The sequence below is a fragment of the Saccoglossus kowalevskii genome, chromosome 19 (genome assembly GCF_978046115.1).
Source record: "Saccoglossus kowalevskii chromosome 19, keSacKowa6.1, whole genome shotgun sequence".
Lineage (NCBI taxonomy): Eukaryota > Metazoa > Hemichordata > Enteropneusta > Harrimaniidae > Saccoglossus > Saccoglossus kowalevskii.
Window position 1 is genome coordinate 29588705 of NC_140659.1, and position 65178 is coordinate 29653882.

Genomic DNA, 65178 nt, shown 5'->3' on the forward strand with positions numbered 1-65178 from the left:
ACTGACACCCTATCGTAAATTATGTCTCCAAAAATGATTTTTTTATTTCAATGTCTCAATGTACATTTGCAATGTCCACACTGAAAAAAATGTAATAACAAATAATGCTCTTTATTTTTTAAGTCCTTTTCACCCGTCCCATGATGTTTGGCAAGTGTCGCTCGACACATTGTAACAGTTTTCACTACATGACTGTTAGCTTAACACTCGTGTTTCTTTGTAATTCATTATACAGTACATAGACATATTGACAGAATCCACATGATTGTACTTATACATGTAATGACAAGAGTACATCTGTGTTCATTTCATTGTTACTAGTAACAGCGGTATATATCAACGAAAAACAAAATACGCATTCCGTAATTTTCAATATACCATTTTGTATAAAGCCGTGATCTTCTAAATGTTAATTTTGGTCATTAACTAATCTAAGTGTACAACCGAAACAATCGAAAGTGGACATTAGCCTTATTAGCGTTATGCTGTTAGTTCTTAATACTGTGGATAAAACTAGATTTGCAGAACGGTCTTAGATTTTAGATATATATACTATTTATTATAAACATAGAGAGATACATATAAATAACAAAACAACAGATTGTCATTTTTTCTAAATTAACACTTTCAATCAACGATTACCTGGTGGGAAACTATACCAAATTGTCAACACTGACTAATCTATAATACAATGATGTATGTGTGCTATAGAAATAGATGACAACGCAACTATTTATGAAGGTATTCGATAATTTAATAGCATTGATAATATTTTACTGTTGTTTACCAAATTATTAGTCCATCAACATTCGATGTGTTTCAGTTGCAGCTTGCGTTATCTCCATGCATACAACACGGTCATTATCACAATATATGTATAATGAATTGCAAAAAACGATTTCAGATTGGCAAAAATCTCCCTGCAGAAACACATCAATATAATAAGCAAACAAACCGTGCAACTGATTGCTCATTGTTGGTGCGTTTGTCATGCCATCCAGTTCTGCGTTGTCATTTCGGTTTATTATTCCATGATATATGTACAAACACGTGTTGGTACGTTTTAGAGCCAATAGCAAACACAATCAAAATATATAGGATGAGGAAGGTGGAATTAGACAGAATAACAATACACATGGGAGTCACGGATTAAAAAAAACACATCATTAGCACACAACTTGCTTGCGGTTTTACGTTGAGCATAAGCTATCGCGTTATCTTATCTCTGGTCGTATTCAAACAAAATAACAGCATCTTTAATCGACGTTTCTATGTACCTCACTGTGCACGTGTCACATCACATAACTCTAAAAGCTGGCATTTTTCATATAATGGGAACCGGTTATGCATAACATGTAATTCTCTCTTTTGGGTGGATGATGTATCTTTTATTATGATCTGCACAGAACCTCCCATTGACCCATGTAAACATCACAAGGGCTATGAATTATGTACAGTTTTTGATAAATCTTATCAAACAGAATCTTCAAAACCAAATTTAAAAGACTAAAAGCATTGATGAAAAGTGTGATTAGTTTGGTAATCAAACAACACGACTTTCATTACAGACTAGCTTCAGTTCAATACTCCAGACGTTGTTGCCACGCCGTCAGTGGGAATTGAACTTATATTCGTCAACAGTTACTGATTGTCCCAATATTGAAAGATTTTAAACATTTCTTTTTACAGCTGCACAGATCATATGCCAGTTAAAAATCTTCTTACACAGTTTATAATAAAAGCAAACGTTGTTATACCATGTATTTGATGCCATATATTTGTTTTATTTTGTTAATAGATATTCATAAATCATATACAAAATCGTATACAGATGCGTGACGTAATTTATCCCATGTAAGATTCTGGAAGATATATCTTGCCTTCTCCACTAATAAGATTTATTGTGATTCCCGACGTATCTACCGTTACGCGATCGTTTTCGTCGTAGATGTTGACCAAAACTGAAACAATGTGAGAAAAACAATTAATTATATTAGGACATCGTATACAAGCATTAGTTGAATTAACAGAGATAGGGCATCGCGTTTATTTAAGTGCAATAGATACAGGGAATAAACGATTGACTCCGTGTACACGCACATCTTGTTCTGGCAATTGTGATGTCAGGAAGTGGCAATTGTGGGAATCACAAAACAAGGAGGCTATGTCATACAAAAAACAAAGCAATCAAATCATAGTTTCAATTTAACCGATTTGTATGTCCCAATTCTTGAAACGAATACTACATAAATTGGCATGTACTTACCAGTGCCGACAGTATAGTCGTGGTAAGTGATCGTTCGCTGCAGATTGTTATTGTCTCCAATATTGGTTGAACAAACTAACATCTGAAACGGATAATACAAATAATAAACTATTGATTACACAAAAATATCTAACCATATTGATATCGAGTAATATTATTAATATCAGAGGTACATTACTTGGGGTTTGCAACAACGGTGACATGATACCAAGATCCCATCACAATCTCGCTCTCCCATAAGCGTTCCAACTCAGAAAAATGCGAATGCGCATGCCTGAGGTAACTAGGATACTGGGATGTCCAGGTGGATTAAAATAGCTGCCCGCGATATGATGGATTACGAGAACTATATTTTCTGTACATTTTCGATGTATTACATTTTTCACTATGATAATGGCAAGAAAAGTTTTATTTTTTCATTACAAACCTTGAACATCGATATATGTCATGTCAGAAGGTCGTAGCCTCAGTCTCGCTATCTACGAGAAGAGACTTGAATGGGATCTTGACATGATGTCACAATACAGTACTATGCGAGTTGCAAACCCCAAGTAATGTACCTCTATTAATATATATATATATTTGCCAATCGCTTTCTGGCCTGGTAATTCGTTCCGGTACCCCCCCCCCCCAGTGGGTCACTGAACTGATCTACCTCCTGAAATGATATTCATTGTAGCTCTCGCTGCAGACGATAGCAATGGAGGCCGAGAAAATCATGTGTTTTGAATACGATGGAAAACAAAACAGTAGTGTGAGGGCGCAATTCTGTGTTATAACCATTAGTCTCCGCACATGCGCACTTCATTTGTTTTCCGCCATATTTGTTTACCAAAAGATTTTACCAACTTTATTGCAAGATTCTATCCGCTGTAATCTGATTGTCATCTTTGCCATCCAGCCGTATTATTGTTGATTTTGTATCTGGTAAGATTTGATTTTTTTGTATATTAAGTTTATTTGCCATTTTGTTAGTGTTTTTGAAGATGTTTTAACTTTTGTATACATTTTTGTATTTCGTGTATTGAGCAGACGACTGTATTTATGATCACAAATTTCTTTGTTCGGTATTTTGTGCGTTACTGCTTAGAAAAAATTGAGTCGATTGCTCATGAAATGACACCCTGTCATAGTGATTCTGTGTGTGATATTTTCGTGACATTTTGCAAATTGTAAAGAGGTATTTTCACTTATTTCATTTTATGCACTGTTTATCTGTAAAAGTCATACTTATCTGCACTTAAGTTTGCAATTCACTAGGATTCTTACACTACTGCTTTATTACTAAACAGGTGTTAAGATCTGATATGTTCTGATATTTTGAAGCTAGAAATTGTGAATTGAGGACAGAAATTGTCTTTGTTGCGTCCTGTCGGGGTGAGTGATATACATTTATAGTACATGAGCCTGTAAAATAGTGTTTAAATTGCCTGATTTATTATATAATACAACAAATCTTTGCAAATGTTTCTTCATACTGTAGTGTATATAAACACCTTGTTTATGCATTATTTCAGTATTTTATCTCTCTGATACGACATTGTATTGATTTTGTATATTTTGACAATAATAATGTGCAGTTTGGGTTGCTTCAGTTATTAATAGAAATGTATTTTGTATCCCACGCATGATGTCATCATTTTAGGGCCAACTGATATTATTTATTTTTAACAGTGTTTTCTATACTTCTGTATGCAGGTTTCTGTAGTATATCTTTGTTATATACACACAGAATTAGGAAATAAAAAGAACCGGATATGTGATTGGACTCGTTGTCTATGTGTCCTATATCCCAGCGTTACAGTAGCAACAGATGAAGGCCAGCAGAGATTTTTGGAATTCAACCAATGGATACCTACTAAACTCGGTCATTCTCACTTACGTACGAGTAGTAATGTACTTTCCGAGACTTCCTGTGTCGACTGCATGACACCGGCAGTGCCGTTAGCTTCTTCATCCCCGAGTCAGGTTATTTTTGACAGCGATTTCGATTGAAGACTGACTGATCGTATTTTTGTTTGGTGGTTTAAAGCCTGGGAGGGTCAACCCCTGCGCACGCGCGGGAATTGAGTTCCCAGCGACGATAACAACACGCGCTAAAAAAGTAAAGGCTCATGGGTAGACGCTTGTTTGTAAACAATGACACGCTATGGCCAAAAAGTGTTTACAATGTCGACAACGGCCATACCAATCCGAGAGTAATTTGAGGTCTGTCGTCTGAATTCAAGTCTTATTTTAGATTTAACGCTTTACGTTGCATATGTCATAAAGATTGATTGATACAGAGATTAAAATCAAGGATAGTGCCGTATTACAAAGTCATCTGGTGCAAATCACTATAAATTATAAACACATTTGCTGTGTTACGTAAAATATTAACTTACATCATGCCTTGTAAATGCAAAGAAGGAGTCGTCCTGCCATCTTTCAATTTGATCGGCATTCAGGAAATTCGCTCCGAGTAAGTCACGGAACTGGTGGGTCCTTTGAATGAACTATGAAAATACAGAAGACAGAAAGAATCATAAGATTCAGCTTGTTGTATTTGTTTACGTCACACCCACAATACATTGGTGAAATAAAGACGAAGGAAAAGCCACCGACGTACCAGATACAGATGGTGGTTAGTATCGAAATTCGGGTACAGAGACTCCCTGTTATTAGGATCAGCACATCCGTCATAGCCTTGTTCAGTACCATAGTAAACTATAGGAATACCCTGCAAATTAAATTAAATAAAATTAAAGTATTAGTATCATTCTCAAAAGCTGTTACAGGAAGTACACTTAATAAGCTTATTACGTGAATGTTTGGCATGGATATATATCAGCTTCACAAGTTTCAAAGCACATTTTGGACTGAACAAACAAAAGTTTATTTTATTGTTTGGCTATAATTAAAATAAACATTTGTTTCTGAGTGTATTTGTTTGTTACTCGGATTAATACCGTTATGTTCGCCATTACGGTATTTATACCAGGAATATATCGACAGAAGCGCATTACCTCCATAGTCAGCACGAGCATTATATAGTTCTTGAGCAGTGTCCAAGAATCCTTATCGCACAGGAACCTGGCTTGGTCATGGTTGTCAGCAAAATTACCAAAAAGATGTAGTCCATCACCAAAACGGTATTTCTGAAAATGGAAACAAATGTCGCACAGAGGGACTTAATAAATGGCATTTTCTAATCTATGACAGTTTCCAGAAGTGACGACATAACCTACAGTTAAATAACATATTCCATTCATCACATTTGTTATGACTTTGTGTAAAATTCATCGTTCTTGAAAATGCAGGTTATGGCGAACTTCTGGTGCTTATGTGACGTGAATAAATAGAAAGAAGGTCGCTTACATTATCATTATTTCTTACATATGTCATTGTCCATCAAATTGAATGAAAAATAATATTCTTAAGAGATTCTATTTTAAATGACTTACGACTACACACGCGTCATTGCGTAACTGATGTGTATTACCGGTATACCTATAGAGGGCGTGAACCTATTATTAAGTTGTTTGACTTACCTCGTCACGGTACATATTAGCGATATCTCGCATGGTTCCTCCCCATATGAAAGCGTCCTTCATAGCCCAGTAAAGCGGGTAGTTGAGCGCGGCATCCATGGGTGGTATATATGATTGTATCTTGTCTAGATCGCTGGTGTAAACCTCCCCGACTTCGTATATGTTTGCCGCGGCGTAAAAGTGCTCCCAGAACCATTTCGGAACCTTTGAAATACATATTAATTGAGGAAAATACACAGATGTAAACTGGGTCAAAGGTCATCTCTACGAAATTGTGCGCAATGTGGAAGCGCAATGATTGGTCCAGTGGCAAAAATCATTAAATCAATGTAGTCGTCACACCGCGTCCTGATCGACATGGGACTCATGGCGACGTATACAACGTGTGTTAAATACATTTCTTGTTTACACAAAATATGCAAATATACATACATGTGAAACTGTGTCTATTCTCAGACCATCAAAGTCAAATGTTTTAATAAACCAATCAATCCATGTGCACAGCTCGGTGTCGACATACGGGTTTTCTTGAGCCAAATCGGGAAGGTTAAAGAGCCAGCAATTCTCCACCTGTTGTAGAAATGCGTTATAATATTTTATACAATGATATTTACAAGTTCTTTCCTGACATTTACAGTGTGAATGTGCCTTGTACATTGTCGATTTGTAAACTGATGTTTCTGATTTAAATAAAATCCTAGTCAGGCATAGTCTACTCTGGTATCAGCGCAATTATTACTATCAAAGAGTAAATGTAAATAATATTGAGTATTTTTGAAATATTTTCATTTGAAACTACATCTTGACAAATATAGTAGAAAATGCTTCATCGCAAAAAAGAATTGTTCTTTTGGCAAGACATAGTACAATAAATTATCCAAGGTTGAACCAAGTTGAAAGATCATATGCAAATACCTCAATGATAGTTCTTAGAAAGTGTAGGGTTTATCATTGAGATGAATATTATGCGCAATAGCCTAATTTAGTAGTATTTGCCATAGCGGCCTTTCTAGCTTTTATGACTTTTGAAACACACCAGAGGATTGAATTTAATCAGTGTAACAGCCGATTGTCGTATTTATCATTTCCGTTATGATATCATTTGCGCCCTGGAATATAGTATTTTCTGACTGTGGCACATCTGGCATATAAACGCAGAATCACCCGTACACTCCCGAGTCACTCTCTATCTTTGAGTTACGTCACCCCCATGTTGATGACGTCAGTCGTGATCCAGTTACAGTTGAGCCTCCGGTTATCTATGTCTTCAGAGACAGTGCAGTATGTACGCATCAATTAAGATGTCAGTATCCGGACGAGGTAATATGCCGCTCATTCGATTGCGGAGGGATTGTGTTAGACCTTGAACTTCTACCAGAACTATGGATGCTACAAAGACGCGTTGATAAGAAAATGCTAGGCAGATTTATATTCGGTTCTAATTAACAATTAATCCAGGGTACGATAACTGGGTTTTATGGATTTGTTTACTCATTAATTATGGGTTGTTAATTTCATCATATTGTAATTAGTCCACTGTTATTCGTGTTACTCGGGTTATACATTCCCATTCCACCCCAATCCCATCACTCTACGTTGAAACCGGTGGTGGGTCAATAGGCGTGGTTCAGTCCTATAAGAAAACCATGTTATCAGCTGGATTCGACACTGTTTCCGTCGGGTATAAGGATGGTATTTGCGCATTAACATTGATACTAGGGCGTGTTTCTGTGCAATACTACAAGAATATGTTAATTTAAGTCAAAAGGGCGTGAGTAAAATGAGGGGGTAACTTGGCTGTGGTAACTTCTCCGCTGGCAACTCAGCATAGCTGGCAACTCAGCTGAGTCAAATTGGCGTGATGACATCTTTCATAGTTTATAAGGACAATTCAATCAGTAGTTTTTAAATGAATTTAAATTTAAAGGAAAGGATATCGTTCAACAAAATTTCAAACAGTTAAATATTATTTATTCAGAGTAAACATATATCAATCGTTTTGGTTTACACTTCCTGACGCTTGGCATTAGTTATAATTAAATTATTCATTGAATGCCACATTAAGCGATAACTATTCTCAGACTATTATTGTAGTCTGAGTGCTATTTGAAGAAGTTGGTAGAAGCCTTCTAGATCCTTACCAATAGCATTTGTGTGCTATTGAAGTTGTTTTCGAATTGTTTCCAAACATGAGAACTTGACGTTATATTTTGTTATTTAAAGCGCAGTGGTTGTTGCCCTGCGCATGTGTGACGTTTGTGTTGATAAACATTGATTTTCCCACAATCCAATGCGCTCTTTTGAATGGAATTCACAAGTATGAGGTTTGACCTGGGCGCAACGATGCTCCAGAAAAACGTTCGTTTCTGGGTACAAGCTACGTTGGCACTCAGATCGCCAGTAATGACAGACTAGTGTCAACTTCAATTGGTGCAATGTGACTAATAGAAAACTGTCGTTTAGCCAAATGATTTCCTGTAACGTGTATCCCAGTCAGTCACAGGTAATCAGTAGCAAACTTCAGTGGCGGATCCAGCAAAATGTATTGGGGGGGAGGGTGTCCAAGCTACGCTTAAGATATACGAACCGTAAATCGCAGAGAAGCTATGCGTAATCCAGATGATACGAATCGTCATGCGTTTGGGGGGGGCATGCCCCCCCCCCTCTGGATCCGCCACTGGCAGACTTCAGCGTAACAACTCAAAGTGATCAAAGTAATCAAAGATGGTTGGCGCTAATTGTCCGACGTGGATTACATGAAGGTCACATCACAACCGCTAGAAACTTTTTACATTCAATTGAACATCTCAAAAAATATAAATATAGTCTGACCTGAATTCTATTTACCCTAAGAAAACGGAAGACTCAGAGATGCTCGTAATAGCTCCGCTGTTTTAGCAGAGCCTTGCATTAATAAGGGCACGCATAGTTACGTTAATATCATAGTGAGGTAACAATAGAACTAGGCTTTATTTACATTCTATTAGAAGTCTCTCGACACATATAATCACTATCAAAGTAGTGAATTCATCAACTCCAGTCGGAGGATATGTCTGAATTAGTAAGTAGAGTGTTCCTCTTATTTCACAAAAGGAAATAATCTAATAGAGGTCGACCCAGGGTACACATATATCAAGTATCAAAGCAATTGGCGAAGCGGTTTTCAAGAAGAAGTCGGAAATAGCATGTTTATCAAAAATGAAAAACAAATAATCGCCAGATATATAGAATTGAAGATATCGTCACGAAATGAACAAACCTAACATAGGTCCGCCAAAGGTATCCGCATAGCGAATATTAAGGCAATAAAGTCAATAGCTTTCAAGAAGAACTTTAAAATAAAATTGTTGACGGACGGAATTTGACTAAGGAAGAACCATTAGGAAATCTGGGGGCAATGGAAACAATGCACAACAACAATATCATGGAAAACCTTTCTGCAGGAGTCACTAGCAGAAAAACCCAGGCCACCATAGTCGTATTGTTTCATGTAAGCAGACATGTGGTAACATGTCAGTGCTGTATAGATAACGATTGCGTGAGAATGTCTGTAAGCAATGCAAGGTGTTCGTAGCACGTGCGTTATCTTTGTTTTCTTTGCAGATAAGCCACCGTGTTCCACTATGCTGTCTGTCTGCTTATTAATCTCAACACACCCAGGAGGCCTACCTGCCAGTCATTAGACCAGTCGTCTATAGTACAATACTCGTGAAAGTGTTCCGGTTGATTGAATGGGTTGTATGTAGATATATCACCAATCCCCATATGATTTGCCACTCTGAAAATAACAACATTATGTTAATTATAACAGACGTTAATTGACATAGAGGGCAGGCATTGCCTTAGTTGGTACTGCATTGGTTCCCCTAAGCCCGTGAAGAATCGCGAGGCCTCATAATTAAAGAGCGGTGGTTCCATAGCGACGGGTAAAACATCATGTTTACATAAAATGTGAACAGGCGCTGCGTGACGACCACCGTTTTTTTAACGTAACGCGCCTATGATTATGTGTCGCGATGTGCGTACAAACACATATATATATATATATATATATATATATATATATATATCACGGGTAAAGTGATACATTATCAGTAAAATTGAGAGATATCCCGTTTCTATGGCTCACGAGATTAAAATAATCCAACTTACACGTCAACCATAATCCATATATCTCTTGCGTGAGCCGCCGCTATCAAGTCAAAGAAGTCTTGACTTGTTCCCCAATGCCAACTGACTTTATAGAAATCGATAGCAGAGTAACCATGGTAATCTCCTTCGGTGTGTTCTGGGACTGGTGAAATCCAGATGGCATTGAAACCCATGCCTGCATGTAAAGATTCATAAATATTACTGTGAAACATGTCTTTTTAGCAAATTTAGCGAGAGAAATGATTCACTAATTCAAGACGTCGCTAATGACTTTATTATACATTCAAAAGGGCCGCCAAACAACGTCTTTTTTCTCCACACACACACATTGAAAACAACACAAAAAACGTACTGACATGATAGATACACTTTATTGAAAAGTAAATTAACACAAACAAATAAACGTGTACATTGTGGTCATTATTTCAATGAAAATAAATAAATGAAGTGATACTGATATATTATTACGTAAATTAGTAGTACTTAGTATTTTTTGGGTCCCAATATAAAAGGTCAATGTTCTGGATGTAACGCAGCAATGATACCCGCCTTTTCAAATCCCTGTTGAATCAGCTTTTTATCATTTCGAATTATACTTAACAGTTTTTCTTTGTTTTTATGGAGGTGATAACTGTGCATTTATGTTGACGCGACAGACAAGTATTGTGAAAACATGAAATCAACAATGACAAGAGAGATTCGCTAAATCAACATTTCGCTATTACGTCATTTTGACACAATTCGCTAAAATTGCATGTCGCTTTTTCAACATATTTTACAGTATTTCCAAGCAAAAAGCAGCTTGCTAATAACCATGAACAACCAATTAAATCTACGTTGTTTAAAGAGGCGGTAATTATTGTGTGGAACCCGTTCAAATTTCACAAACAGTGTAAGTTACGAGAGTCATACACGTCGCGTGGTACTCATATTCAAGCCGACACGTCACTTAACCATTTATGTTAGGCCTCCAAAATTGAATAACGGTGGTGACCGTGTAAGCTATGATAAAGGCGAGACATAAACTGAAGAAAAACTTGCCAACAAAGCCGACAAGACAACTTGCTGACGCTATAGGATAGAGGGCGCAGTTTTACGTGTGTACTGTCCAGGCTTTCTTGGTGGTAGCACATGACATTACGTAAGTTCTTGACATTTTTGTCGAAAACTAGTTGGGTTTGTCTTTCATGAATCAATGCATAATCATATGAATTACATTTCTGGGATGGAAAGTTATTTGTGAAGATACCGTTTATTTATTTATTTCGAGATGTAGTTTTACTAACCCCACGGGGGGCGCTACTTCCACGTTAAGTGGGTAAAGGTGTGAAGCACACCTGTCGTAAACCATACTCACTTCTAACCCATTTTTTTAATATTTATATACCCACTTCTAAACACAAGTGTTTTCAGCGAAAAAAAACCCCACCCAGATCACAACTTTCGCAACCAGTGAGCGCATCAGGGCAATGCATTTTATCCAACCTATTCCGGTATTCATTTTGACTTGTGAAAAAATAAATAAATGCTACACACTTTTAAACCAAACCATTGATAAATGACCACCCACTTCTAATCAAAATAGCGTGAATTGACACCCCAGTCTGGCGGCACATACCCGTATTGCTCTTTTATGCAAGTAGCCCAAAGGTGCGAACAACATATTATTTGCCAATGAATTGAGTATATATGAACATGGACGTACTCTCTAGTACGTCCATGATATGAATTAATAGAGACAGACACGTGTTCTATGGGGATTAATATTACAGAAATGTAATGACAGGGGATATGTTTTGCCAATGTATTTACCTATAAGTGAATGTGATTATATTTCAATATAAAAGTCAAATAACATATGTTTATTGTGGCGCCCAAATTGACGCTATGTACCTTGGATATAGTCCAGCTGTTCAATGATTCCTTGAAAGTTGCCATTACAGTATTCAGTGAGATCCCCGCAAGGCATCCAAGACGCTGATCCGGGTGCCGAGAACCTATCAGTCAAAATCTAAAAAAAAAAATATCTGTGAATAATATCGCTTCTTTAACCATATTTGAAAGTGCATCATGGGTACTCGTGACATGACATCTTGTTACAGGTATATGCCAAATATTTAACATAATTTTGACAATATTATCATGATTTATATTTCAGCTTAATAGTGGTTGCCATGGCATCTACTGATAGGGCTTAAATGACGAGACCAGTTGGCTTAATAGTGGTTGCCATGACATCTACTGATAAAGGTTAAATTACTGATAAAGGTTAATGATGAGGCCAGATGGCGAAACTAGTCGAGATCAGCCGACACATCTCATGAGTTTGCAATTTTAAGATTATGCGGTACGTTGGTCGTAACCCAAAACTAATGGTGTTTGCGATTTTAAACTTATGCGGTGTCTTTGTGGAATGTTATTGCAAGACTATTAAAACCCATAAATATAAACTGACGTTGACAATATGATAGTAGTTTTCTTAATATAGTGACGATTAATCAATTGATTATGATGTGTAAAACTTCCATGTGATTGGCTGTTTGTTTGAAGGCAGGGCCTTAAAGTCTCTTATACTGAGGCTGTATTGTAATTGGCTAATGGGTGACAAGTAATAAAAAGTGATTTTAAGCTGTCTCGGGTGAAAGCTGGGGACAAGCGGAGAATCGAATGGACATGAACGGAGCTTGTGTGTGTGTTTTTTGTGAGTCTAGCGTGGGGAACAATCAAATCCCGGTTACCTAAGTGAAAGGTTTCCAAACATCAAAAATACCTACCACAATATTTACGCTATTCTATTGTAATTCCCGTGATTAAATTGTACAAACAAACACATTGATACAAACACATTGATACAAACGAAAATGCTGCTAATATGTGGTTAATATATATTGTTGTAGATACATTGTAAACATTGTAGTCCGTATGCGACCTCATTCATATTCATATTGGCTTTAGAATTGCTATCTTCTACACCAGCAGACGTGACATATAGTTCTGTTATCGAACCTGCAGTCGAACGCATTTTAAAATGAACACCTGCTTCGTTCTTTTGTTACAACCATGCGAACATGAAACTACAAACATGGGCGAATCCCAAGACACACGACTCGATAATTGGTCTTGAGGGACCCCAAGGTATGTTTATTACCAGCCTTGTCAGTCACATTATTAAAACACCTGGCAAGTAATTTTTCACCTTTGATTAAGTAACGGGTCATAGAATGCAGATACGGGCATGGCAAACACACCTTTGCAAAGCTTGAAGTCTGGCGATTCTAAAAATATATACTTTCCTGGGTCTATTTGTAGTCATTTGGTCACAATTAGAAGATGAAAACAAGTAAGCATATAATAGTCCCGCTACCTTAATAAAATAGTTAACCAAATATATTTAAACTATTTTATCTTCCTTTATTGGAGTAACGATGTTATGTGTTATGTTTTATTTCGAATTTTACGTTTTTTTTCTTGAATAGTTTTTACCGATATTTTTGATAACTTTTTTTTTAAAATGTGCTATTTTTTTAATTTTTGCTAACCAAAAAAAGAACTTTGTAGCGTGGAGAGCAAAGATTATTGCAAATTATTTTTTACCTTTGGTTATTCCCATAACCCTTAACCCAAGCGTGTAAAAAGCGTGTAATGTCAGTAAGTATTATTTACATTGATCACAGATTAGGAATACTTTCCGTTAAAAATAGCTACGACCCGGGAAAAACATTTTGGTAACTTTAGAGTCGGTATTCCTTCTCGTCCTTTCACGATTTCACCCAATTAGACTTTTGATTTATTTAATTATAATTATTCACAATTCCGCATCTTAAAGGCACAACCCGTCTTATATATTTCTTAGTTTGTTGTTTTTAATTTGTCAATCGGTCTTCCAATTATTAAATGCAAGAACGTTGATATACATAGTAATAAAATAAATACAATTTACAACTTTGTTAAGTTGGTGTTTTAGTTTATATTTTGTGTTCACTGCTAAATTATCGTGGGCATGAAGGGATCGTGTTTCATATATATGCCGTGCCAAATTCGGGTCATAAACATTATACAGATCACATGTCCTCACGTTAACATGATATTTCTAAACGACAATTGCCTGATCTCCATCGCTAAATACCGCTATAGTCACTTTTTCAAGGTCATGTGATGTGGTGAAAAATATAGTTCATTCAGTTGTTAGTACGGCTCATACTGTGATATATAAACTACATCAATTATTCCAACTAAAATAGCATGCACTAATACAGAAAATTGTATGATTACATGTCCAAATTACTGAACTTGCCATTGAGCTAACAACATGACGTCATACATTCATGTGTACTTTATCAGTGTAACTAAACCACGCCGTTTAGATGTAATTTAGATGCAAGTGTGCACCTTTTTCTTGCTTAATCACCATATATTACCAAGGGGTGGGCTTTTGTGCGTTTTTCGATATTATTATTTTCTCTTTGTTCTAGACCCCAGGTGAAACTAATAACCGATAAACTAGTACGCTGTTGAAAATAAAATTTTATACCTGGTAAATCTTGCGATCTTTCCACTCCTCTGGCGTGCGGCGACTCAGCACGACAGTAGTGAAACATAATAACAGACATACGGCGATGTACTTCATTTTGCGTAGACAATAATTGGATCGCTGCGTCATCAGCTTAATGTCCAATTATTGTTTCATCAACATTTATAAGTCCCCATCTGAATCATATCTTTATATCTGTAAATACTCAATAGTGGTTGGCCAAAATTAGGTAAAACGTGTTCCCCGTTATAGTGCAATAATATTTGTGGTTGGGATAAGAAAAGATGTGCAGTTGATATCAGACATATATCGGCAGCTGTGGGAGATGCCGATTTTCTTTACTGATGACACTGGCTAAACTAGGGTGCATGAAAAGGTTAATTTTGATAAAAACATATGTCCCAATTGTTGGGACAATTCGGAAAATCGGGGCGCGGGAAAATCTTAGATGCCACGTGTTTGAATAAAATGTGTAAAAATAAATACGGTATTATTACATTTGTCAAGGAAGCTGTAGTGTACACGAATCTCACATAAAATGTCACTTGGTTCTTTGACATTTAAATACTACGCACATACATTAACTTATTAAATATGTGTGTTTAAGACAAGAGACATGCAACTGGTAATATGCGGTGAAGATCTCCTTTGTCACATGGATTGAATTGCACTAACGTACATTTGTTGAAATACTAAAAGTTGATGAGTGAGTCCATGAAAGAACTGGTTGAATTCTGAGGCTGTGCCCTCATGCGTTTATTTACATCCGCTTACTATGTTTTTTTATGTATCTTCTTGAAAAGGACGATGAACTCGACCATTTTTGTAACCCGTAGTTTATAGGTCGATTATGTTTATAGGTCGATTTTCATTGCATCGCATAATTCCATATATGGTTATGTAAGTTACATAGCCTTATTACCAAACGCTTCAGCGTGGTATTAAGATTTTGTTTTCAGGCTTGGGTGGTACCAAGGTGGAAAATGGTTGCACATATGGGGGGTAATTCCTGGAATTGCAATAGAGAGGGTTCAGGCCGAAATACATATATATAGTGTTTCCATGTTTCGTCTGATATTTCTGTGGTATTCTGCTGCTGTAAATAATGCAAGATTTGTTCCGAAATTCAGTGTGTTGTGTGCACTCCAGGGTTATTCGTTTTTTTGCTCAAAACACCCCTATTTTTTAATGGCAGAGTCGAATAGTTTCACTCCCACTGTGAAATCTGCATTGTTACTTGAATGAGAGCTAACTAAACACATTTTCCAGACCGGCGAAAGTGTATGCAACAGCCAATTTTAACAGCCTGTCACGTGATTTTAGTCTGAATGTCAACCTCAAAAGAGGCTAATCCATTTACGCAGGTATAACTGGGAATAGAATATGTGAGGGATTGTATCAACAGAGATGTGTATAATGAAAAGTAACATCTATCCTTCTTTTGCATCGCTGAGCATTTCTGTTTTAGTATACTGGTTTGAAAATGTTGAATTTGCATGATTTGCAATGTGTTTTTTTACTGAAACTCCCATATTGATCGAATCCCGGGTTTGAAAGAGAACGGCACACCACGTGATTCGTTTGAATACAATGGTGAAGGCACGCAAGCATGACTTACGTTGTCAGCAGTAGTCGCTGAGCTTCACGCTACAACTTCACTTGTGATGTTGCTTGTTAGCCGTGGATTGAATTAATCTTGATTACCGGTTAAAATGTTGCTTATTTGGCGTTGGTGATCTTTATTTGGAACTGGGTAACGTCGCCAGCAGAAACCTCCTGGGATTTTGATGTTGATGGTTGCGCCTCCATGGCAATCGCTAATTTTACTGCGGGTGGATCTTCCAAGAGCCCTTCGGGGTTTATAAAACTCATTCAACATACATAAAGTTCTCTCAATCGTAGTAGTCCATGTGATGTACACCTAATATGCCAAACATGTTACTGAACGATTTTGCCAATGAAAACAAGCCGGTTGGCGATCCACTCCACTAAAAAAAAACTAGCAATATGTTTTCGGCTGTTGCCATGGTAGGACATGAACGTGAAGCTAACGTCGGTTTATAACTAAAACTGGGCACCGTATACAAAGTTCGCAAAAAAACATTCAGTCCTTAGAAGTCATTTTATTTTATTGCTAGAACATATGCTGTTGTTAGGGATTGGTCAGTTACTTCGGCCTGGGGGTGGATCAGTAGGGGGGTTACCCTGTTTTTGATTTTGCGAATGGGGGGGGGTCACCCTGTTTTCCACAATTCACACACGCGCTTATGTATATATTTTTTTAAATTTTATTTCAGAACAATAGATTAAAAAGTTAATCGTACAAATGTGTTCTTAATAATAACTATTACCCATATTGCCTATAAATTTGTTGATGCAAAAAATGTTATAGGCTAAATATTTTGGGGTTGAAGTTGACAAATAACTAACAGATTATGCAATGCGGCAGAGCCCCATGCAATTATACAGTTAAGTTTTGAACACATCCCAAGTCCATGTGATATCAGATTATTTTATTTAAAGTCTGAAGTCACCATTGTATAAGATATTTACTGGATTTATCCAATTGTAGCTGAAGACGGAAAAACACAGCAATTAGTACAAAGAGCAGTGACAGTTTTTGTTCAGCAAATCAAAAAAGTTAAATGGATTCATGTATATAAATAAATAGTTTTTTTTGTTTTTTTAACTTTTAAATATGCATATTTTGCTCTGTAAAATACCAAAATCCAACACAAACTTATACAAAAATCAAAGTGTCCTTTGTTTTCATAAGCACAGACTGTGCTTCAGGTGTAAAGCTTTCCTGGTCTATAAGATATGAAAGATATATTAAATCCAAATTAGTTTTCGAACCGCCTAGATTCAAATCCTCTTTTCCTATCTTATAAGGGCGTTTATCAAGTGAGTACTCCACAGCTTTGTTTTTATTTACTATCTTTAGCAGCATAGATTTCCCTACTTCCTGCAGCTTTTTCTGTAGTCGTTTTTTGGCTTTATGCTTCCCCTCCCCTCCTAAGGTGACTGGTCTATTAAATGCAAACACTAAAAATTACGGCAAACCACGATATTTTCAATGCACATCATACATTTTGTAATCATGTCAGAGCCAAAACTGTTAAAGTTTCTTTGTTTTTCGGGGGGGGGGGTCAGCATGTTTTAAAATATAATGTTAGGGGTGGGTCAACTGAGATTTACAGCTGACAAAATGGAATCTGCCGACCCCCCAGGCCAGAGTAACTGAACAATCCCTTAAATTTATTATTTCCAACTGATAGTATTTTCTAGATTGCAGGCAGCATTTACAGTTCATTCAAAGTTCAAAGTTGCGTCGGGATTACGTTGATACAGTGTAACAATGTCGGCGTCGGTGATCTCTTACCGGTGTGCAACGTAGCCAAAATAAAAGGCATGAATACAAGACTAGTGTGAGGTAATAAATTTGGGGTCGAAAGTATTCAAAAAACAGTTTTTGGCTGTTGCCATGGTAGCTGTGGACCAGGATTGTTTTGCCAATTAGTGACGGTAAGACCTGCCTGTCAATTATAAACAAAATTAGCCAAGCCAACAAAAATCTCAGTAAATTGTTGCCCACACTCAAGCGGATTAGAATGAGCTACGTCCATGCTTTTTAATCATAGAAATGTAGGGTGTGATACATTTGACGTGAAGGTATTAACAAATTCAGTTGTTGGCTGTTTCCATGGAAACGGTTGTCAGAATTTGTTTTCAGATTTTACCAATAGTAACTTTGTGCCCACACTCAAGCTGAGCAAAATGAGCTATGTCTGAGGTGTTGCATCCAAAATTTGTAGGAGATACATTTCCTGATAACTAGGGTGTGACATACCTGCTAAGTTTGAGCGAAATCGGCCAAGCCAAACAAATCACAGAAGAATTAATACGTGAAAACACTAGAAATCACACACACACACATATACACAAAATTAAAGTGATTTTAAGGGCAATCCAAGTGGAGCGAATCGCCAATACCATGTTCATTTGCATATTGACCGTGAAAATATCAAAAACATCATTGCATGGGTGATATGCAAATTAGTTTTAGTCAAAATAAGTTACTGCTTAGAAGTACCATTACTGTTGTTCAAATTTCATTTCACTCGGCAAATATATTCATGTACCCAAACGTAAAGTATCGTACTTCTAAATAATGTTTATTTCTGCTATGTTTCGAAAAACGCTACTCTTGAACGGACTACTTTATTCGCTCTCAGACCTCATTTGCATATGGGGTGTGGAAGTACAGATTTTGATTTCAGGGACGAATCAAAATAAACTGCAGTATATATGTAATAATGTGGAATACTTCCTTTCACTGTGAACATTTTTCCGCTAAAATAAATTCCAGTGAAAATGCCATTTCCCTCATACTCATTGAGACTTGACACAGCACAGTGAAAATTTGATTCACACCGTATGCTTGAAAACTTTTCATCGAAAATAAATTAAGTGAAATTCTGTGTGATTTCATGAGAGTTGAAAATGAAAAAAATTATATGACACCCAACCCTACCACTCCATACACAATGTAACCACACCTCAAAAACATCCTTTCACCAGTGTATTCTATTTGAATTCAGGAGAAATTTAAATAAACAAATTATATGACAACGAACTTAATTATAATTTCAACCTCTAGTTCAGCACTGATTAAATAAACTACCTCGTCTTTATGCCAACTTGAAGTTATTCAATGCCTACACCAGTGACTTCAAAATCTATGTTTCAATTCCAGGAATTTCACTTGCTATTAATTGTATGGGAGTGCCAGTCTTTCATGAATTTCTATTGTCATGTCAATTTCTTGTGATTACTCGGAAAATGAAGCTGTAACCACAGACCACAGTGCTGCAACTAAATCCTGGTATAAGCACCGGTTAGGCAGTCTTGAACTATGCATGTGAAGCCAGCTGAGAGGTATATCCAATCCTATAGATTTCTCATTGTTTGGTAACTATTTGCTGCAAATGCAACAAAAATCAATATAAAAATATTACCCACACAGCATTCTACAGGTTACTTGTCTTGTATATTCTTTGGGATCGACTATTTGAAATCATAGTGGGTGACTGAAAAAAAAATATCTTGAAATCTAACCACGAAAGAAAAACAAATGCTTGCAAGGTGTTGTAAGACATATGTGACATTCTAGAAAAATTAAAAATATACAGACAAAACATGCAATTGCTCTGGTTACACTCTTCCAGCCACCCTCCGTCATGCCAAGTGTTTGACCACTTGTAACATTTTTGTTTGTGCACCTTGAGTACTATGAATACGATTTTAATTTTACTTGTCAACTTCAATTCTGAGCTATCAAAAAATTAGGTGTGACATTTAATATATATAAGACGATATTGCAAATGATTATACTCCAACTAATTGTCAATGTTCTCTTTATTATTTCATTTATCTCATCAGTGACCCACATTTCACTGTGCAGCTTAAATGTAATAATCGTATAAATAAAGTTTGGCTGCGCCCCCGACGACGTTCACGGTGATTCCACCGTCACACTGTCGTCTGTATTGTAGATGTTAACCAGAACTGAAATGAGAAACATGTAGTCATGTGACATGGTATGGTCACATTTTATGTGCAAATCCGGGATACTTTCGAAAATATAGTGCGTGTCACAACGTCAATAACACATTACTGATGATATGCGCCCTCCAGAGACGAAGGGTTTCCATGCGAATTCAAATCACAACAATATGGCCGACCGGTATTGAAGGGCGGTGGTCGTCGCGCCGCTTTCTGTTCGATATGGGACTCATAGCGACATATACAACGCGTGTAAAATACATTGTTTATTGAAATGAAATTCGAACACGCGCTGTGCGACGACCACCGCCCTTTAACGGTCTGTTTTCACTATTTTGCGTAACAGGAACCGGTGTATTGTGTGTTTCTACGGGGCCATCAGCTAACAACAGACATTAAAGGCAAATGGCTGTCGAGATCTCGTTGACAGCGAGAGAGCCATGAGACTTCGAGTCAGTTTTAATCTTCAAAGAAGCGTGGTGACGGAAGAGAACGGTGTGTTATTCGAGGCCAAATTCAAGTCTCGCTGCTCTCTTGCTCTCAGTGAGATCTCGGCGGCGATTATAGTTTAAAGTATGGAAACAATTCAATTAACAAATCAGCAAATTAACAAATCAGCAAATTAACAAATCAGCATCAAAGATCTCGGAGGGGAAGTACCGTTACAAAACTGCGAAACTAAACACAATATGCTAATCTATCGTGACGTATGCCACTCTAATTGTTATGCAAAATTTGAATACTTACCAGTGCCAATTGGGTAGTTATGGTACTTTATTGTGCGTTGTAAGTTATTGAAGTCATCAATGTTTGTTGAACAGACTAACATCTGAAATGAAGAAAAAATATATATACTGTAAAACATGTCTTTTTAGCTAGCATGTTATTTTAGCTAATTTATCTAATCTGTCATTTCGCTAATTCAAGATGCAGCTAATTTACATATGTATATTCTCACATTGAGTTAGTTGACACTTAAAAATTAAGATTTTGTTAATTCATGCCAAGAGTCAAATCCGCTAAAATTGCATGCAGCTATTTCAACATGGTCTACAAATTATTTTGTTCGAGCGAGAGTGTTAATAATACAATCTGATTCTCTTCGACTAGGGATACGTGCATACCCGGCACGATGTAATAGTATGGTATCACTCGTCATAGAGATGCTACTCATACATTTCTTGGCATATGTGCATATTTTATAACAATAACAACTTTTTCAGAAATGATATATTTTGTTTACCATGAAACACGGAGTAATATTAGAAATTTTGAGATTTACAACTGCCATAATAGACACTGAATGCCCTGAAACAGACACATCTTTTGAATTTAGATTCATATAGTCAGATTCAGTTTAATGTTACAATTTGTACGCTTGTCATGTGTGATGTCACCATTCTGTGTAGCATTAACTTCGCAAAAAACACCATCATGCATAAGGTATCACTACATTGTATAATAACGTCATGTTATTACTGTGTAATTTATACTTGCGTCATGCCTTGTGAATGTACACCGTGCAATATAAGATTACGTCATGTTATTACTGTGTAATTTATACTTACGTCATGCCCTGTGAACATACACCGTGCAATATAAGATTACGTCATGTTATTACTGTGTAATTTATACTTACGTCATGCCTTGTGAACGTACACCGAGCAATATAAGATTACGTCATGTTATTACTGTGTAATTTATACTTACGTCATGCCCTGTGAACGTACACCGTGCAATATAAGATTACGTCATGTTATTACTGTGTAATTTATACTTACGTCATGCCCTGTGAACGTACACCATGCAATATAAGATTACGTCATTTTATCACTGTGTAATTTATACTTACGTCATGCCTTGTGAACGTACACCGTGCAATATAAGATTACGTCATGTTATTACTGTGTAATTTATACTTACGTCATGCCTTGTGAACGTACACCGTGCAATATAAGATTACGTCATGTTATTACTGTGTAATTTATACTTACGTCATGCCCTGTGAACGTACACCGTGCAATATAAGATTATGTCATGTTATTACTGTGTAATTTATACTTACGTCATGCCCTGTGAACGTACACCGTGCAATATAAGATTATGTCATGTTATTACTGTGTAATTTATACTTACGTCATGCCCTGTGAACGTACACCGTGCAATATAAGATTACGTCATTTTATCACTGTGTAATTTATACTTACGTCATGCCTTGTGAACGTACACCGTGCAATATAAGATTACGTCATGTTATTACTGTGTAATTTATACTTACATCATGCCTTGTGAACGTACACCGTGCAATATAAGATTACATCATGTTATTACTGTGTAATTTATACTTACGTCATGCCCTGTGAACGTACACCGTGCAATATAAGATTACATCATGTTATTACTGTGTAATTTATACTTACGTCATGCCTTGTGAACGCGAAAAAATCATCATCCTGCCACCTCTCGATTTGTTCAGCATTCAGGAAATCGATTCCTAATTTATCTCAGTACTCTATAGTCTTTTGAATAAACTAATTGTAAACAAAAAGAAGAATGTCAATCAAATCATTAAATCACAGCTGATAGAACAGAAACAGTTTGCAATGGCATAGGATTTTTAGATTTCCACCGCTACAAATCGTACTCATAGTTATACTGAACGCACTTCGGACGAAACTAAACCAATGCACTCAAGTAAGGAGATTTATTACTTGTGTCTGTTTTTCGTTTGTCAGCAATTGCTAAAGGCGATAAGTTCTGCATTTGAAGTGTGTTTTTTTTTATTATTATTGTTATTTTAGTTTTTGGGCATTCCCACATACGTTTACATTTACTTCGCAAATTCACATCGGAATTGTTTCATGATTGTTTATTGTCGTATTTAAAATAATGTTATGCAGGTTTGGGCCAATGGATTAGGTACGATAATGACGTAACACAATATTTAAATATAGTCAATTGTATATTCAAATTTTGAATAATGACCAACAATATGTTATAGACATTTTTTTCCAAATAATTATCAAATATCCCCTTGTTTTGTCGAAATAATAAAATTGTACAATGATATCCATCGCGACAATCATTCACATCTCTGTGAAGTATCTGCTTTATTGGTAGCGTATGTGCATATGTAAATTACAGACGTTTCTACAGCCAGAATAAGTCACATAGGTTGAGTATACTATGCTTGCAAATTGGATTATGGGCGCATATATTGGAGATGATCTGTATCTATCGATGCAGTATTCAATAAAGACGATGTTATTCCTTGTAGACCTTTATTTCCCACCCCAAATATACTCACTTGGTAATGGTAGTGATCTGTGAGGATCGGCACACCCATCATATCCCTGCTCTGTCCCATAATATACAATCGGAATTCCCTGTAAATAAATAGAAGTGTGAGACGTGTGTAAATAAATGTTGAGATTCTGAAATGCTGAATCCGATTTGTCGCAGACTAAATTATTAATAATACAATATGCTTTAGGGCATGTAATTTTTTAATATTAATATTGAACGTTTAAACACAGACGCACGTTTTTCACTGTGGCATGATATGAAATAACGTTATTACTTCATAATTACATCATAATCAAATTGGTTCAATTTATTTCTGTACCAAGATACATAAAAACAGAATTACATGATCAAAATACTTTTCCAGGAAATTATTTGCAATGTTACCTCCATTGTCAGCACCAACATGACGTAGTTCTTGAGCAGCGTTCAAGAATCCTTATCGCACAGGAATCGTTCTATGTTAACATTGCTATATCCGTGTTATGTAAACATTGCTATATCCGTTCTATGTAAACATTGCTATATCCGTGTTATGTAAACATTGCTATATCCGTTCTATGTTAACATTGCTATATCTGTTCTATGTAAACATTGCTATATCTGTTCTATGTAAACATTGCTATATCCGTTCTATGTAAACATTGCTATATCCGTTCTATGTTAACATTGCTATATCCGTTCTATGTTAACATTGCTATATCCGTTCTATGTAAACATTGCTATATCCGTTCTATGTAAACATTGCTATATCTGTTCTATGTAAACATTGCTATATCCGTTCTATGTAAACATTGCTATATCCGTTCTATGTTAACATTGCTATATCCGTTCTATGTAAACATTGCTATATCCGTTCTATGTAAACATTGCTATATCCGTTCTATGTAAACATTGCTATATCCGTTCTATGTAAACATTGCTATATCCGTTCTATGTAAACATTGCTATATCCGTTCTATGTAAACATTGCTATATCCGTTCTATGTAAACATTGCTATATCCGTTCTATGTAAACATTGCTATATCCGTTCTCTGTAAACATTGCTATATCCGTTCTATGTAAACATTGCTATATCCGTTCTATGTAAACATTGCTATATCCGTTCTATGTTAACATTGCTATATCCGCGTTATGTAAACATTGCTATATCCGTTCTATGTAAACATTGCTATATCCGTTCTATGGAAACATTGCTATATTTGTTCTATGTAAACATTACTATATCTGTTCTATGTAAACATTGCTATATCCGTTCTATGTAAACATTGCTATATCCGTTCTCTGTAAACATTGCTATATCCGTTTCATGTAAACATTGCTATATCTGTTCTATGTAAACATTGCTATATCCGTTCTATGTAAACATTGCTATATCCGTTCTATGTAAACATTGCTATATCCGTTCTATGTTAACATTGCTATATCCGTTTTATGTAAACATTGCTATATCCGTTCTATGTAAACATTGCTATATCCCTTCCATGTAAACATTGCTATATCCGTTCTATGTAAACATTGCTATATCCGTTCTATGTTAACATTGCTATATCTGTTCTATGTAAACATTGCTATATCCGTTCTATGTAAACATTGCTATATCCGTGTTATGTAAACATTGCTATATCCGTTCTATGTAAACATTGCTATATCCGTTCTATGTTAACATTGCTATATCCGTTCTATGTAAACATTGCTATATCCGTTTTATGTAAACATTGCTATATCCGTTCTATGTAAACATTGCTATATCCGTGTTATGTAAACATTGCTATATCCGTTTTATGTAAACATTGTTATATCCGTTCTATGCTAACATTTCTATATCCGTTCTATATTAACAATCATTTTCGCGATTAGAATTAAGAGTAAATATTATGCAAAGAGTGAAATAATTAGGCGGGAACATTGTCGTTACTTCACTGTCCCTCAGTGATTGAAATAATGTCAATATTTCACTTACCATGTCTTTGTAAAGATTTGTGATGTTTCGCATACTTTTATTCCAAACAAATGCATCCTTCATAGAATAATAATACGGATAATTTAAGGTGGCATCCAAGGGTGGTATATAATACTATATTTTGTCCAAATCACTGCTGTAGACTTCGCCGACTTCGTAGATGTCTGCAGCGCCTACAAAGTGTTCCCAGAACCATTTAGGAACCTAGGAAAAAATAAAATCAAAATTTGGCTGAGTAAATGAAGTTTCGATAATCATGAATAGTGAGCGCTGGGGCGCACTTGTGGGGATATGTTCAATGAATGCCATTTCTGGCGGTCCAGTGAAATCATATTCAGCTGTTGGAAGACGCGCGCATACTCACGTGTGTGACTGTGTCGATTCTGATACCGTCTATATCAAATTTGGTAAGGAATGTATCGATCCAGTTACACAGTTGCTCATCAACGTACGGATGCTCTTGTGCCAAATCCGGAAGATTGAACAGCCAACAGTTTTCAACCTGTGGACGATGAGTACAATTTAGAAAAGTCCCGTCAACTTTGAAATTATTCAAATAGAAAATATTATTTGTCGGTTTCCTGATAGCAGAAACACAGTAAATCAAATAAATAAATAAATAAATAAATAACTGACCTGCCAATCGTTATTCCAATCAGTTATCTCACAGTAATCGTGGTAATGTTCTTGTAAATCAAAAGGTACGTACGTTGAGGCGTCTCCTATACCCATGTGATTGGCTACCCTAAAAACAAGGTAACAAATCATAGTTCATATGAGGGCGCACTCACATTTTTACTGGTATTATAGCATTACATGTATTTCGTCTATGAATCTGTAATATTACGTGTTCCATTAATTTCACAAGAGCCGAGGACATGATGCAAATATGGTGAACGAAAGATCAACCGAGATCGAGGCCAATAATTAAAATTACCCCAGGAATATTTTGAGAACCACCCAAATTTCTACATAGTTGGATGGATTAATTTTAGTAGCGCCATTTTATCAGAGAAAAAAAAAACCACCCCCACCATCGAGAATGCCATGTCCTTTATTTTACTCACACGTCGGCCATGATCCATACATCTTTAGCGTGAGCTGCTTCTATCAAATCGTGGAGATCCTGATCTGTTCCCCATGCCAACTGACTTTATACAAGTTGATAGGAGAGTAACCATGGTAATCTCCCTCGGTGTGTTCTGGGACTGGCGAAATCCAGATGGCATTGAAACCCATGCCTGTATAAAAACAATTAAGATTGCCTATCAATATATGTGTGTAGGGTAAGAAATTATTATAACATCCTTATATTGCCCTGGAATACAATATTTTGCCAAATGAATGTAATCTGGGTATTTTCAGTTATGCGTACGTTTGCTGTGAATGTACTTGAAAAACACATTAGATTACCTTTTATATAATCCAGCTGTTCAATGATTCCTTGGTAGTTACCTCCACAGTATCCTCTCAGGTCGCCACATTCCTGCCATAAGGCTGACCCCGGGGACAAGTTTTTGGTATTTGCCACTATTTTGGTACCGTGTCAATACTGAGCGGCCTAGGAGGTGGCAGTAAAGCCTATTGAATACTACTAATGAACAAGCGGACAATAACTACTGCGACAATAAAGACCGCCACTAGTAACCAAAATTTTTGCAGCTTGTTTGGACATTGGTGGATTGTAAAAGTATCAACGTTTAGCATGAAAATAAAATGAATTGAAGGTGTGTTCCAAATTAAATGTTTATTGAAAATGGATTTGATGACAAAAATTCTTTAACAGTAAAATTGCACACAAATTATACTTTACTACAGGGGTGGTACCAAAATAGTGGCACATATAATTTAATTGGCGGGAACTGTTATACTTCGCTATGGGGATGGTACCAAAATAGTAGCACATATCATTTAGTTGTCGGGGACTGTTATACTTCACTATAGGGATGGTACCAAAATAGTAGCACATACAATTTTGTTGTCGGGGACTGTTATACTTCACTATAGGGATAGTACCAAAATAGTGGCACATATAATTTAGTTGGCAGGAACTGCTATACTACACTATGGGGATGGTACCAAAATAGTAGCACATATAATTTAGTTGGCAGGAACTGCTATACTACACTATAGGGACGGTACCAAAATAGTAGCACATATAATTTAGTTGGCAGGAACTGCTATACTACACTATGGGGATGGTACCAAAATAGTAGCACATATAATTTAGTTGTCGGGGACTGTTATACTTCACTATAGGGATGGTACCAAAATAGTAGCACATATAATTTTGTTGTCGGGGACTGCTATACTTCACAATAGGGATGGTACCAAAATAGTAGCAAATATAACTTAGTTGTCCGGAACTGCCATACTTCACTATAGGGATGGTACCAAAATAGTAGCACATATAATTTAGTTGTCGGGAACTGCTATACTTCACTATAGGGATGATACCAAAATAGTGGCACATATAATTTAGTTGGCAGGAACTGCTATACTTTACTATAGGGATGGTACCAAAATAGTAACACATATAATGTAGTTGGCGGGAACTGCTATACTTTACTATAGGGGTGGTACCAAAATAGTTGCATGTATTATTCTACTGTCAGGATCTGTCATTATTCGATATAGGATTGGTACAAAAATAGTGGCATGTATTATTCTGTTGTCGGGATCTGTTATTATTCAATATAGGATTGGTAAAAAAATAGTGGCATGTAATATTCTGTTGTCGGGATCTGTTGTTATTCGATATAGGATTGGTACAAAAATAGTGGCATGTATTATTCTATTGTCGGGATCTGTTATTATTCATTATAGGATTGGTACAAAAATAGTGGCATGTATTATTCTGTTGTCGGTATCTGTTATTATTCGATATTGGATTGGTACAAAAATAGTGGCATGTATTATTCTGTTATCAAATTCCCAGGGAATTATTCTAAATTTTGCATAGTGAAGCCATGCCTACCTTGCCAAAACCAATATATTGTATGTATGTTCAATGGGTACAAAGTATACCCTGGTGGTGGGTGAACTGCGGGGAGTTCAAGCCCATTAGTGACCCTCAAGTAAATCCCAAAATGGGGAAAGGGGCGCAGCTAAATAATTATCTATTCAAAATTACAGGCACATATATGAACATATAAACTGAAACACAAGATTGGAATGTGCAACACAGCATTGCACGTTGTGTTGGCCACACTGTTTCTAACCCCTGTCGGGGGGGGGGGGGGGGGGCTTCAGCTCTATTTCCCACTCTTTATCTCCTCCACTTCTGGCTAGTTTGTGGGATTTGTCCACCATGTTTTGTGATATATGCTAATACAGTTGTGTTGTCGCAATGGATGGGAACTGTTTTATTCTATACTTCATCTGGAAAGCAATCTAGTGCCCTCCCAACATATTAGGTATGTTTATGTGGAGTTGTGCTTTCCAAGGGAACCACTCCCCATTCTATTTTCAAGGCGTCCATGACCAGTGTTATTGCCGGAGTTGATGGAGCAATCTATTATCTCCGTCTTATGTTGGTTAAGTCCATCCACTTGAGGGCAGTCAAGCTTTGTGGGGTCCATGATATTTCTCATGTGGCGACCCACACAACTGGAGTGTGTGTACCTGGACGAGCATACCCTTGAGAGCTGTTTGAGGCACAAGGCCTCTCATAGATGAAGTCATTTCCACAAAGCTCATTAATTGTCTGAGCTGTGCTTGCATGCCAAAAAGTGTGGCTGTCGGGTCTCTCAACCTGAAACACTCCCAAGAATACATTCCCGGAAATACTAAATGTGATTGTTTGAAGGATGTGTGCTAAAATAACTGCTCTTGTATCAACAAGATATTGATAAAATGGATTCACATTGTTGGCCTGCTGTGCAGCCACAAAACTGGCAATGCCATTAATTTTGGAAAAAACCTGTGAGGCTACAATAGGCAAACATTGAACTAATATCTTGAAACAAATGCATGAGATTGAGTGATATCAGGAAATCCCCTGATGTACACAGCAGTGTACCTCTGCTGGGGTCACCATCATGAAATGCTCTGAGAGAATATACTGATTCAGTTGGCTTGGGTCTATATTGTTCTTTATTGTTTACCAAAAATATTGGAAAATAACAGGCACTGCACTGCTGCCATTTGCCAATAATCCTCTCACTTCCTGGAAAATCATGCCTACCATTACTCTTGGCAGAGCCATTGACACTGGTGATGTAGTCAACTGAAGCTTTTTGGTCAACTTGATCTTGTAGCTGTGCTTGACTTCTGAAAGGTCCTACAGGGTCATTGTGATAGTTAGCCAGTTTGCTACGGTAACCGAACAATTTAACGCCACAGGAAATAAGGGTTGGGAAACAAAATGAATCCTTTAATTCATACCACTGAAAACACCTGACCCCAACCACATCCATCTCAACGATCATTTCCTTGGTTGCTATGATTGTTCCTGCATTCCCCTCGACCAGATTGTCATTATTGGGCATTCTGATCCTATGAATGAGATTACTGTTCGTGCGTATCTGTCTTCAGTTTACCATATTTAGAACACATATTATATTGGTGCATCTATGCCTAGCATCATTGGTTCTGGCAATATGGTTGACTGCTGCTTCTGTTGAGGCCCTCAAAATGGCAAGCTACCTAGGCAGGACTGGGCCAAACTAATTCCTTATATTTGGTCTCATTAAAATAGTTTTGCATGCCCCTGTTCAGTGAATATCCTTTTATCATAAATACAACATTCTGGGTGATGTTAGCCATATAAAAAAAGGGACACGTTACGATCAGCAAATTCTTGTATTGTCCATTGAGTGCCAGCTTAAAGCCAGAGACTGCAGCAGCACTTGGTAAATCAGAAAAATGTAACTTATGTGGAAATTAAAATTTCTTTAACACCGTGGGCAAGGTTAGACATTCTTCCTTGCAAAAGAATGGTACATCTGGGCCCACCAACAGTACTGGATCATATGATACAGGGTCTCCTTTACAATCTGGTTTGTCACCAGAAATACAGTACTGATGTTCCCACTTGTAATCTAATGGTGCTTTGGCGTGGTGTTGAATTTGCAACCCTACCTAATATCCCTGCCCTCTGCTCGACGAATGAATCAACAGCAGCTGGCAGTGGTATAACAGTGGCTCTACACTGAGGTTATTGTACCACCTCAGTCACCTCATATACTTATCTATCCCAAGAATTTTTCTATTTGGGCTACATTTTTTGAGTAGACTTGACTCATCAGAAAATATAGAACTAAACTAAAGGGCACTGGACCCCACACATGATCAATTTTATTGTCATATTGGATGATCCCATGTTTATACCAAATTTGAAAGAATTCCATACACACGACCAAGATCTGGTTTCAGAATGATAGAAATATCTAATTCTTTTTTCAGCACAATGTATATACATATTGATATATACCGGTATATCACAAGATGTTTGATGCATGTGTACAGTTAGAATGTTAGCAGTCCTGGCATGTTAACGATGCAGCTGGAGATGTACACTTGTACACGCACACAAAGATCAATCCCAATCAGTTCCCATTTTTGAACAAAACAATGTGACATAACAATCCACTATGTATGATGCTCATATCAAGTTTGTTGTTATCTGCCTTTACACTGCTGGGAAATAGTGTAACCATGCCAACCACAATTAGTGTACACCATGAACCTAGGTCAAACTGTAAGCCCCTAATTTGTGCTACATATGAACAGTTGTTTTTAAATTATTAGACATAAATCATAGAGATCAAAGCTTTATGCTTCAATCAAGTTTAAATTTTTAAAGCAAACATTTTGTAGAATATAAACACAACACAATGTGGTATTGCAAGAAGCAGAAATAATATATTTTTGTCTTGTAGGTGTACAAACTGTATTATTTGCTCAATTAAAGAATCTAACACTGCAATTTCAAATATTATAGAATTTTCCATAGTACTGAGCAATGTAATATATAGCATGCTTGAAAATAAACAATGCACCATCTTACTTATCATCTGACTCATTTGGAAAATATTGAGAGTTCAAATATTATAATTGTTGACAATATCCATAATGCTGACATGATCACATGCTTTACTACAAAGTGACCAACACTGACAAGGGTACAGAAGAGAAACGTTATTTCTAGATTAAGTATAAATGTATAATCACACTATAATTCTTGTTATACTGTAAGGTATCTTTGTAATACAGTTATTTAATATTTTTGTTATTATCATCATGTTATAACAAAATACACCATATAGTCACGAAATAATCAGAAAACTGAAAAAGTGGTAATACAATTACTAAAAAGTCATAAATCATTGTTACGGGTACTAAAGCCATTGATATCATATTCTTTCTATTCTCTGTATAGTATTTCCAAGTTTCCTACAATAATAAAATTTTTTTTTTTTTAAATATCTATCAAAATACAAAGCTTGTATGTTATGCTAATTTACCCCAGTATAGGGCCTAAGGGTTATCGGTAACAAGTCTTCCATTAGTAGTTAGTGTAGTGAGTCAGGTCAGGGAATTAATATTAATACCGGTAGTACCCAGTCCTAATTATAAGTAACAAATGACTCATTGGTCATTAGTGCAGTGAGTCAGGTCAGGTTCTCTGGGATTAATAAAACACAGTCCTCATTAACAAATGCCAGAACAGAGCCTCAGGGATTAATAATACCCAGTATTAGTATAAGTGACAAAAGTCTGATTTGTACATGAAGTTAGTGCAGTGAGTCAGGTCAGGTTCCCTGGGTATAATAATGCCTAGTCCTAGATATAGGTAACAAACGTCCCATTGCTAGTTAGTGCAGTGAGTTAGGTCAGGTTCCCTGGGTATAATAATGCCTAGTCCGAGATATAGATAACAAAAGTCCCATTGCTAGTTAATGCAGTGAGTTAGGTCAGGTTCCCTGGGTATAATAATGCCCAGTCCTAGATATAGGTAACAAAAGTCCCATTGCTAGTTAGTGCAGTGAGTTAGGTCAGGTTCCCTGGGTATAATAATGTCCAGTCCTAGATATAGGTAACAAAAGTCCCATTGCTAGTTAGTGCAGTGAGTTAGGTCAGGTTCATTGTGTATAATAATGCCTAGTCCTAGATATAGGTAACAAAAGTCCCATTGCTAGTTAATACAGTGAGTTAGGTCAGGTTCCCTGGGTATAATAATGCCCAGTCCTAGATATAGGTAACAAAAGTCCCATTGCTAGTCAGTACAGTGAGTCAGGTCAGGTTCCCTGGGTATAATAATGTCCAGTCCTAGATATAGGTAACAAAAGTCCCATTGCTAGTTAGTGCAGTGAGTTAGGTCAGGTTCATTGTGTATAATAATGCCTAGTCCTAGATATAGGTAACAAAAGTCCCATTGCTAGTTAATGCAGTGAGTTAGGTCAGGTTCCCTGGGTATAATAATGCCTAGTCCTAGATATAGGTAACAAAAGTCCCATTGCTTGTTAATACAGTGAGTTAGGTCAGGTTCCCTGGGTTTAATAATGCCCAGTCCTAGATATAGGTAACAAAAGTCCCATTGCTAGTTAGTGCAGTGAGTTAGGTCAGGTTCATTGTGTATAATAATGCCTAGTCCTAGATATAGGTAACAAAAGTCCCATTGGTAGTTAGTAGTTAGTGCAGTGAGTTAGGTCAGGTTCCATGAGTATAATAATGCCCAGTCCTAGATATAGGTAACAAAAGTCCCATTGCTAGTTAGTGCAGTGAGTTAGGTCAGGTTCATTGTGTATAATAATGCCTAGTCCTAGATATAGGTAACAAAAGTCCCATTGGTAGTTAGTGCAGTGAGTCAGGTCAGGTTCTCTGGGATTAATAAAACCCAGTCCTCATTAACAAATGCCAGAACAGAGCCTCAGGGATTAATAATACCCAGTATTAGTATAAGTGACAAAAGTCTGATTTGTACATGAAGTTAGTGCAGTGAGTCAGGTCAGGTTCCGTGGGTATAATAATGCCCAGTCCTAGATATAGGTAACAAAAGTCCCATTGCTAGTCAGTACAGTGAGTTAGGTCAGGTTCCCTGGGTTTAATAATGCCCAGTCCTAGATATATATGTAACAAAAGTCCCATTGCTAGTTAGTGCAGTGAGTTAGGTCAGGTTCATTGTGTATAATAATGCCTAGTCCTAGATATAGGTAACAAAAGTCCCATTGCTAGTTAGTGCAGTGAGTTAGGTCAGGTTCATTGTGTATAATAATGCCTAGTCCTAGATATAGGTAACAAAAGTCCCATTGGTAGTTAGTAGTTAGTGCAGTGAGTTAGGTCAGGTTCCGTGGGTATAATAATGCCCAGTCCTAGATATAGGTAACAAAAGTTCCATTGCTAGTTAGTGCAGTGAGTTAGGTCAGGTCCTCTGGGATTAATAATACCCAGTATTAGTTATAAGTAACAAAAGTTTCATTGCTAGTTAGTGCAGTGAGTTAAGTCAGGTCCTCTGAAACTAATATATCCAGTCCTAGTTATAGGTAACCTGTGTCCCATTGGTCATCAGTGCAATGATAATGGCCATGGCCTCAGGATTAATACATGTAAAACCCAGTTCTAGGTATAGATATCAAATGTCTCATTGGTTGTTAGTGCAGTGATTCATGTCAGGGCCTCAGGATTAATATAATCCAGTCCAAGTTCAGTGTTCTCCCCAGACCCCATGTCAAACACTGTATCTAATTTGCATAATTTTCCCATTGAACATTGTGATACAATAACTGTGTTAGTATAAAATTATTTAACAATCTATCTATAATTAATTAAAAACGAGACAGTCTGATATTTTATATCATTTTACTCCATTGTCTTTTATGTATTTATCAAGTCAAATAAAGTTTGAAATAGAACAGCAAAACAAGCAGTCTGTCGGCTGAGATAGCTCCGCTGTTAACAAGGCACATTTCAATTAAAGAACTGAGGATATCATATAAGAAAATGAACAATATGTATTGTATGTATAATAATCGGACTTGCCGATTCAACAAGAATTCAAAAATATCACTTTTTACTAAAAATGACAAAAATATTCATCAAAATTAGATAATTGAAGATATCATCATGAAATGAACAAATCTGAGGGAGGTTTACTTGAGGTACCTTTATGTATAGTATCAAAGCAATCAGACTTGCGGTTTTTAACAAGAAGTCGAAAATATCACCTTTTATCAAAAATTACAAAAATATTGACCAAAATTAGAGAATTAAAGATATCATCACAAAATGAACAAATCTGAGAGAGGTCCATATGTAGCACTTATATATATATATATATATAATAGCAAAGCAATCAGACTTGCTGTTTTCAACAAGAAGTCAAAAATATCACTTTTTACCAAAAATACCAAAAATATTCACCAAAATTAGAGAATTTAAAGTATCATTATGAAATAAACAAATCTGAGAGAGGTCCACATGTAGTACCTATAAATGTAATATCAAAGCAATCGGACTAGCGGTTTCTAACAAGAAGTCGAAAATATCACTTTTTACCAAAAATAACAAAAATATTCACCAAAATTAGAGAATTTGAGGTTTTGACACTCTGCTATGCACCATTCCACTAATGCCTAGCTGTGTTGACTTTGTCGACAGCGAAGCTAAAAAGCAATAGAAATAGTTAATATGTTATAGCCAGTCAGTAAATATATTGTTATCCATGGAGATAACTGTTTATCATTATTTTGTATACAAGTACAGTCAGTTTTAGTGTCCATGTCACTGTCGGTTCATGAGACGTTAGGGCAAACATTTTTGTTGTTGTGAGATTGCTAGTTATCAAAATAGGATGAAAATAATAAATCAATAATGACAAAATTTCAAACTAAAGTCAACGATTTTTTATTGATCTATACCTTATGTGTAATGCTATGATCACCCTAACCTTGTCAGCTGAACCGTAACATTCTTGCATTGAACAAATTTAGAATGTTTTGTTAATTAAAATCAGGGTTTTTTCTTGAAAAAAACTGCAAGAGGGAGCACTGCAATTCAGCGGCACCACCAAGAGGGGGAGTCGGGGTTTTCCCTATCAGGGTGTGGAGCATTCTATGGCTTCCTTGGGGCCAAAATTACTGTCAGACTGGTCAAAGTTGAAGACTGAAGCCACTTGTGATCTCTTGTCATTCAGAATTTTGTGGTTCCCAGAAAATCTGCTCCCTAGGGTAAGGGGCGCATGGCCATGGCATGAGGGCGCTGCGCCCCTGTTTCTTGTTTAAAAAAATTCCTGAAAATGATTCATTGGCGATTATCTTAGAACCACTAATAAACAGACTAGCAATCCAGGTATTTCTATTGATCTAACGTGTGTCTCGAGTTAATGTTTTAGTCTTAGAAAGAACTGGGGATGATAAAAAAAATGTCCACAAAGTCATGCGATAACATACGACTTTGTGAGGAACTATGGTATTTCAACAGGAAGTGATGCAAAAGGTCAGACCGAAGTTTCATATTTTATCTTACATTTTGCCCTGATGTATCATATTTTCAAGAGTTTTTTAATACATGATCGGCAAAATACAGTAACATAATACCAGCTCTGTTGTAGACATGGCGATGTCAACTATCCTAGAAAAATCGACTAACTATCAGAAAAAATTTTATGGTAAAAGTCGTTAATTTTTCTTTATTATACATTCAAGAACATTACTATAAAGATGGTTTATACATTCAAATAATCATTACTTTCCAAAAATATGGTCAATTTTGGCTATAAAATATATTATTTGGCAACTCAACTTAAAACTCAATGTGTGTACTCGCCATTCGGCAAAATTTGGCAAAGCGTGAGCCACCAGCGTAGCCGAGACACACATTCGTTGGGCAGATTGACACCTCCAAACAATAGTGTTGCCAGTCATTTTTTTTCTTTGGCGATCTCGCCTGCAGTTGAATAATTTTTGCTTCGATTTATGTACAGTTTTATTTTCAATGGGACTTAATTTCACTTGTTTTTTTTTAAATTAAAGCAAAAACTGCAAATAACAGCAGTGTACCAAATCAGTATATCTTCCGGACGTATGCAGCGATTGTGATTTGTGAGACTTGTTTTGTCACATTGTTGCTTTTACGTGCAATTGGCAAATTATTAATATTCTAGTATTTGATTTGGATTTAGAGGGGCCACACCCTTGAAAGAACTTCTCACAGGGTCACATCACTGTACCATGACGCTTTAGAGGTCTGGGGAGAACACTGTTGTTGTACATGTACGTAAAAAATGTCCAATTGGTTGTTAGTGCAGTGAGTCAGGTTAGGTTCTAGGGCAATAATAATACCTTATTATTAGTTTTATTGTTAGTGCAGTGAGTCGGGTCAGGTCGTCTTCGATTAATAATACCGAGTCCTACCGGTCACTGGTAGCATAGTGGTTGTCGCATCATACTCATGATTTGTAGACCCAAGTTCAAATCCTACTTAGGCTGAACATGGAAATCCCAATTCCACTGGCCAAGATTTATTCACTAACGAATGCGACTTTGGGGGAACCTTGATTAAGGTCCACTAGGATAGCTCATTAAATTGCCATTTGATAGGAAAATGGACGCACAGCCCTGTCATGTAGTCCCAAACTTGAATATGACTTCTGTGGCAAAAATGCACTATGTGTCAGCACTTGCAATTTGCACATTAAAAAAAGTCACGAGAGACAACAGTGACATTCAATGGTTGGAACTGTTGCCTGGCACAAAAAAATTATTAAAAATAATAATAATACCTAGTCCTAATTATGAGTAACAAATGTCTTATTGGTTGTTTAGTGCAGTGAGTCAGGTTAGATTCTAAGGGAATAATTATACCTTATTATTTGTTTCATAGTTAAGGCAGTAATTCATAATACCCAGTTTTAGATATACATGTATAGGGAAGAAATGTGTTATATACATGTATAGGGGAGAACTGTGTTAACTCCATATTTGATTTTGCAAAAAGTTGTGGGATAGATAATTGAACAGTAGAGGGCATTTGGGGGGGGCTCACATCATTTCCATAGAGCCCTCCGTTAAAATAAGCTTTTTACCTCTCCTGTTTTCAAGCAACGTGCAATTATTTTTAAAAATTTTATGGTTATATTGTTCAGTTCAATTTTCAATCCCACAATTCTTTGCAAAATCCAATATTGAGTTAACACATTTCTACTTTATAGGACGCCATTATCCCATTGATCATCAGGTCAGTGAGTCAGGCCAAGGTTGTTAGATACAAATAGATTGAATGGTAAACTTTTGATTTTCAAAGGATTTTTTTAGTAATATTATTTATTCACTTATGGTACATGTATAAATGATAGTTTAAACATTCATCTATCACAGCAAGTATTTGGAAATGAAATTAAGAAAGCATTTCTGTGAATTATGGCGTCCCAAAATTCAGTAGGAATTCCAAGTGGTTACTCGCATAATTTCTGGAGCTACATTTACAAATGTATATCCACAATGCAGCAATAATAAAGATGGTTTTTGTATTGTAAAACTTATTAAACAAATTAAAATGTAATACAAAGATTGAAATAACCATGAATGGTTGTTATTAGTAAGATTAATAACAAGTGTATAATGAGATTAATAACAAAATTGTATGTCTTTTCTAAATGACTATAGTATTGCCAAGGCTGTTTTATTGACTATTGACACACCTTTGTCATTTACGCAAGTCAGAAGTGTATAATATATTATACAAATTGTTCTATCTCATCATGTTATAGAGAAAAAATACGATAAAATAAGAAAGTGACTGACATGTTTTATACAAGAATACCATTGAGGTTATGGATATAAATTACTAATATCAAGACCTCATTAATTACTGTAAATCTTGCGTATTAAAACATTTTAATTTCAAGAAAATAAATAGCTGCTAAAATATGGATTTTCCAGAATGGATGCTACAACTTGACAACACCAGCGAATTCTGGAAAGTCATCATATACGGAATATTTTACAGAAATGCATCTCAAATGGAAGAAACACAAAACGGAAAATAGCATATCGCTCGGTGGCTCTGTTGTTGTCCGCCTGCTCAACGTCCGCATATAGATTATTTAAATTCAAGCTGGACATGTACATGAAGTTTAAACTATCACTTTCTGGATTAAATGAACTATATACATGTCTATAAATTACTGTTTTGAGAAATCGATGCACATTCGAAATTGGAATTGAACACAACATGATGATGGTGATGATGATAGAATCAAATGGACGACTCGAGACGCCGCAGCAGTCTGAGCAGGCACACTGAACAAGTCATAGTGCGATAGCTAGCTAGTAAATATCAATATTAGTATTGAATCGCCATATACTTACCTAGCAGCTTCGCCGAACAGTTTCGATGCACTAATACCATTTCAATCGGCGACGGATATGCTATGCAATTGATTTTTAAAAGTACAACAGTTGAATTGAGCTCCGTGATATGGCTGTTAGGACAGCTGATTGTAATACCTCCTAAGTTAGCGTCACTGTGTCTGCGCGGCAGGTGCATTACGCAGGTGGGGTCGCATCGGGTCGGGTCAGGTCGTCGGGTCGGGTCACAATTTAGGTTGCAGATAATCCAATTTTTGCCATACAACATTATATTTTCACATATTGTTTATCTGAACTGCTTATCTACCTACATTTAATTATTTTGTACGATGTTTTGGATTTTATGAATGAAGTGGCTATTCGTCCAGTTCATTTCCAGTGTACGCTGCTATGTGATCGTTGTTAAATAGTTGAATGTTTTGCTAGTTCTAAGATACAATTCTATTTCGTTTCAAACATGAATCTCCGACCACGTCCTTCCAGAACGTACAAATGTGGTCTAGCTCCACGGTGCATCCTGGCCTAGGCTCGGTGTACACCCATACCGTCGCTGACAGCATGGACTATTCCATAGCTGATTGGGGGGGGGGGGGTACTCAGTATGACAGGAGACGTTTTTTCCTCTTGTTGTCACGGTTGTCACATTATAATTTCTCCAAATTCCAAAACTGAACGTCGCTATTTGAATGCGATTGTTACCAAACCTCAATAAACTCATTGCTTTTTCAAAACATTGCATGCTGGTGATTATCTGATGGGAAGTCTGTTTGAAGATTTAAAATTCAGAGCCCCAAAGGTAATTGGGTCATACTGCATTGAATGTATTAATAAAAGCACCCACTCACTAGACTATTGAAAAGATGCAAAGAATTTGAATTTTACAAACAGCCAATATAATGTTGTCAGGCCAACAAAAACAGTCAATATGTAACGAATAAATAGATAAATGTTGAAGCAATATTGTATGTGTAAATCCATTTTAGTGATCAATTCGCGATTCAAAGCACCTGATGGGAACATTAATGTTTTTATGACATCCAAGAATCATTGATGTATACTCTCAATTGCTAAATTAGCATATTGTGTAATATTTATTAAGATATCCTGATACTTACAACATAAATAAATTGTACTTGTATTCACGATAATTCATACATCTGCATTCGTGTGAATTACTGTGTAATTACATACACATACACAATAGTTATTTCCATTCATCTGACTTTTAAATTATTGTATATGTTGGGGGCGTTTTTTTTAAAAAAAAAAACTTGTTTCCCTGATTACAGAATTCCGATAATCTGTAAGCGACACGAATCATTTACTGATTAAAATATTGTTATTTTCGGCAAATAATTTGTAAATATTTTGCATTTAAACCCCATTTTTAATTCTCTGATAACAGTTTAATTGTTTTTGTTTGTTTCGTTTCGTTTCTTCGATTAAAACGAGCAATGTTACCCTACAATTATTTCATTCTAATTGTTGACGTTCCTTTATGCGTTTTGTCTTGTTGGGTCCTCGGCGACAATAAAAGTAAGTAAGCACATGGACATGGGATTATGAACACATCGTATATTCATTTGATATATAGGGTTTACCACAATTACGAAATCTTATTACTGGCACACGGGGAGTTAGGGGGAGTCCCCCAAGGCGCATTCTCCCATTCAGCCCGCCAAAAAAAATGACAAATGAATTGACAAACCAAGCCCACCTTCGACCACGTCAATAGGAACGCCCCCCCCCCCCTCCTCACCGAATTTCTTGATCAGTCAAAGATGGCGGACAAACCAATCGACCAATCAACATTCTGAAAGTTAGGTGCACCAGTTCTCATGGTCCCCAATTTGCATGAGAAGTTTCAGAAGTCTAAGTTCAAGTTCTCGGTCGACAAAAAACGGCGGAAGAAGAAAGAAAAACTTAAAAACTTGATCATAAACAATAGGGTTAAAATTGACTTGGACTCTCATAAGCTTCATGTCAAAAGTAAAACAATAAACCAGAATTACAGAAGAAGTAAATAAATAAAAAAAAAATAAGCAGTAATAATCAAAAAGTATAAAAAGCCATACCATACTTGCTCTATTAGACACCATCTTTTAATAGAAGATTACCTAAGCAATAGTAAAAGTCCAAATTTACTTTTATGGATCAGTAAAATAACATACGCAACAAAAAGTTCAAGAACGCTTCTGTGCTGGGTAAGTTTATATCGCAAAACTAGGCGTTGGGGTGTTCTTTTCGTCACATAAAACGAACTGACTAAACAAGCGGAATTGTTATTGAATCGGACAATGATAGCGTTGTGTTTTCTTGAGTTGAACAGACGTGAGGTATAATTCAAACTTGTTTATTTATACCCAGCATGAACATCAATACGTTGTAAAGCAAATACTTCTTGATATAAAATATGGATTGTTAAATAATAGTTTCATGAGGAGTTGACATCGTAGAGAGCATAGAAAGGAGGGTGTGTGTAACGAGCATCAGTTGCGACGCTACCATAGGAGGGATTACAACGACGGCCTGAATCGGGCTTCTCACGACAGCGCTTTGCCTGGTTAAAGTAGTTGTTAACGTTAGAGCGGCATTTGTCTTGGTGACAACTAATCTGAGAAGTGCCAAACACGTGTTGGTACTCTAGAATATACCGTGCCAAAACATTCCGAAAATAAAACAACGCTAATGATTGGCGCATACAACACGAAACGTAACACTGTCGTTTCATATTAGAAATGACAAGCGACTAACCCGAGACAGAAATTCGGTGGGAATTTAGCGGTAAGCAGACAAAGTATCATGAGAACGCAATGGGGAACAATGTAGCGACCGTTTGGAGATAGCATCACGGTTGCTACAGAAACCGATCTAGTCTCTCAGGGTTCAACTCGTGGTTATCAAAACAATGTCTCAAGTTACAAAATAACTTAGAACACATGATAAAAAAAGTAAAATGTTGCATGTTAGATAACTGCGCGCGACAGCTTCGTGATATCTTTCTGCCATGATGCGATGATGCTCACGCAAAACTTCCAAAAAAAACTGGTAGTTTAATACAGTATATTATGATTCTAATCGACGTAATAATCCCGTGGTTATCAAGCTTTTTATTCATTTGAAGAACAGATCGTCAGTTTATTTATATGTATTTATAACGACAATTATATGTGATGAAAATTGTATGGTTAATAATAAAATTACAACATTTTTTCATAGAATAATTTATTATTACTGTCTAAATTGTGACCCGACCCGACGACCTGACCCGACCCGATGCGACCCGACCTGCGTTATGTACCTGCCGGTGTCCGCGTCAAAAAGATGACAATTCGGTCGGAAAAGATGCGCAAGCAAAGAAAACTTAAATTAAACATAACAAATTACTCCAAATTATACACAAACTGTCCAGAATTATTCAGAATTATGAGATTTATTGATTTGTGAAGAAAAATAATAACAAAAAGCAAGAGAACGTTGGTTTTAATTTTCCCGGGTACCAAAATAGTGGCAAATACCAAAATAGTGGCTTAACAGACGAGAATCTATCCGTTAAAATCTACAACTCAGGAAAATATAAAAGTTAACATATAGAATCCATATCCATATTGGACTTACGTTAAAAACATTACGTTGGGCATTTCTGAGAATTTGTCAATAACTTTGTTTGATTATTCATTAGGTGATAACGTTGATATATAAGCACGTGACATTATTAAATCTACAACATTGGGACATTAATAACATTTACGACATCGCATTACATACCTACTAAGGATGTTTTACATTACTTAATTCACCTTGCTATAATTAGCGCCCTCTAGCGATAAAACGTCAATATGACATACTGGTAGATGGTTGAAACACCGTCCCTCAACACGAAAGCAATGTCGTTCAAAATTTCGACCTTGATACAACGTGATCGTTCGCCATTTAGAATTTAGTACATCACTCGAAAACATGATTTTTTTTATTTAGGGCAACCAGAAATCAAAATTTCGGCCTACCTTCAACTATTTCGACGTAAAAAAGCGATTTATGTCTAGAGGGCGTACATTTTGGGAAAGGTGTTATCCTCGGGGGCGGACATCCGGGCATTTTCTCCCGCCTGGCAACCCTCGCGGTGAAAACAAGACCAACAACTCGCAGAAAACGGTACTTTGCGATGGTTGTTGAGAGTCCCCTGAACAGTGTAACACGATTAGCCCTACGTGTGTAACATATATGAATTTGGTTGTTCAGGATTACTTCAAAGTTGAGTTTGTGTTGTTTTCTCGAGTTTTCACCGGCTCCACCGGCGTTCCACAGCAGCGCGCACAAAGCCAATAGAAATACGTGGTACAGTGGTGCGCGTCTTAGCAACGTAGAACGCCCGTGACGTAGTCCGCCCCGAGGATATCCTTGGGCAAGCTCCTTCCCAGAGGCCTTTGCGCTTTACGCAATAGTGCCTCTGCCACAGGCAGCCTTCAATTTTGTGGTCAACTGTGGCCTCACTACGCACGGCCATTTTCTTGTACCTGTTACATCTGAAAACGTACTACAAAAAGTGGGAAACAAACGTATGTGACATCCGAACTATTTATTAATGTCAGACTTCAGTAAAAACGTAAAAACGAACCATTTTATCGCGGACTATGTTTTGCGAGGTAATGTTATAGTGCTGAAATGGCGCACGTGATACACTAAAACTTGGAGGAAAGAAACGTTCTGTTAACGAATATAGTTGGGAAAGAAACATTAAAGACTAATTTTTCACTGAAAAGGGTTTCCTAACATTTCCGTTCATCTTGTATTTTGGTAAATATTTCAATACTATTTCTGGCTTGAACGGGTTCGATTTTCCGCTTCTAACAGTCATAGAACACAAAGGTTCTAGTAAGTTTATAAAGTTATTTATTTATTGTATATTATAATGCTTTGGCATCTAAGAAATTATTGCACTTTTCTAAAGCAAGTCTTGTATATTTTATTATAATTACTAAACATTTTATTCGGATTCAGGGCCTGAACCGTCTTATTAAAGTGATTAAAGTAACCAAGTGACTTTCGCATAACTTTGTTAACCGCCAAGGTCTTGTAGTTCGAACATATTTGAATATGCAAATGAGTTCTATTCAAAGCTGCTTTGTGCAATCTCCTTCCCAGAGGCCTTTGCGCTTTACGCAATAGTGCCCCTGCCGCAGGCAGCCTTCAATTTTGTGGTCAATCACCTCACTACGCACGGCCATGTTGTTACATCTGAAAACGTACTACAAAAAGTGAAAAAAAAAAACGTATGTGACATCCGAACTATTTATTAATGTCAGACTTCAGTAAAAACGTAAATACGAACCATTTTATCGCGGACTATGTTTTGCGAGGTAATATTATAGTGGTGAAATGACGCACGTGATACACTAAAACTTGGAGGAAAGAAACGTTCTGTTAACGAATATAGTTGGGGAAGAAACATTAAAGACTAATTTCACTGAAAAGAGTTTCCTAACATTTCCGTTCATCTTGTATTCTGGTGAATATTTCAATACTGTTTCTGGCTTAAACGGGTTCGATTTTGCGCGTCTAACAGCAATAGAACACAAAGGTTCTAGTAAGTTTATAAAGTTAGCCATTTATTGTAGAAACTAATGCTTTGCCATGTAGGAAAGGATTGCACTTTTCTAGCGCAAGTCATGTATATTTTAATCTAATTAACAGAACATTTTATTCGAAGTCGGGGGCGTGAAACGCCTTATTAAAGTGATTAAAGTAACCAAGTGACTTACGCATAACTTTGTTAACCGACAGGGTCTTGTAGTTCGAACATATTCGAATATGCAAATGAGTCCTATGCAAAGCTGCTTTGTGCAGTGATGATAAGTAACGCGTATCGAACTGTGCGGAGTTCGTGCTTTGTGCAGTGATGATAAGTAACGCCATTGACGCTGCAGGTCGGCGTCTTCTACACCGATCTGACGCATATCGCGCAAGGTGTACTGGGAGTTTGTTCGAAATTTCGAACGTTTCGAGGTCAGTCGTCGATTGCCACGTATTTTACGGATATATTAAATCTTTTGAGGGGCCTGTTTACTAAATAATGATAAATGAAACTTAGAAAACTTGTAAGAACAAACTGGGCCCAAATTGCGCAAATTGCAATAAGTTTACGCTGCTAGAGTCTGGTTCGGATGGAGTTCTACGCGTGATTTTATTGCGCTCAAGGACGTTCTATTTTCGAACTAGTTGAAATCGGAAATAACGCAACTACTTTCGAACTTCAAACACAAATTTGATTATCGTTATTATGTGTTAGTTTATGTTGTTACAAGGATTGAATTATGTATGACAATAATATTTCACTCTATAAACAATATTTCACTAAAATATGTGATTCAAAGGCAACCCAAATTATAAAAAGCAATATCAAGTTCCGCGTATAAACACTGTTGTAAAGAGGCGGCGGAGCGGAATTTTAGCCAAAATCGGCTAGTAAGGCGTCATATGACACAGGTTTGTGCTGGGACAGCGCTTCCGGTGACGACACAACGAAGTAACGCGTATCGAACTGTGCGGAGTTCGATCCTCGGCGCGGGGCTACGTCACAATACGTTCCACGTTGCTAAGACGCGCGCGCACCACTGTACATGCATTTCTGTGTGCGCTGCTGTGGAACGCCGGTTGAGTCGGTGAAGATTCGAGAAAACAACATAAACTCAACTTTGAAGTTATCCTGAACAACCAAATTTATATAGTATGTTACATACATACGTATGGCTAATCTTGTTTTTGGCCGTTTTTTTAACCGCGAGTGTTGCCAGGCGGTGAAAATGCCCGGATGTCCGTCCGGGGATATTCGTACATTTAATTCATAAAAACAAATAAAATGCGAGGGTAATACACTGAAAGACAACGTCAGAATAAAGTAAACATTTAATACGAGTCAGTCTGATACACCCATAATTGCAAAGGGAAAAAATGATGATACGAACAGTGTGTTCTAATAACACGTGTTAGAATTCACACAAGTATACATAAACAACAGATTACAATACCAACAAATCGAACAAATTCCAATGAATATCACTCACTGAAATGAATTGCTCTGTGAAAACGATGTTAAGCAAAACAAGTAAATAGGCAACAGAAAAAGAAATGCTCACACATTTTCGAACCCATACATCCCAGCCAAAATAATGTTATACATCTGAACATGAGCAAGTATCACATTGTGGAATAATAGTCGACATATTCCATGTGTTTGACTGGGTGAGGCACGCTTTTGAGTTCTATATCGCATATCATATATGTGCAATGTAATTTGATTAGCTAGTGCGGCACGATACCCACAAACACTGAAGTGGGAACTCTAATGAACACAATATCGACGTAAAGACAGATAACATATTTTTATTGTATGACTGACCCTGGAAGATGTCAACTGATGAGTGACACGTACACTGCTAAAATATACCGATTTTATTTTATGATTATCGATTCATCTTCCACTCGGGAGAATAAAATCAGCTCCCCACACTTACATAGGTTCAAACTAGTCCCTTGTGTTCTCGTTACATTGGTGACAGCGGTTTTGTTACCGTACAGAAAATGGGTTGTTGTTTTTTTCGAAAAAACAAGATGGATAGATTAGGCACGGTGCAATGGCCAACTGTCGGGTGTAGCCAACAAGCGATGTACATTAAATGTTCTTTTCATGATGAAATACAATTTACAGGTCTAGAAAGTTGGACTGACTAATTTAGATAAAAAATGGAAAATTAAAAGCTGTTCATAACCTGCTCTCCAGATACTGTAAAGGGGGTAAAACACAGTGAATATGTAAAATTTAGCATAGAACATATTATCTAAATGACGAAACCGTGAATTTAAAACCCACTGAATATGCCTGAAATGGTGAATCAGTGAAATTTAAACCCAGTGAAAATTAGTCTTTTTACAGTAGATAATATCTCAACTCGAGTCTCAGTTTGATTTTTTGACCACAACTCACAACATTTTGTGGGAGGTGTGGACCCTTCCACAACAGTTTTGTCAAAATGTTTCCCTACTCGCAAACTATTTCTGTGACTGTATACTGTTCTCTATATTTGGAATAAAGAAATCTCCCCCTCTTTCTCCCTCTAATTAATGTTGTATTTTCTGACCTACTGACCAGTCTCAAATATGTGCCACGAATGAATATTTATGCCAAAAGTTCTAGATTATGAGGTAAAACTAAAACGAATGTCTTTAAAGAAATTTAGAAAGGTACTCCCCCTCCAAAAAGTCTTTCTCTTTAAACTAAAGAAATTGCTCACTATTTTTCCTGTTTTCGTACAAATTTTACACTGCCCTCAAAAAATAGAAATATTTTTCCCTGCCCTCAAAGAATATTTTTGTAACTTCGTTTTCAAAGAAAACGACCGCACCAGAATTAAGATTTTAACAATAACTTTTCCCGTGTGGTGTTTCACGTGGCGCAATTTTTATATCGCATTCACGAATACACGTAAGCCACTTACTTGGTAGATTTTACGGTCTTTCCATCCTTCTGGTGTACGCCGACACAAAACAAATAACACTAAAATTAACACTAGATAAATTGTGAGCGTCTCCATGGTGATGGAAGCGATTTGGAAAGTTGATGTCTATATATAATCTTAATTATTGACATTTATTAATTTATCTGATTTGAAGTATGACGAATACAAACACGAATAGTGTCTCATAAACTCCTCCTTGTGGAGTGAATGTAAATAACTTCACTCAGTATTTCTTAAGTCAAAAAATTAATTAAATTTCTCATTATTCATTTTGAAATTTGATTTATAATGTTTTGAAAATTGCCCTCGTGCTCGGAATAATATTTGTAAAAAAAACATCCTATTTCTTTCTACTAAGAACTTCACCATAAGAAACTCTGAAGTGAGTGTAGATTACGAAAAACAAATCTGACCAGAGAATAATTTGTTTAAAACACGAAAAATTACATACAATTGATAGATGTAAAAGTTAAAGTAAAAAAAAACTCAGAACTACGAGTAAAAATGAATAAAATAATAATTTGCATAGTTCTCCATCATCTCCTGAATCGAGTCTCTGTACATTGGTCAAACCCTAAACTGACAATTGTTATTACATTCTATCATTCCACGGTAAATTATCATACGAGATACGAAGGTGACTCTTGAGCGACCTTTATATCAAATTCTATCCGATATGTTTCTGTTTTTTAAGGTACTACTAGGTAAGGCCTACTCATAATTACTAGTATTTAGATAACTGGTCATAAATTGCATGAAAATGTTCATTGATTTATTACGTACACTCATGTAACTATTGTCCCATGGCAACATAAAATAGCATTCTTTTGTGCATTACGTTGACGTGTTTTGAGAAACTTGTCATAATATTTTTCAAAAATCGCCATTGTTATGTCAATTCCATAGTTCCATAGATCTAAACGAAAACTGTGATCACATACCCGTATGATATTATATGCCCCTACGAATATGAAGAAAGATTAGTGAAAAACGAAGATTGACATCGTGGTGTATCGGTGACAAGGGATTCTAATACAGTACGACGGGTGCAAGACTAATTGCGGACTAAAAATAAACATTGTCCTCTTATAGGTTCATCCACAGAACACATATCCTTGCCAAACGAGGGTATAAAAGTATGACATCGAATTCAGTCCGTGAAGCTATATAGTCGAAGCACATCAGAAATATGGGCATTTTAGTGTTTTTATTCGATGTTGTACGTTGTTAAACACACTTACAATTCATCGTAAACAAAACTCGTTTTCGCGAACTTTGCACGTGCGCATGCGCTTCAAGTGAGTGTTACGTAGTTATAATTCGTAGTGTATACGATGTTGTGCGCTGTACATAAAAAACCTTCAAAGTTTTCACTTTACGATAATTCATAATCCATTCAGTATACCAATGCAATGAGTATTGAAAGGGGTACGATATATCAATCATTAATATTAATAACATTGAAAATAATTCAAATCTTTAAAAATTAGTCCTCCTCAAAGCTAGTAAGAAAACTGTATGTTTATTGTTTAACAATCATATAACAAAACAATACCTGAGATAACAATGTACAATGAATAATGCTCCCGTGAGTAAAATAAAAAAACGTAATGACCCATTTCAATAAAAAAATGTTATTAATTATTGAAGTAGTTTGAAAACAACCAATTCTGTGTATTTGTCATCTGCATGTGTTTGTTATTTATTCTCTGAATGAAAAAGCATCAACAATTGTATTTCTTTTAGTTTTACATTTCCGATAAAATACGTTATTATACAATGATAGTTGTTCGTCATAAGTATTTAGTTATTGATAACAATATTTGAAAGACGTATTATTTGACGTAACGTCATTGTGACTGGAAGATGGTACACAAAGGGTATATGACTATAATTTCATTATTTTCCAAAAAAGATCTCTTTGAAATAATGTATGTTCGGTTTGAAACTTCAATAATATTCTTGGGAAATTTGCATGTGCTAACAATGTTAAATTTGTTTTATTTGGTATTATTGAATTCAGATTGAGTAGCCATATTGTTCAATACCAGTGTTATGTCCCATTTAGTGTTTGTGTTATCCAGTTCATATAACTGGACACGCGTGCGTAAACCCCGTAATTTCCGGGAAGTGCACACCCATCTCCAAAGTTAGTCACACCATAAACGGTCCACACGCCTCCGTCTTCTTTCATCAGTGGACCTCCACTGTCTCCATCGCACGTATCAACCCCACCGACTAAATATCCAGCGCATATAAAATCGTCGGTAATGTCTGCATGTCCAGCGTACATCCGAGAACAGTCTGCCTGGGCGGCTATTGGCAGAACGGCTTCGCGGAGCTTAAACGATCCAATGGGATGACCTTCATCAGTTTTTCCCCATCCTGCCACGTAGCACAAATCACCTTCTGAAGGGTCACGTCCGGATGTTGGTAAACAGGCAACGTTGACGTGACTGTTTACCGTGACCGTGTTTGAGAGCTCAACCAATGCTATATCGTAATAATTATTCATCGGTAGATATCCTGGGTAGACATACGTTGATTTCACCGCTACATCTTGTTCATGGCCCTCGTCAATATATAGATGGTGGTCGCCTAGTCGCACATGGTCAATACCCGCAATGCAATGCGCCGCTGTGAGCACCCAGTTTGGGCTGATAAGTGTGCCACCACAGTAGAAGATTCCATACGAGTCTATAAGCGCAACCTGAAATGATAGTAGATAGCTACTTTATTTACAAATTTGTGCATTCTTTGATATATAATAGTTATTGGAACCATCGTAGACAAAACGTGCTGTCAATGCTGTCAATGAAACGACGCGTTGAATGATACATGTTTAATGAAAATGAGAACAATTTTAATGCGCATGCACGTACCTATAATACAAAGTGTATACAAAATTAAATGTTTTGCCTATGTGTGTGTTGAAACGTAGCGTTAATAGAACATATATGACATATTAGGTAAATCAACATTTTAAGAAGAATTGCTCACCTGCCATGGCCAATTTCCTGGGCGTGTTTCGTTTCCACCAACAACAGCCATAGGTACTGCTCGAACTCCGCAATTGGGCACGAGGTCACGGTCTAAAAACAAAAAAGCGATATACACCAGGTAACATGATTTTAATGATTACCTCTTCAATATTCACTCACTACTATATGATTAATTCGACTAAACCCGTGTTTTATTAAATGTTAATATACAAAACAAATCAAAACAATATCGGCGCTCTGTCGAATGGCGTTTACTTGCCCCTATTTATAAGTTAGAAGCGGCTCGTCGATAGATGGCGCCATTCACTGGAACGGTGTATGATTGTCTAAATACAATATGTGTAGTAGAAGAATAGATGACCATGCACATAGACTATTGGGGCATCGCACATACATATACGCGTACTAGGCCACATGGTCATAGTATAGCTCACGTGTTTGACGATGCTAGAATATCAGTATTAACAACTCAACCAGCGTACCCGCCCCCAGAAACCGTTGATTGGTCGTACTTACGGGGGCACTGTAAAGTTTTACAGATACTCTCCTCATTTACGTTTCCTTGGCAACCAGTTAGTCTTAGTCTTGATCTTGACCTGTATGTTACACACACTCTGGACCGTGATTTGATTCCGAATCCACACGTCTTGGAACATGGTGACCATTCCGACCAAACTGACCAGTTTTTCAGAACTGTGAAATAGTGTTAAATTTAGCGTTTACTACAGTTTCGTGCCGTCACTCTAAGAGTTCTGAACGATTAGGTGGTTGGTGAGAAAAAATACTTATATGTTTGTTTGTTTTCTTTATGACTCTTGGCGGCGCGCATATAATTCATTTCATCAAATAACAATATTAACATTAATATGTGCATTGTTGGTATATCGTGTGATTGAATACTACTTAGGTCATAGGTAGGTAGGTTACTGGCATATATCATGTAATTTTGTACTTACCCGGATGTCTTCCCGTTAATCTATTGAATTTTCTTTCTGCAGATATCTATCAAAAATTTAGATAATCGTTTAACAACAACAAATAACAACAAACCCATGCCATTATATAATTCTAAATTAACTGAATTTGAACTTAAAAATACAATGTGATACTCACCAACAACAGTGAAATCGCAACTACACTGAAGCCCACCAAGAGATGAAATGTCTGTCTCGACATGACTTCGCCCTCTGTCACGTAGTGAAATTAATTGTACTGTGGCCTGTATGGTCATATATATACATTGCACGTTGTGTAGTTCGATACACGTGTGACGTCACTAGTCATATTCACGTTGTGTTTATAACCCCGTGTGGTATGACGCACGCGAGAGTATGTTGGCGTTTACCCTGAATCGGGATATGTGTGTTGAATGATATCTCAAGAACTGCGCATGCTCATCGAATTGCAGGAAAACTTGGTACTCCGTCATAATCCATAGGCTCGCTTAAATTTTATGTTGGGAAAACGTAAGATGATAAACAGACGATTTTTCACTTTACTGATGAAGAGCATGTGAAACCAGTATAAACAGTCTGACGTCACGGTCTACACTGATTCGTCCCGAGCGTTGATCACTGACGTCAACAAGTAACCTGTAGAATGCTGTGTGGGTAATATTTTAATATTGATTTTTGTTGCATTTGCAGCAAATAGTTACCAAACAATGAGAAATCTATAGGATTGGATATACCTCTCAGCTGGCTTCACATGCATAGTTCAAGACTGCCTAACCGGTGCTTATACCAGGATTTAGTTGCAGCACTGTGGTCTGTGGTTACAGCTTCATTTTCCGAGTAATCACAAGAAATTGACATTACAATAGAAAATAAAAGACTGGCACTCCCATACAATTAATAGCAAGTGAAATTCCTGGAATTGAAACATAGATTTTGAAGTCACTGGTGTAGGCATTGAATAACTTCAATTCAAGTTGGCATAAAGACGAGGTAGTTTATTTAATCAGTGCTGAACTAGAGGTTGACATTATCATGATTAAGTTCGTTGTCATATAATTTGTTCATTTAAATTTCTCCTGAATTCAAATAGAATACACTGGTGAAAGGATGTTTTTGAGGTGTGGGTACATTGTGTATGGAGTGGTAGGGTTGGGCGTCATATAATTTTTTCATTTTCAACTCTCATGAAATCACACAGAATTTCACTTAATTTATTTTCGATGAAAAGTTTTCAAGCATACGGTGTGAATCAAATTTTCACTGTGCTGTGTCAAGTCTCAATAGAGTATGAGGGAAATGGCATTTTCACTGGAATTTATTTTAGCGGAAAAATGTTCGCAGTGAAAGTATTCCACATTATTACATATATACTGCAGTTTATTTTGATTCGTCCCTGAAATCAAAATCGGTACTTCCACACCCCATATGCAAATGCGGTCTGAGAGCGAATAAAGTAGTCCGTTCAAGAGTAGCGTTTTTCGAAACATAGCAGAAATAAAGAATATTTAGAAGTACGATACTTTACGTTTGGGTACATGAATATATTTGCCGAGTGAAATGAAATTTGAACAACAGTAATGGTACTTCTAAGCAGTAACGTATTTTGACTAAAACTAATTTGCATATCACCCATGCAATGATGTTTTTGGTATTTTCACGGTCAATATGCAAATTAACATGGTATTGGCGATTCGCTCCACTTGGATTGCCCTTAAAATCACTTTAATTTTGTGTATCTGTGTGTGTGTGTGATTTCTAGTGTTTTCACGTATTAATTCTTCTGTGATTTGTTTGGCTTGGCCGATTTCGCTCAAACTTAGCAGGTAGGTCACACCTTCACCCTAGTTATCAGGAAATGTATCTCCTACAAATTTTGGATACAACACCTCAGACATAGCTCATTTTGCTCAGCTTGAGTGTGGGCACAAAGTTACTATTGGTAAAATCTGAAAACAAATTCTGACCACCGTTTCCATGGAAACAGCCAACAACTGAATTTTTTAATACCTTCACGCCAAATGTATCACACCCTACATTTATATGATTAAAAAGCATGGACGTAGCTCATTCTAATCCGCTTGAGTGTGGGCAACAATTTACTGAGATTTTTTTTGGCTTGGCTAATTTTGTTTATAATTGACAGGCAGGTCGTACCGTCACTAATTGGCAAAACAATCCTGGTCCACAGCTACCATGGCAACAGCCAAAAACTGTTTTTTGAATACTTTCGACCCCAAATTTATTAACACCCACTAGTCTTGTATTCATGCCTTTTATTTTGGCTACGTTGCACACCGGTAAGAGATCACCGACGCCGACATTGTTACACTGTATCACCGTAATCCCGACGCAACTTTGAACTTTGAATGAACTGTAAATGCTGCCTGCAATCTAGAAAATACTATCGGTTGGAATTAATAAATTTAAGGGATTGTTCAGTTACTCTGGCCTGGGGGGGGGGGGGGTCGGCAGATTCCATTTTGTCAGCTGTAAATCTCAGTTGACCCACCCCTAACAACAACAAAAAGTGGGCGACCCCCTAACATTATATTTTAAAACATGCTGACCCCCCCCCCCCCGAAAAACAAAGAAACATTAACAGTTTTGGCTCTGACATGATTACAAAATGTATGATGTGCATTGAAAATATCGTGGTTTGCCGTAATTTTTAGTGTTTGCATTTAATAGACCAGTCACCTTAGGAGGGGAGGGGAAGCATAAAGCCAAAAAACGACTACAGAAAAGGCTGCAGGAAGTAGGGAAATCTATGCTGCTAAAGATAGTAAATAAAAACAAAGCTGTGTAGTACTCACTTGATATACGCCCTTATAAGATAGGAAAAGAGGATTTGAATCTAGGCGGTTTGAAAACTAATTTGGATTTAATATATCTTTCATATCTTATAGACCAGGAAAGCTTTACACCTGAAGCACAGTCTGTGCTTATGAAAACAAAGGACACTTTGATTTTTGTATACGGTGCCCGGTTTTAGTTATAAACCGACGTTAGCTTCACGTTCATGTCCTACCATGGCAACAGCCGAAAACATATTGCTAGTTTTTTTTCAGTTTAGTGGAGTGGATCGCCAACCGGCTTGTTTTCATTGGCAAAATCGTTCAGCAACATGTTTGGCATATTAGGTGTACATCACATGGACTACTACTATTGAGAGAACTTTATGTATGTTGAATGAGTTTTATAAACCCCGAAGGGCTCTTGGAAGATCCACCCGCAGTAAAATTAGCGATTGCCATTGAGGCGCAACCATCAACATCAAAATCCCAGGTTTCTGCTGGCGACGTTACCCAGTTCCAAATAAAGATCACCAACGCCAAATAAGCAACATTTTAACCGGTAATCAAGATTAATTCAATCCACGGCTAACAAGCAACATCACAAGTGAAGTTGTAGCGTGAAGCTCAGCGACTACTGCTGACAACGTAAGTCATGCTTGCGTGCCTTCACCATTGTATTCAAACGAATCACGTGGTGTGCCGTTCTCTTTCAAACCCGGGATTCGATCAATAGGGGAGTTTCAGTAAAAAAAAAAAACATTGCAAATCATGCAAATTCAACATTTTCAAACCAGTATACTAAAACAGAAATGCTCAGCGATTCAAAAGAAGGATAGATGTTACTTTTCATTATACACATCTCTGTTGATACAATCCCTCACATATTCTATTCCCAGTTATACCTGCGTAAATGGATTAGCCTCTTTTGATGTTGACATTCAGACTAAAATCACGTGACAGGCTGTTAAAATTGGCTGTTGCATACACTTTCGCCGGTCTGTAAAATGTGTTTAGTTAGCTCTCATTCAAGTAACAATGCAGATTTCCCAGTGGGAGTGAAACTATTCGACTCTGCCATTAAAAAATAGGGGTGTTTTGAGCATAAAACGAATAACCCTGGAGTGCACACAACACACTGAATTTCGGAAAAAATCTTGCATTATTTACAGCGAGAATAATATAGGAGAATAATATGGAGAATAATATAGCTTTAGCAAAATACTTAAAGAGCACAATTTTTAAAACCACAGAAAGTAATTAATTTATTTTATTTTACTAACATTTTATTTTTTTATCTCTTATGTATTGTATGTATTTATGTTCCTTACCATACAAAAACCCTCTGAAGGTTTTTTAGTAGTGTAATAAAGTTATTATTATTATTATTATTATTTACAGCAGCAGAATACCACAGAAATATCAGACGAAACATGGAAACACTATATATATGTATTTCGGCCTGAACCCTCTCTATTGCAATTCCAGGAATTACCCCCCATATGTGCAACCATTTTCCACCTTGGTACCACCCAAGCCTGAAAACAAAATCTTAATACCAAGCTGAAGCGTTTGGTAATAACTTGTGCGATGTAGTGGCGTGGCGCCGCGTGCATCACATAGATCCACAAAGATACTATACAATTTGAAAAACTACGGCATGGTAATATTCACGCTGCCGTTCAGTGTATTTTAAATGGTAAAATGCTGGTTCAAATGCCTGTCATACTACCTAAATGTTTTGTACGTGGGTGCTTTTGGAATGACTCTCAGACCAGCGGGTTAGATTCAGTTTCATCCATAACCCAAAACTTTTATATATCTTTGGTATTTTTATATATAAATTATATACCGTTTGTGGAGATAATCTTAAAGTTGTGCTTAATAATTGCGTAGTTTGCATAAAGTTGTCCAATTAGATTTTCCACGCCATTTGATTAAATTAATGATAGACTCAGAAGAACGTAGACATGGTCGTTTATTGTTATATTTTGTTCAAATGTATGCACGATATTATTATGAATTCGGAAGGTTAAACCATGCTTTTTGCAGTCGTAATTCAAGAACCACTGTGCTGTTCCATTAAAATTGCTCATATTTTAAAATCATCGTACAAGATAATTTCTTAGGTAATGTTTCGCTTTTATTTTAATTTATTTGAACCATATCTTCTATTTCGTAACATTTGACTTTATTTTTGAAGGATGTCCTATATATGTATACTCATTTTAATATGATAACCTTATTTCTTCATTAATTTTAAATAATTTGTGTTTCCGTACCTTCAATCATTGAGTTCTTGTTCAAACATTGAGATCTTGCTAATCGCTCTTCCCTAATCAAGAACAGTTTGTGTCGGATAGTGTCCGATATCATTCTTCGACATTTACAACAGAAAAACTCCCTCAGAAGTGAAAAGTGCAATATCGTCTGGGTCTTTGTGCTTCAAATAAATGATTGTAATGCAGGTCCGTAGTCAGCACTTTTGAATAGGGGGTTCGAAACAACAATAATTAATTTGATGTGAAACGTGCGAATTTTATAATATTCAAAAAGTTTCTTTGAGCTCTGTTACAGATGTAAGGTAGGTTCTCTGGTCAACAAGTTGACAAAAGACACTAGTCCCCAACTTAATTTAGAAACGTAGCACAGGGCGACCGATGTGATATTTGGATAACTAAACTAATGCAATGAAGCGTTACACACCACAATGATTGATCAAGAACAAGACTAATATGATATATGTCAAAGGTCACTAGCATTTATTCAACCTTGCATGCAAATAGGGAAAATGGATTCCTGTACAGGGTGGTACTATGGGGCAACTTCAACATACACTTTAGTTTGCAATAATGCACAATAATAATTAACAGCAGTCAACAGTAAACAAGAGTTCACTAAGTATCAGAATATACCAATTATTGACAACAAGAGTTCACTACAATGTCCACGATCTCCTAACAACCGGGCGGTGCTTCGGCGTCACGGTTGCTAAGGTAATAATGTCACAACGCGTTGTTCAGCAATGTTGACGTTCATGCGCGGTCACACACATAACGGTCACGCACTCATAACAAATTCAGGCATAGCCTCCGGCCTCTAGATCGACTTCGGCGAATAATACAAACACGGGTTGACGAATATGGACTAGTTGTATTTACTCGCGTATTGTAGAGCAATGTTGAAGGGTATATTAACTTAAATAAAGTCTCGACCATGCGTTCGTTGAAATCTTCATAAGTAGATTAACGGAGCGTAGACTGTTCATTCACTTTCTTTACGATAAGAGGTTCACACAGTAATGTCACTCATTGACGATATACACAATATACTAGTATATATCACGGGCGCTTGCAACAGGATTTATGGTTAAGGGAGATAGGCTTGGGTAGGGTTATATACTAGTATAGAAATAAAGACAGGGTATGAAACGTCCGCACTTAGAATCGCTGTACACCAAACGAATACGGCTGGTTTGTGAATAAACTCGCACACTACACTCACCAAAAAAGCAATCCACTTGACTATCAGACTCTTATTTATCCAATTTTGTCATACGTTTGTAATAATTTGTCTGTAAATTCGCAAAAAAATGATAATTTCTGGCGCTATGGAGCGTCGCGGCGTGAAAAACACAACTACTCCCTGACAAGCTCCGCCCATCGAACGCTCATTGGTAGAAAGGGCTCGGGTCAAAGGGTCACCCTGATTTCAAATACAATAGCGGTCACCTACGAATGCAAATACGGGAGCCAAAATCCGGAAAAAAATGGGCGTTTCATCTCTTATGAAAGCTGGAAGATGGCATTTTATAGTTATTGGTAGGTACTATCGCATATAACATCAACTATTTTACACCAATCTCAACGCGTTGGTAAATGCTTTTTCGAAAATTCGCTGCTTTACAGGGGGTGCCACTCTTAAAGTAGCATTTCGTCGAACACGGTCTCGCGTTTGTACCGATTGCTTTAAAGTTAAAACAACACTTGTAAAACACGTTTAAAACGCTATTACATGTATATCTTATAATGAATAGATGATCGAATATGACTGTAATCGTTAATATGAATAAATTAGAATTTATTTTTCACCATAAGTATACATCAATCTACACAGTATATACACTGCAAGCTAGTTCGTCTCCTTTTACTGAAATTCTGTTTTTACATGTATATGTATATACAGGATTTTGTCAAACTTGAGAAGTGCAAATGAGAGTGATTGTATTGTGTGTGGGTCAGTTTACAAAGTTTACAAAACGTATTCTACGTCATTTGCGGCCACCACTGGGAGCGACAAGATTGTCAGTAAAAAGGTACATAGACTAGGACTTTGTTTTTTTAGTAATGTATAATATCATTATTTTCCGATTTCAATGGCAGATATTTTCTAGAGCTCTGAAATGTCTTGTACCAACAATACATAGGTGTAACCACAATAGACAACAGTAAGACAGAATATATACCGAGAAGTGAAAAAAGACACGTTGAAGATGTGTAAAGAACGTAGACAAACCGGTCACACTGTTCACGCTTACGACTGGTCACAATCACCCTCGTTACCTTAGCTTGTGTTTCCAGTCAAACTCCAATCACAACGTGCCTGAGTCGTTAACGTCACTGGATTTGTTCGGCCTCTAGGGGGTACTCCCGTTGAAAAGATATACACATATGTTCCACCAGATGGGGTCCCAAATTCAGCACTTTTATCGAAAGAGAAAATGCCATTGCATAGCCATACACAAAATAATCTGATTGTAAGGTGTCCGGTCCCTCGTGAAATTGAAATATTATGAGTTTATATTAAACTTGTATCGTCGTCATTTTTGCAAGCCTTTGTAGCTAATTTAGAAATCAATGTATTCAATCGGTTAGTATGCGTGCGTGTTGATTTGCCCATCCTTCTTCGTGCACAATTCCAATGCGAAATCACAATCGGGTATTTCGTTATTTAAACAATAATTGCAGTGGCTAATTATTATACAGTTAATTTATTACACGCAATTATTACTCGCAGTATATTTTTCAAAGTGTTTGAGGCTTTCACAAATTTTCTTCATGGTCCCTGTCATAATAATCTGACTGTATTTCTAGTTGAGTACGATGTGTATTTTCTTTTCAGAAATATACAGAGGTATGACATAGTGCCACAATAAGGATGGACATAACGAATCACTTGACATATGTTAAATCGCAACATTAATGTTGAATAAAAGGTTCTTTCAGTCTGATATTACCAGTAACACTGTGACTGTAACCTTGTGAAAGCACATTATCCGAGAGAAGCTGATTGGTATCAACATTATATCTGTAACGTTTACCAGTGGTGACTCCTTTAGTGTTAAGATAAATGATACGGCAGTTGATTTGAAACAGTATGGGTTTCCAACAGCCATGTTTTCTACAGAATATAACTTAGATATTCTAGTACTCTTCTTAGACAGGATAAAACTATGCACTGGTGTGACCAAACCATGTAATATTACTGTCACACAAAACCTACTAATTGAATCTAATCCAGTAAATGGTAAAACTGTTCAAAGTGTGCGTGATATAAAGTATTGTCGCATATTATCATAGGCTTCTGCTTCCGATATTTGTCGAAGCTGTCAGCAAAGTTCTGCTATCAGAAGAGCTACCAGCCAAAAACTGTAGATGAGCCTAGCCCTGACAGGAAGAAATGTGTCGTTTCGGAAATTAATGTAAGGGATGTGTTAAACATAATAGCACCGAACGATGATTCAAACATGCTTTCGTTATTGACTCCAATAATCAATAATAGTAAAGTGCAACCCAAAGAACGTAGTTGGGACAGGGCAGTAATCCAGTTTGCAATTCAACTTTGGTGCAGGAGTTCAAAGGTTACTAGGATATCATTGACAACAAGTACTTGATTCTGCCGTCCACGAGATTGTCAATGATGTATAAAAATGTCATCAATCAAAGGCCTGGATTCAACCCAGATGTGTTTAGGTGGATGTACGACAATATAATAATGGATGAAATGAGCATATAAGAAGATTTGCAGCTTGAAAATAAGGGCGGCAAAATCAATATGTCGGTGAAATTGACCTGGGCGAAGAATTCAATGACATTGACATCATTAAGCATCAACGGCGAGATGCCAGACTTGCGACGAAGCGGAGAGAGCACCAACCACTGTCAACGAAACGAGTCACCTTTTGATTATATAGGGTGATATCCCCCGGTGAGGTGAGCGAGAGTGTTACCCTTTGACCCGAACCCTTTCCACCAATGAGCGTTCGATGGGCGGAGCTTGTCAGGGAGTAGTTGTGTTTTTCACGCCGCGACGCTCGATAGCGCCAGAAATTATCATTTTTTTGCGAATTTACAGACAAATTATTACAAACGTATGACAAAATTGGATAAATAAGAGTCTGATAGTCAAGTGGATTGCTTTTTTGGTGAGTGTAGTGGGCGAGTTTATTCACAAACCAGCCGTATTCGTTTGGTGTACAGCGATTCCAAGTGCGGACGTTTCATACCCTGTCTTTATTTCTATACTAGTATATAACCCTAAACAAGCCTATCTCCCTTAACCATAAATCCTGTTGCAAGCGCCCGTGGTATATATATGAGGAATACACGGTACTGTCACTTGTTGACTACGTTACACGGCGCGAGGCATTCACGGTAACGTCACTCGTTGACGATAGTCGCACTAAAACTAAGAGGTACTCACGGTAATGTTACTCATTGATAATCTTCGTGATTAAGAGGTACTCACGGCAATGTCATTCATAGATGATTTCTGGGCGAATGCGAACTTCACATGTAAACAATGCCAGTCCAGCAAAACTGCCACTTCCGGGTTCGCAGACAAGTTGTCTCACGGAAAATCGTTCGATCCAATTCGGAGTGATGCCGTCTCACAGTTCAAGTACCCACAACTTCAATTCAGCAACTTTCCAGTGATGAAAGTGCTCTTTTCAGTCAGCGACTTTCAGTTTCACTTCCCGTGTCCCCTCGTCAGTGAATCCTCCTGTCCTGCATGGTTTTCCTTTTTTACCTCCTCTGTCAATCCGCGAGCGCGCGACCCGTTATCTCAAATTGACTAATAACGTGAATGAATCACGTGATAATAAGCAGAATAAACAGATTAATTAGAACAAATAATAGGTCACTCACAAATGTGACAAATAAACACTGGGCATGGCACAATACAATCAGAACTATTTTCTAAGCCGCATCACATGCGCTCCTTGATTGCTAAGTGTAGAACTATTTCATAACGCAACAACTTGTACATGTATGTACCATAATAACTCTATTAGACTGATCATTCATAAAACAACTTATCCACTATGTTTCGCTAGCATAGAAATTACACATGGTTACACAGACATTTTTATATTCTCGATTTTTAGTTCAATTGGTTTACTTTGTGTTACGATGGTAAGTTATTTCACGTGACATTTTCGAACTATTTTACCATTTTAGAGGATTCCTGAGCCATTCCCCACCCACACCCTAGATCCACTACGGCAACATTTTGTACACAAAAAAGACAAGACTGTACGTATCTTAGCATTATTGTCTAAGTATTTTAAGGTAGAATGCTACTCAAGTTTTTTCGCTCTTCACAAGTTAGCGCACATAAAAGTGAAACGATTTCATGCCGAAATCTGTCTACAATTTTCTATTATGTAATTTTATTTCTGTACATGACTTCAGCCCATCGTACAAAATGTAATGGGTAGAAAAGTGCATAGCACGTTTTAAAAACAACATCCATATAAACATATGGTAAGTTAAGCTGGATTCATATTCATCTCGTCGCTTGAAAACTTTTAAAAGATACAGAGCTAGATGATATATGGATTGGTAGTTTGTGTAGCGACAAGTAAGCCCAGACTGTCAGTATTTGCCTAATTGCATAGGGTTACTGACAAAAGATCAGCCCTTAGATCATTATAAAATGGACATATAAAAACAAAGTGAATTTCATTTTCTACCATGCTAAATTCAAACGTATCACTGCAAAAACTAAAAATTTATTCATCTAACCGTATTGTTTGTGTCTGCCTAATTCAACATTATGTTTATGGCCAAAACAGCGAAAACTCGTCAGTATATATTTTAGTCTATAATTGCTTGCCAATAAATCTCCCAGGTTAGTTATAATACTACTTTGATTTTTCCGAAAGTATACAGCCTGGATGATTGTGAAATTGAGGCATGCCATTCATGCTGATATTTTTTTATCTTTTGAGTAAATATCTCTAAGAAATTTACAGTATCCCCAACTTGTTTTTCAAACCAGACAATGCCGAAACCATATTTGAACAGGAGATTTTTATGTGGGTTTCCCAAGTAAGCTTGCCAGTCTTGTCTAATCATTTAAGCATTATATAACATGTTTTGGGGTTCCAGCTATTTTTTACTTCAAGTAATTTTAACCAATATGAGATACAACGCTTGAAATAACACAGCATAATGGCAGCCTACCACATTCGTCCAACATCGCTACATGGTTTCTACAACTATTAACGCTAATGAGTAGATATCTGCAAAATGTTATCTGTACCCTCTCAATTGCCGAATTTTCGTGCCCCCATATCGCTACTATAGGAAATAGCTGGCACAATGATTGCATCAAACAAATTAAATACACTAACCAATGGCATACTATCAAGTTTCGCACAGTTTGTTGTTTCACGGTAAATCTGTTTTTAGAGGGCGGTAAAATAATATGCATATAGTAGCAGTTTAGCAGTGGTCTCAATTGACTTCAATGACTACATCTCCTTTTTATGAACCCACTTAAAATATAGTTAATTTTCTAAAACATTAAATAAACGTGTAAAAAAATATGTTTGAAAAATATGATTCATCGCATAGTTTGACTAATACAATAAGTTGACTACATTTGGCTGATACACTATGAACAAAACAGTATATATGCCATCATTAACTTGAAGAATACAAAACTAATGAACCAAACCAGGAAAGTACAGTGTCGTGTTGTCGTGTCAATCCCGTTCGATCCCCAGACTTTACTAACTGAGCGAACACTAACACAAGACAAACGGCCCTATTCAGGACCACCACATCCTCCGGAGAGTGACTATACCATTACATTATTGTTTCAATGTTGTTTAAATATTTAACATCAGCTGCTTGAACGCGATCTTCATTACACCATCGCGGAATCATCGAATACAAGCTTGCCCATTTATAACAACTTTTTTTTATTGGCTGCTGTTGAGCTGGGGCGGCGTAACTTCACGATTGACGTTTAAAGCTCGTTGCCACCAATATGCTCATTACTATGCAATTTCAGCTGAATATGATAGTTACCTTACTGAGTCAAGTGGTTTAAACGATGATAATTATTTTAATTAATACTGTTTGTGTTATTATGTTCTAATCTACGATCATAAATCTATTCACTTCCAAAATTTAGTTGGTCCGAGCGAAGCCCCCGAACCCCCCCCCCAAACTATGGGCCTGTAATGAAAATATGTAATTCCCTGGCAGGGAGATACGATCATCACGAACGTAAAATCAATCGTTGCGAAATTGAATATATTTGGAATAAAGAAATCTCCCCCCTCTTTCTCCCTCTAATTAATGTTGTATTTTCTGACCTACTGACCAGTCTCAAATATGTGCCACGAATGAATATTTATGCCAAAAGTTCTAGATTATGAGGTAAAACTAAAACGAATGTCTTTAAAGAAATTTAGAACGGTACTCCCCCTCATTTAAGTGCAACGCCCCTCCAAAAAGTCTTTCTCTTTAAACTAAAGAAATTGCTCACTATTTTTCCTGTTTTCGTACAAATTTTACACTGCCCTCAAAAAATAGAAATATTTTTCCCTGCCCTCAAAGAATCTTTTTGTAACTTCGTTTTCAAAGAAAACGACCGCACCAGAATTAAGATTTTAACAATAACTTTTCCCGTGTGGTGTTTCACGTGGCGCAATTTTTATATCGCATTCACGAATACACGTAAGCCACTCACTTGGTAGATTTTACGGTCTTTCCATTCTTCTGGTGTACGCCGACACAAAACAAATAACACTAAAAATTAACACTAGATAAATTGTGAGCGTCTCCATGGTGATGGAAGCGATTTGGAAAGTTGATGTCTATATATAATCTTAATTATTGACATTTATTAATTTATCTGATTTGAAGTATGACGAATACAAACACGAATAGTGTTTCATAAACTCCTCCTTGTGTAGTGAATGTAAATAACTTCACTCAGTATTTAAGTCAAAAAATTAATTAAATTTCTCATTATTCATTTTGAAATTTGATTTATAATGTTTTGAAAATTGCCCTCATGCTCCGAATAATATTTGTAAAAAAAACATCCTATTTCTTTCTACTAAGAACTTCACCATAAGAAACTCTGAAGTGAGTGTAGATTACGAAAAACAATTCTGACCAGAGAATAATTTGTTTAAAACACGAAAAATTACATACAATTGATAGATGTAAAAGTCAAAGTAAAAAAAAACTCAGAACTACGAGTAAAATGAATAAAATAATAATTTGCATAGTTCTCCATCATCTCCTGAATCGAGTCTCTGTACATTGGTCAAACCCTAAACTGACAATTGTTATTACATTCTATCATTCCACGGTAAATTATCATACGAGATACGAAGGTGACTCTTGAGCGACCTTTATATCAAATTCTATCCGATATGTTTCTGTTTTTTAAGGTACTACTAGGTAAGGCCTACTCATAATTACTAGTATTTAGATAACTGGTCATAAATTGCATGAAAATGTTCATTGATTTATTACGTACACTCATGTAACTATTGTCCCATGGCAACATAAAATAGCATTCTTTTGTGCATTACGTTGACGTGTTTTGAGAAACTTGTCATAATATTTTTTCAAAAATCGCCATTTTTATGTCAATTCCATAGTTCCATAGATCTAAACGAAAACTGTGATCACATACCCGTATGATATTATATGCCCCTACGAATATGAAGAAAGATTAGTGAAAAACGAAGATTGACATCGTGGTGTATCGGTGACATGGGATTCTAATACAGTACGACGGGTGCAAGACTAATTGCGGACTAAAAATAAACATTGTCCTCTTATGGGTTCATCCACAGAACACATATCCTTGCCAAACGAGGGTATAAAAGTATGACATCGAATTCAGTCCGTGAAGCTATATAGTCGAAGCACATCAGAAATATGGGCATGTTAGTGTTTTTATTCGATGTTGTACGTTTTTAAACACACTTACAATTCATCGTCAACAAAACTCGTTTTCGCGAACTATGCACGTGC

At 36.6% G+C, this 65178-nt stretch overlaps 1 protein-coding gene, 1 long non-coding RNA gene and 1 pseudogene across 2 annotated transcripts; 1 reads left to right on the forward strand and 2 right to left on the reverse strand.

The window, feature by feature from the left end:
• The first annotated feature begins 3113 nt into the window (after nucleotides 1-3113).
• Nucleotides 3114-4034, forward strand: LOC146731464 (uncharacterized). The gene is made up of 3 exons (XR_014927427.1): nucleotides 3114-3193; nucleotides 3559-3643; nucleotides 3965-4034. It is a non-coding gene; the product is annotated as an uncharacterized LOC146731464 (long non-coding RNA).
• A 15857-nt stretch (nucleotides 4035-19891) lies between these two features.
• LOC102806366 (uncharacterized) lies at nucleotides 19892-29801 on the reverse strand (annotated as a pseudogene).
• Nucleotides 29802-48640: 18839 nt separating this feature from the next.
• LOC146731465 (trypsin-2-like) lies at nucleotides 48641-51315 on the reverse strand. The gene is made up of 5 exons (XM_085493789.1): nucleotides 51253-51315; nucleotides 51096-51141; nucleotides 50656-50832; nucleotides 50138-50229; nucleotides 48641-49847 (listed from the first exon to the last, which is right to left on the reverse strand). The coding sequence occupies exons 1-5, from the start codon at nucleotides 51313-51315 to the stop codon at nucleotides 49191-49193; spliced, it is 1035 nt and encodes a 344-aa protein (XP_085349915.1). The 3' UTR covers nucleotides 48641-49190.
• Between the last annotated feature and the right edge of the window lie 13863 nt (nucleotides 51316-65178).

Excerpts from the sequence above, each read along its gene's own strand:
- LOC146731465 (XM_085493789.1), bottom strand. The coding sequence starts at position 51,315 with ATGTCGAGACAGACATTTCATCTCTTGGTGGGCTTCAGTGTAGTTGCG. Across the intron at positions 51,142-51,252 it reads TTGCGATTTCACTGTTGTTG|ATATCTGCAGAAAGAAAATT; the intron begins GTGAGTATCACA and ends AATTTTTGATAG. Across the intron at positions 50,230-50,655 it reads TAAAACTTTACAGTGCCCCC|ACCGTGACCTCGTGCCCAAT; the intron begins GTAAGTACGACC and ends TTTTGTTTTTAG.